This window comes from Peromyscus leucopus, chromosome 20 (genome assembly GCF_004664715.2).
Source record: "Peromyscus leucopus breed LL Stock chromosome 20, UCI_PerLeu_2.1, whole genome shotgun sequence".
In the NCBI taxonomy this organism is placed as follows: domain Eukaryota; kingdom Metazoa; phylum Chordata; class Mammalia; order Rodentia; family Cricetidae; genus Peromyscus; species Peromyscus leucopus.
The window spans coordinates 3,231,434-3,282,334 of NC_051080.1; the positions used below are offsets into that span (position 1 = coordinate 3,231,434).

Genomic DNA, 50,901 nt, shown 5'->3' on the forward strand with positions numbered 1-50,901 from the left:
GCAGGAGAGCTGTGGGGGAGGCCAAGAGCCCTGACCTAAGTAAGCCTGCAGGGGAGCCACAGGGGATGGAGCCTGAAGCCTCCATCCTGGCCTCGGGCGTGGAGGGGTGGCCGATGGGGCACTCGGAGCTGGCTCCTGAGCAGTGGTGGGGTGACTATGCCAAGAATGTGGGGCACCTCTCTTACTACACCCCTGAAAAGTGCAGCCCTTCCCCTAAGTGAGTTAGGGTAGCTTTGGCCTGTGCTCTGCTGGCTTCTCCAGAACACCACTCAGCGGTTCAACTCAACCACAGGGTTCAGGTCAAACCCCTGCCCCCGAGTCTTAGAGAGTCAAAAATGCAAAATCATTTTCCTATCAACCAAAAGAGAAAGAGAGTCAGCCTCCCATTGTGTTTTTTGTTTGTTTGTTTTGTTTTTTAGGCAGAGCATGGCTCAAGCTGACTTGACTGTGCTGCCTCCACCCCAGATCCTCCTGTGTCAGCTTCCCCAATGCTGGGACCACAGGCACCAGCGTCTACCAGAAAAGAGCATCCAAGGTGGGTATGATAGGACACTTCTGCAATCTCAGAACTCAGGGGGTAGAGGCCGTAGGATCCAGAGTTCAAGGTCAGCCTCAACTATATTATAGAGAGAGTTCAAGACTAGCCTAGTCCACTTGAGACTCTGGCTCCAAAACAAAACAAAGCCACACACATACACACACACACACACACACACACACACACACACACACTCGAGGTCTGGGGATGGCTCAGCAGTAAAGAACACTTGTGGCTCAGTGGTGAGGACCAGGGTTCGGATCCCAGCACCCCTGTAAACAAGCCAGACAACCTGCCTCTAGTTTACACGGCACATACACGTAAATGACAGAGGCAGCTAGGTGGGAGGTGGACCAGGCTTCTTCTTTTGGGCCACCATCCAGCTCCCAAATCGTGACACAGAGACTTACTAGTTTTGAATGCCCGGCCTAGCTTAGCCATGCTTCTGGCTAGCTCTTTTCACTTAAATGAACCTGTTTCTCTTTATTTTGTCCCGGGGCTTTTTACCTTTCTTACTTCTGTCTATCCTGCTTTCACTGCTTCGCTATGTCCGGCTGGTGTCAGCCTGGCTTCTTGCCCCTCATTCTCTCCTCCTCATCTTCTCTCATTCTTCCCTTCTTCCTTTCTTTTTTGAGCCCAGATTTCTCCTATTTATTCTCTGCCTGCCAGCCCTGACTATCCTTTCTCTGCCTAGCTATTGGCCGTTCAGCTCTTTATTAGACCTAAGGTGCCTTAGGCAGGCAAGGGGAAACAGATGCAACATACCTTTTCATAATTAAACAAATGTAGCATAAACAAAAGCAACATGCCTTTACACGGTTAAAGTTATATTCTGCAGCATAAACAAATGTAACACATCTTTGCCTAGTTAAATAATATTCCACAACAGGGAGGGGAATAGATGTGTCCACAAATTATCTGTCTCAGACACATGGACGAACCTCTGGGCTTATGCCCAGCACGTCCTGCGCTGCTGGCCTCGGGCTCGGGACAGGCACTCCTTGGCTCGCTGCGCTCGCCGCCTGGAACATGCGGTGCCCGGTGCCAGTGGCCTGGGGCGGCCAGGGCCTGAGATCTGGTCTAGCCGTGGACCCTGCAGCCTCGGACCCGCGCTTCCCGGGTGGGAGCACTCGAGTCGCTGCACCTGCCGGAGCGGGGCGGGGCGCCACCCGCGACAGGACCCGCCCCGGACCCGCCCTCCCGGCCGCCCCGTCGGGAAACTGGCGAACGGCTCGGCGGGCGGGCGACGGCTCGGTCTCGGCGCGATAGGTAAGCAGCGGCGGGGCGCGCAGCCCCGGAGTGCCCTGGGGCCCGGCAGCCCGCAGCTCCTGGGGACTCGCGCTCGCTCTGAGCCCCGGCTCCCCGCCTCCCCGTACCCCGCCCCCCTCCTCTCCGACCGGCAGTAAAATGAAGGGGCCGAACCAGACGCGTTCTCTGCGCCCGTCCGGCGGGTGGCAGCTAGCGCCTCCCCCGGGAGGGACCCTCTCCGTCTTTGCGGTCCAGAAACCGGGGGACGAGCCGGGAGCTCCGACCCTGCGCCTCCCCAGATTGGACCACCTCGTGTGTTCAAGCGCGGGAAGTCCTTCCTGCCGAGTCACCCCTGCGCGGAAGGGACAGACCAGGGGAAGCCTTGTTGGTGGGGGCCCCTCAGAGCCCTTGCCTGATTGATCCTCTCTCCCCCGCCCCCCATGCTTGGCGCTTTTGAGGAGTAGAGAACAGAGTTCTGTGATATTGGGTAGGGAGTGTGTGGTGGCTGTGACAGTCACCAACTTCCTGATTCGCTCCCTCACTTGTTCCATACCTCGTGATGACTCTAAGGAGAGTCCTCCTGTTACTTGCCCAAGGGCCAGACTCCAGACCACGGCTTGTGCGGGCTCTGCTGATGAGAGGTTGCCCACAGAGCTCAAAGAGGAACCCCTGTCCTAAGCAGGAATTCGCCACAGTGGTTCCAGGGAGCGCTTTAAGGTTGCACTCTGAGCTCATCCCCGAGACCCGTAAAGACAGGCACCGGCTGAGGTTAAAGACTCGAGACACACCAAAGAGCCTCCAGGGCTATGTTCATTTAACCGCAGATGTGTGCGCATTACACAGGCCCTCCTCTCCTCCCGACGGGCGAGCTGTTCCCCTGTCATCAGAGAAAAGCAAAGAAGGATGAGATAGGCAAATTCATGTGATGACTGGATCAGGGTTTTGAAATACACTTCATTCAAATTTCCCAAGAGTAGCGTGCATCCTCCCAGGCATTCCCCAGCTCCGTTTTCTCCGCGAAGCCACGTGCTTCAGGAGCCCAGAGGTGGCAGGAGAGAGCTGCTATGGGGACCCAAGAGCAGGACAGGACTGTCAAAAGGAAGTGTATAGAGCAAGAGACGCTGGGAAGGAAACTGGCTGCTGAGTAATCACTGCCCATGCTGGTCCTGCCTCCAGCCCAGGAGCCGGGAGGTCCCGTGGGTATTGTCAGGCGCCCTCTGAGATCAGAACTGTCTTAGTCCAAGTTCAGCTGCGAGAAACCGGGACACAAGGCTGACTGAGTTCTTGCAGCCATTGCCTAGAACAGAAGTCAGGCTGGGGAGGGGCAGTCTCGTCCTCACCTGAGCTCGGTCCCAGAGGGAGGCAGTGTATGTATAATGAAGGCTGCAGGTGGCTGACTCAGCTCTGCCACACTAACGTGGCTGTGTAACCTCGGCCACGTCACGGAAACACTCCCTGGGCAAGTGAGGAGGCGCTCCTGGACGTGAGGTGCTGGAGCTTTGGGGACCAAGATGTGTCACAGCTCTGGACAGACGTGAGCCTGGGTGGGAATCCTGACCCGGCTTCTTCCTAGCGGTGTGCCATGGTTGAGCTAGTCTCCCTGAGCGTCAGTTTCCTTCTGGGTAAAACAGAAGGCAGGAGCCGGGCGTGTGGCTCAGTTGGCAGAGTGTTCGCCTAGAATGCATGAGACCCTGGGTCTAGTCTCCAGCATGGCATAAACTGGGCGTCGTGGCACGTGCCTGTAACCTGTAACCCGGGCACTGGGGAAGTGGAAGCAGGGGAATCCAAAGTTCAAGGTCATTCTTGGCTACATAATGAGTTGGAGGCCAGCCTGGGCTACACCAGACTCTGTCTCAAAAAAAAGCAAAAACTGAAACCAAACAAAAAAGAAAACATAACTTGTGTGAGGTTTGTTTTGTTTTGTTTTGTAATTCTATTTTTGTTTTTTCAGACAGGGTCTCTACATAGCCCTGTCTGTCCTGGAACTCACTCTGTAGACCAGGCTGGCCTCAGACTCCTAGAGACCCACCTGCTTCTGCCCCCAACCCCCAAGTGCTGAGATTAAAGGCCTGCACCACCACTACAATCCCAGCTCCTCAGGAGGATGGGGCAAAAGAATTGCTTGAGCCCAGGAGTCAGGCTGAAGGCGAGCCTGGGTGACACACTGAAGTGACAGGCTGAGTCCTTGTAGGCAACATCTTTTTTGCTTGAAAAACAAACGAAAGAGGATGATAGCATCGCTCTAAACATCCCTGGGTCTGATGGGCACATTCCAGTGTCTCCAGCTGTGGGAGCAAAGCGGAGTGCCACAGCGGGTGTTTGGCTGTGCCAGAGCTCGGGTGAACTTGGCTCTTCCTGTACCCTCAGCCTTTCTTCTGGAAAAGCCCCAAATGTCCGATCCTGGCCGATGGGATCAGAGTGAGGGTTTCAGTGAGCAGGAGGTCAAGTGCAGGGCAGTGCCTGTCGCTGCGCGGATCTCAATGCTGTGATTGTGCTGGGCGAAAGGCTGGCGTGATAAACAAGACTGGGCTGAGCCCCGGGAGAAAAGGGCTCTGAGAAGGGTTCCCTGGTACCTGAGAGCCCGGCCCCGAGCCCTAGGGAGAAAGGTGCAGGAAGAAACTCCGTTCTTACCGGCAGCTCTGCATCTAATGCAAACAATGGACAGACAGGGAAGGAAGTGACTCCACACACACACACATGTATGCACACACATGCACACACATGCACACGCACGCACGCATGTGCGCATACATACATGCACTCCCCCACACATGCATGATTATAAACACACACATGAGCATTCACACACACGTGCACACATACATATATATACACATACTCCTGAACACACACACACACACACCCTCGGTGCAGAAGGATGGATACCGTGAGGGTGGGAGGCTGGCCTAACAGTCAGAACACGCGTTCTGGATGCAGAAGCTTGGGAAACAGGCCTCGCGGCTGTGGGTGTGAGGACTTCTTGTTTCACTGTTCTCTGTGAATCTGGTGGGAAAGTCCCACATGGAGGAAGCATGACAGGTTCATGGGGACAAAGATGCACGCCAGCCCCCAGAGGCAGCAACACAGCTAGGAAACCTTGTTTTGTTTGTTTGTTTTTTTTAGAGACAGGGTTCCATGTAGCCTAAGGTTGCCTCAGATTCTCCATGTAAATGAATGTGGTGTTGAACTCTTTTATTTATTGATTTAATCTTATGTGTGCAAATGTCTGTCTTGCCTACATTCATGTCTATGAACCCTGTGCAGGCCTGGTGCCCACGGAGGTCAGAGGAGGCCGTTGGATCCCATGGGGCTGCAGTCGTGGGTGGTCGTGAACCACTCTGTCCTCCGCAGGAGCAGCAGATGCTCATAAGCACTGAGCCGTCTCTCCAGTCCCTGGCCTTGAACTCTTGATCCTCCGTTTTATGCTTTCCGAGGGTTGAGAATACAGGTTTGGGCCACCACCTCCTACTAGGAAGACTTCTTTGTATTTGTTTTTAATTTAATTTTAATTATGTATATGTGTGTGTGCCAGAGAGGAGTTGGATCCCCTGGAGCTGGAGCTCCAGGCAGTTGTGAACCATCAGATGTGGGAGGTGGGAATTGAACTTAGGTCCTCTGGGAGAGCAGTACTCACTCTTAGCTGCCGAGCCATCTTTCCAGCCTCAGAAGACATCTTGAAGAAAAAAAAAGTTGTAAGTAAGAATTTAGATTGTCTACTTTGCTTTTGCTTTGTTGAGATCTTAGGAAGGGAAAGACAGCCATGCCAAGCGCCTGGTTAGGCTGGAAGGTAAATGCAGATGGGAAGCTGACTACTGGATGATTCTGCCACAGTTGAATAGCCTTCGTCTGAAGACACGTGACCACCAGGGCTTTGCTCATCATGAAGTGGAGAAGCCCGAAGGAATCTGGCAGGCAGGCACTACATCTTGCCCTCTAGGGCAGAACAGATTTTGACAACAGCTTTTGAGTGGAGAGGAAGGACTCACAGTGGGGCAGGGGGTGGGGACCCAGGAGGCAGGGCATAATCAGCAAGGGCTTGGTGACCTTGGTACTGTGAGGGGATTGAACATAGCAGATCTTGGCGTGGACCAGGATTTGGGGGTGCTGGAAACAGCGGGGACCTGCTCAAGTCAGTGGGCTTGGCTGGCTGCTGGCAGACCTGAGTACTGTGGCTGAAGGACGCATCCAGCCGTCCTGGGCAGGACTCCTGCAGCCGAGAGCAGAATGCCAGGGAGGAGAGCGGGTCAAACTTCAGCTCACCAACCTCTAGCCCCAGCCCTTAGGACCATCTGTCCCATGACCCCACACTTGTCTCTTCCCTCACCAGGGAACATGTGGCAAAACTCAATTCAAGCTCTGGGAGGTTAGAGAGGCCCACGTTGTCCCACCCGAGACCCTCGGTCCCTGGAGTCCTGGAGATAAAGCCTGTGTGCTGATGAACTGCCCATGTAGCTAGCTGCCTGTTGTTCTGAGTTTTGCTTGGGGTAAAGACAACAAAGATGTAACAAACGCCTTTTTATGCCAAACCCAGTTCCTACTACACGGTGGTGAGAAAAACTCGTTGGTTTTTCAGGAGAAAATGTTTGGATGACTTCAGTTCAGCATTGTATGTAAACCTAAAATGAACCTGGATGTGCTGGGGGAGAGGGGGAGGCGTTTTTTGATGGGCTGGCTACAGAAATAACTTGTCACACCGTTCTGGGAGAATGCACCACATCACTGTAGTGCTGGTCTTCAGGGAGAGCAAAGTGTGCGTTAAGGGGTAACTTGGGGACAGAGGCATCCGAGGGGGAAGGAAAGCTTTGGAGAGCGTCTTCTCATAGTGTGACTGCAGGAGAGGAGAGGCTGCCGGGCTTGATGACGAGAACATGTCACGGAGGAAGAAGGGATAGCCATTTAGCTAGCCAGCCTTGTGGCACCCTTCCCCCTCCAGGATCCTGAAACCAACCTGTTCCTCCTCCACCATGATGTCCACCTGCATACCTCTATGCACCTGGTCAGAGCGGCTCCACCCTAGGCTTTTTAAGAGATTTGTAATTGAGCCAATTAACTTGAGCAAATATCCTGTGGGGATGGCGTGACAGCCCTCTTCCTGCAGGCCACGTCTATACTCTCCCTGAGGTGTGTGGTCCATTTGAATAAACAGGAAGAAACTTCATTACAAAGAGGCCACCTGGCCAGCCAGGGTGTGTTCTGGGCAGCTGACCCTGTCTTTCTCTTGAGCCAAGACCTCACTTGGTACTTGCTAGTTTGGGCATCTTTAAGCATTGGGTCCCCAGCGGGAGGTGGAGAGAAGGGAATGGCAGTGAGGGGTTGGGAGGGGAGGGAGGCTCCGAAGAGCCCCTTCCCTCCGTGGGGAGGTAAGAGCGGCAGGAACATAGCAGTGGTCTGAAAACTGAAAGCCAGGACCTGCTGCTGGGAGATGCTAGCTGGGTGTCACCAGCGAAGTCATCCAGCCCAGCTGGGCTCAGCTATAACACAAGGCTGCTGGATACCCAGATTTAGTTCAGACAGCAAGCGAGGACTGAGCACAGAATGCCACCTAACTCAAACCCTGCAGGAGGTGTACTGGGCATCATTAGAAAACCGCTGTCCAAGGTTTAACCCCTCTGGCTCATTCCAGTTATAACAGGCTGGGTCACTTACTCCATACAGTTGGTACTTGAGACTTTGCCAGGGACAGAATGGCACAGATGGCCCTGGAAGTCTAGGAGTCCAGGAATAGAGACACGTGGACACAAGGCAGGCTTGTGTCACGATGAGAATCAAGAACAAGGAAAGACAGGAGGCCAGAGGTGGAGGTGTGGCTCAGTGGTAAAAAGCCCTCGCCTAGCATTACGAAGCCCTGGGGGGGGGGGGAGCCCAAGACAGGTCAATAAGGGGAGCAGGTCAACACTGTTCCAGTTTTAGGAATTTTGTATACTCGATTTTTTATATTGCTTTACTGAAGATGACATAAATCCAGAGAAGACTTTTCCGGAAGAGGCCAGCAGTAGGCTCGGGTTGTGCCACACAAGCTTTAATGTGTGACTACAAAGAAGGGCCTTTTCCTGGACCTGGAACTCATGTAAGCAAGGCATGATAGCTTAAAATTCTCACGGCAGTTTTACACTTGTAATAACATCAGAAGTATAAAGTATGTGAAGTAACAAAAATTACCCGAGAATGGGATCATTTAAACGTGTTTACCTTCATTTAGAAGTATAATTTTTGAAGAACGCATTTTTTTAGCTTTTATTTTATTGCATCGCCTCTCATCTTTGAGACAAGTCCTCACTTAGCCCAGGCTGGCTGCACACTCTGTATAGCCACGTGAACTTCTGAGTCCCCTGATGCCACCTGAGTGCTGAGATTAGGTGTCACCTAACTCAGTTTATACGGTGGGTGCTGGGGACGGAGCCGAGGGCCGCCTGCTCAAGCCCTTGACCCACTGAACTACATCCCCGGCCCAAGTTCTGATTTTTATATCAAGTAATGTTTATCACCTTCAGGAGGATGAAATAATATTAAATTTTGATTATTCAAAGTTCATAAACTAAAAGCAAAAGTAAAGTTTTCCAAAGATCCTTGTTAAATCTGTAGCATTTGTACCTCTGAAATTATTAAAGCTAAGAGCTATTCTTAGCTTTGGTATATGCTATAGCCATAAGTAATAACTGAGAGGAAAATATAATAAAATAATGCCATGTAGTTTTGGGGTTTTCGTTGTTGTTATTTTGTTTGTTTTTATAGCGCTAGAGACGGCACAAGCTGGGCAAGTGCTCTACTACTGAGCGATGTCCCCAGCCCGACATGTGGTACACTTGTTTCTCCTGTTTTTTTCAGGCAGTCCCTCTGGAACGCACTATGTAGACCAGGAGGGTCTTAAACTCTTAGCGATCCACCTGTCTCCTGAGTGCTGGGACTAAAGACATGCACCACTATAACTGTCTTTTCATATTCTGGCCTTCTTTAAAATCAATTTTTATTTTATGTGTATGACTGTTTTGTCTGCATGTATGTGTACTGCATGCATGTCTGGTGTCCTAGAAGAGGGTGCTGGGATCCCCTGGAACTAGATAGAGTTCTGAGCAGTTGTGATCCCTCATGTGGGTGCTGGGAACAGAGCCAGCGTCCTCTGCAGGAGCAGCCAGTGCTCTTAACTGCTGAGCCATCTCTCCAGCCCCTTCTAGGGCCCCCTCCCTCCGGTTTTGGTCATTTAAAGACCTTTTCATACGGTGACAGGTTGGAGTCAGTATTAGGGTAGACCCTGGGCCCTGTCTCTCGGGCAGCGAGAGAAGTGAGTCCATGCTGTGTCTAGTGCAGTCCGTCCCATTTGTTCAGTCTGGGAACGATTCCTCAACCAGGATTTGGGGCATCTTGGCTCTGGCCGTCCGAGAAGCAACCGACCCAAGGGAGGGAAAAGGCCCAGGAATGGACCACCGGCAGCAGGGAGGGCTGGCCTGGAGGCCAGGCTGCGCAGGCCTGAGCAGTAGGGACGTGGATCCTGCAGGGCTCTGAACTTAGCCAACTACTACATGAGGGGTTACTCCTTCCCCAAGGCTTGTGGGGTGCAACCTCTGGGCCTTGCTAACCATCATTCTAGGCCTTGCGTCTGCATGGAGCAGGAACCCTTGACCCCAAAGCCCCAGGGCATCCATGAAGTTGGTATTTCTCTGGGATGTCTTCCTGTTGCCGGCATGCTGAGCCAACACTGTAGAGAACAAGTCCCTTCCTGCCAAGTCTAATCACAGGTGTCTCGTTTCGTTTCAGGATGTGGTTAGAACCTTGAGGAACTGCGGGTTCCAGAGAGAACACTTTCAACAGCCAGACTGGATCCAGAGAGCAGATGCTCCAGAGGAGTTCAGTTTAACCCAAGGTCTTTCTCCAGGGACAATAAAAGGAACAAAGGCGTCCGCCTCTTCAAGGGACCACAGACAGCGCCTGGATGAGGGTGCTGGAGTGACGGGTGACTCCAGGAGGCCTTCCTGGAGGAGGTGAGTCCTGGCCTGGCTCTGGCTTGTCACCACAGCATTACCATGCCTATGTCTCCAGCTGTGCCCACTCTCACGCGGGAGTGGGAAGTAAACAGAAAGCTGCCCAAGAGTGCAGACCGCAGGGTGTCCAGCAGACCTGCCTCAGCCTGCAGAGCTTGGTCTGCTCTTGACAGTCCCTAGACTGAGGTCCCCAGCTCAAGCAGAGCCCCTGGGGCCTGGCCCTCAGCATCTCAGCCGCTGGGAAAGAGCCACACACCATCCCGCTTCCCTCCTTCTTCGTGAGACCTGGAGGGAGCTCTGCCTTTCTCGGCTGTCTGCGTTATTTGCTACCTTTTACTTTCTGTAACTTGAACAGGCGGTGCGGCGTGGGCTCACGGCACCAGCCTGCATTCGGTGCTCACTCCTTTCTGGCCTCCCCTGTGGAACCACCTCTTTTACTTCATTTTATTTTCTAAAGTTTCTTTATTTTATGCATATGAGTGTTTTGCCTGCGTGTATGTCTGCGTAGCGCTTGGGTATCTGGTGCCTGTGAGGCCGGAAGAGGGCATCAGATCTCCCAGAGTTTGGAGTTACAGCAGTTGTGAGGTGTCGTGTGGGTGCTGGGAATTGAACCCGGGTCCTCAGAGCGCATAGCCCTCTTAACTACTGAGTTGTTTCCCCAGGAATCTCTCTCCCACTTCCTGTTCTCCAGGAAGACCTTCACGTTCCTTGGGGAAAGGAGTTGAGTCTCACACCCCATTGTGTACCTTTGTGTCCCTCCCTAAGATCCTGGCTGCTCCTGAGGTCGGCTCTCCAGGTCCCTCTTACCTGACCATCCAGCTGCTGGGCAGCACATCCAGCTGCTGGGCAGCACATCCAGCTGCTGGGCAGCACATCCAGCTGCTGGGCAGCACCGCGCCCACCTCATCGGCCACCAGCTGCTGTGTTCCCCTCCCTAGAAAATTGCCCCTCATTTCTCAAGGGCAAACAGCACGGGACTGGCGCTGGCCTCCAGCCCCACCACCTCCAGCCAACATCAGACGGCTCCTCCTCTCTGACCTCCTGTTCCCACCATCCTGGGCTGCGGCTCTCTGATTGGCCGTTCCATCTCAGCCTGGGATGGTGCTCTTTGCTTGAAATAGGCTCAGCTTGTTCAGACAACTAAAGTGAACTCGGGTGCCCAGCCCAAGCTTTTCCCCGTGTGGCGTTTCGTTTGCTCTTCCTTCGTTTACCATTTCCGATACACCCCTCCTAACACCCAGGGACACCCCTCACCCCTCCTAACACCCAGGGACACCCCTCACCCCTCCTAACACCCAGGGACACCCCTCACCCCTCCTAACACCCAGGGACACCCTCACCCTCCTAACACCCAGGGACACCCCTCACCCCTCCTAACACCCAGGGACACCCCTCCTGTGCTCCCTTCTCTGGGGTCTGAGGGGAGGCCTTACTCATCCCTGCCCTTCCTGAGTCCCTGGCGCATAGCAGGTCTTCTGCTCATATCAGCAGAATCATAAATGCTTCTCGTATTCTAGATAATCCTTAATACAAAACAGGAATTGAAAAAAAAAGATTTATTGGTTTTTATTTTGTGGGTGTGGGTGTTTTGGTTGCATGTATGGATATGTGCCATATGCAGAAAATGCCCTTGGAGGCCAGAAGAGGGTACTGGATCCCCGGGCGTGAGGAACAGGGGGTTGTCAGCTGCCACCTTTGTGTTGGGAACTGAACCCAGGTCCTCTGCGAGAACGGCGAGCACTCCTAATTGCTGAGCCATCTCTCCAACCTCAAAACGAGGATCTCTTTCAGTTCATTTTTGGTAATGCTATGAGAGGAACCACCTGTCTCCCCGGCACAGACTGAGCTTGCTGGCCGTTGAGTCCAGGCTGACCCTGTACTTATTCTCCACATGCAAGGGACCCCCGACACGCAGCTTCCCACGGGCAGGACACGCTGTGGGGTGAGTTAACGGCCCCAAACAGCTCAAGCAGAGTCGGCTGTCTTTTCTTCAGAGTCGACTGAACAGGTCGATTACTGTGTACACAGCGAGGAACGGGGAGTGTGTGTTGGGGGGCCGATAACTGCCCTGCCACCAGTCCAGGATCACGTTTAAGGAGAGCATACAAGGTGTGATGATGTGGCTTTGGCCAAGGGACAGATGCCTGGGGGTAATTGCTGGGAAACTGCACAGGGCTTTATTCACGCTAACAATAGTGTGCTTGAGGGCTTAGAAATGACATGAACTCTGCAGCAGGTTTTACATACATCTCCTAACTTGATCCTCAACACAGCCAACACAGCTGGGGGTTAGTGACGCCTGGTATAGATGAGGAAACCAAGGCTTAGACGGATAAATCTCCCAAGGGTCACACGTGGCTAATGGCAGAAACACTATTTTTTTGAAAACTGACTGTGCACACTGGTAGGACTGCCAAACTTGTGAGAAATGTTGCCCTTTCTCCCTTAATCCTGTACTGAATGTCGCGGTAGACGCTCCTCTAAAGGGGGACTGAGCCTGAGGCCGTGATTCTTGCCATCAGCGTCTATCAGCTAGGGATCTTTATACTAGCTTAGCTCCCACAGAAGGTTCTTCATACTCCTCCTCTGACTGGGGTGCTGCCTGGCAAACCCCCACCCCATGCCTAGTCCTGCCTGAAAGGTGTTGTCATAGAATCTTAGGTTGAAAACAGCAACAACAACAACATTTCTTCTGGAATTAGTGGAACATGCTCATTATCTCAGCTTGTGGGAGCTGAGGCAGGAGATCCTGGGTTTTAGGCCCATGAAACACATGGTGAGACCCTGTCAAAAAATAACTGCCCGACAGTGGTAGAGCATGCCTTTAATCCCAGCATTCAGGACACAGAGGCAGGTGGATCTCTCTGAGTTTGAGGCCAGCCTGGTCTACAGAGTGAGTTCCAGGACAGCCAGGGCTACATAGAGAAACCCTGTCTCGAAAAACCAAAATACTCATTCTCTCTCTCTCTCTCTCTCTGAGTAAATACAGAAGAATCCATATGTGTTTGAACTCCATGGGCCCACCCATATGTGCATTTTGAAGGTCACGGAATTTTTGACAATCTAAAAAACTAATAGATGAACCTAGAAATGTATTTTAATTAGCTATGTTATGAATGCATAAAATATATGTAGATAATAATGTATCTGGCACAAAAGACACACAACTATTGTGTGTGTATGTTTTTAATAGTCTCATATGGTCCAAGTTGACCTTGAACTTATGAAATAGCTGAGGATAGCCTTGAACTTCTGATCCTCCTGCTTCTGCCTTCTGAGTGTTAAGATGACTTGTCCACCACACTCTGCCAACTAAGGTACACCCCAGCCACATAAATCTGCTATGATCAGAACTTGGGCACACTAGCACTCAGTGCACATGGTGCTATCTGAAACTGAAAGCAGTGCAACAGATCTAGGATGCATGGTCAGTCCCAGGTGGAGGTGGGGAGCCAGCTCTGTGAAGAGTGTGTTTAGACACGTGAGGCCTCAGACCTGAAATAAGTCACAATTGCCTAAAATAAACTGTAATGCGTGCAGTACTGAAGTCTGTGTAAACATACTGTGGTGATAATCTCATAGCTTCCTCTCCTGTGCTCCTGTGGTAACCTCAAGCGTCGTGAGTAGCTGCCTACAATGCCCTTGGACATTAATTGTCTCCAACGGAGCTGTTCGTTCTTCCAGAAAAATCGAACATCATGGTACACAGTGATCTTTCATAGTTAATGTGCACTGGCCACCATACGGAGTATACATGTGCATTGATTGATGGCTTTTGTTATCAGGCAGACTTCCAGTCAGTAGCCTCTGGTGGTAGTTTTAGGGGAGCCAAAAGTTATGTTTTCAACTGAATAGGAAGTTGACACCTCTAGCCCCTGCATTTTTTCAGGGTCCACCGTATTTATGAAATATGCGTCAGACATAAAGATGAGGTATGGTACCACACACCTTTAATCCCAGCACTGGGGAGGCAGGATTTCCTCTGTGAGTTTGAGGCCAGCCTGGTCTACATAGTGAGTTCCAGGCCAGCCTGGTCTACACTGAGAGACCTGTCTCAAAAGGAAGAGGAAGGGTTAAGACACCACCAGCATCGATGTCCACCTCTAGAAAGAAGACTGTATTTCTAACTTCCTAGTCCTCCTTTGCTTATCTCTAATCTGGACCTCTTTTTCTTTTCCTTTTTTTCCCCCCTGATAATCCTGGCCGTCCTGGAACTCACCCTGTAGCCCAGGCTGGCCTCAAACTCACAGAGATCTGCCTGCCTCTGCCTCCCAAGTGCTGGGATTAAAGGTGTGCACCACCATGCCCAACTAATTCATACATTGTTGTCTTTCTTCGGAAACGTTGGCTTTCATGCTCTCGGCCTCTTTACAGCTTTACCGCATTTATCTGCACACCTTCATCTTTAACATGGGCATAGTCTGTCATTTTTGGTAAATGGTGACGCTGTCTGTCCGCAGCTTGCCTTTTCTCCGCACCGCTCCTGCAGCGTTTCACAGAGAGGTGGTTCGTTCCTTTTGCGCCTTCGGAGGGCTTCTGCGTGTGGCGGCCTCACACTTCACTCTTCACATCCGATTACACATTGCTACCATTTTTGATCACTGCTGCTGCAGACATTCTTGTCCAGGCTTCCAGGGTCGCACAAACCAGTTTACCTGACATACAGAGTGGCCCAGGCATGGTGGTCCATGCATATAATCCCACCACACAGGAGGCCGTGGATCAGGAGTTGAAGGCCAGCCTGGGCTAATTAGCAAACCCTGTCTCGAAAACCAAAACAAGCTAGGAATGAAACTGTAGGTGGTTCTTGGAGTTGCTGTCCAGTCCTGTCTTCTGAGCCATGGCACTGATGAGCACGTTCCAGCTAAACTTTATTTTAGTGGCAAGCTGTTTCCCAAAGTAGTTTCCTCCTGGCAGGAAAGACCCAGACCCAGTTTTCTCGTTTACAGCAAAAGGAAATTTAAGTAACAGGATGCTGTGACTGTGCGAAGGTGATCTCTCCCTTCTTTGATGAGCCAATCCCAGGCTCCGTGTCCCTCCCTCCCTCCCCATCTCTGAGGTGACTCATTTCTCTCATATCCCCTCTTTTCTCAGGCTGAGGCCCCAGGTGTGGCCACCCTGACATATCAAGCTATCTCCAAAGTGATCCAGGACTTGGTGCTGACCCTGGTGGGGTCCCGGTCGGGCAAATGAGGCTTCTCCGCCGACGCCACATGTCCCTGCGCCTAGCCATGCTGGGCAGCGCCTTCATGCTCTTCCTCTTCATCCGGCAAAAGGACGTAAGCAAAAGCGAGCAGCAGGCCATGGAGAAACCGTGGCTGAAGTCCCTGGTGGGCCAGAAGGACCATGTCCTGGACCTCATGCTAGGTGCCGTGAACAACATTAGAGATGTCATGCCCAAGCTGCAGATCAGGGCCCCGGAACCCCAGCAGCCTCTGCTCTCCACAAACCGCTCCTGCCTCCCGGGGTTCTATACCGCTGCTGAGCTGAAGCCCTTCTGGGAACGGCCACCTCAGGACCCCAACAGCCCCGGGGCAGACGGAAAAGCGTTTCAGAAGAAAGAGTGGACCCCTCTAGAGACCCAGGAAAAGGAAGAGGGCTACAAGAAACACTGCTTCAATGCCTTTGCCAGCGACCGCATCTCCTTGCAGAGGTCCCTGGGGCCGGACACCCGACCCCCTGAGTAAGTAGCATCCAGAACTCTCCGAGGAAGCCAGAGCTTTCCCAGAAGTGTGGCCAGGAGGCCTGTAGTCCCTGGCCAGTTGTCAGGAAGCAAGCTGAGGAGATTTGAAACCAGGCAGGGATTTCCGCTGCTCGTTTGCTGGCCAGTTGCCCTGATCCCTCAGGCTGGATTTCAGGAATACTATGGTCTGGCAGAGGCCCACAGGGACCTGTGAGATCAAAACACAGCTGTGGAGGGAGCGGGGCCGCAGACCAGCTTCTGGCACAGGGCACTGGGAGGGGCTGGAACAGAGCTGTGGCTTCTGCAGCCCTCAAGACCTGGACCTGCCCCTGCCATCTGGGCCTCTGATGCTAATCCCAGAGAGCGGACATTTCCTGACTGCTGCTGCGGTGGTCCAGAAGGTCCCCACACCACTGGGTTCCCTCTAGCGAAGGCCACAGGCCCATAAAGTCATTCCAACTTGAAGCCATTGATCCTCTGGGCTTTGGAAAGGAGCCGCTGGATCTTAGAGGGGCCCTCACCTCTAATACGTCCCTGCTGCATCCACTGTGTCCTGATGACATAGTATTTTGCCTTCCACACTGAGCCATTGTCCTTTTCAGCTAATGAGTTTGAAAGAAACAGGAGGCTCCCCTGAACGTCATGATCCTAACGGGCTGTGAGCCTGGGGTTCCCCGGACTTGAGCCTTGTATTACAACCCAACGAAGTGTAGCTTGGGCTATGAGGAGCCTCTCAGCAAAGATGGGCATTGTCACAGGGGCAGTCAGAGCAGGAAGTTGGGGAAGCTCCCTGGCTGGCCCGTACAACATCTCCCTGACAAGCAGGAAAGAGTCAGGTATCAAGGAAACTGGGTCTGAAATCGAAAGTCTGTAATTCCAGCACTTAGGAGGCCGAGGCAGGAGGATTGCCAACGTGAGACCAGTCTGGCTTACAGTGGGAGACCCTGTCTCCACAAAACAAAAGGGCTGTTCAGCTGTGTGTGCCCTGAGATTCAGGCCCCCGACCCTTACAGTGTCCAGAGGGCAGGACAGTCAGGTGTCCTGCAATGGTTGCTGGGGAAGATGTGGGGGGTGGGGGGTGGAGGCGGAGGCGGAAGGTCCCAGAAAATTGCTGGCTCACAGGGAGTCGGGAGAGGGCTTTGAGAGGACGTGTGAGTTGGAACTATTAGGGAGGACCTTTTCCTCATACTGAAGAGCGAGATTCCTCAGCGGAACGCTTGCCCTTAATGACTCTGCCCTCTGGGACCTCTGAACAGCCACGCCTTGTGCTGCGTCTAAAGGTGCAGAGTGAGTCAGCTGTGGGAACACCTGGCCTGAGAGCAAAATGCAGCTGGGGGAAGGGTGGGGCACCTGAGCATGGGCACTGAGCTAGCTCCGGGGTGGCTTTGGAGGGGGCTGGGTAGTCCTGCACAGGGTAGGGGGGTGGAGCCACAGAGTGAGTGCCCTCCCCAAGTACAGCAGGGAACGGAGATGGGTGGGAGGGTGGAGTGGGAGGGAAACTGGGGGGTTAGGGAGCGCTAGACAGAGCGGGAGGGAACGCCTCCCCTCCCGCGCCCCCAGGACTTAGAGCTGGGTCCTCCCGATCCCATCGTTCCAGGTGTGTTGACCAGAGGTTCCGGCGTTGTCCGCCACTGCCCACCACCAGCGTGATCATTGTGTTCCACAACGAGGCCTGGTCCACTCTGCTGCGCACCGTGTACAGCGTCCTGCACACCAGCCCTGCCGTCTTGCTGAAGGAGATCATCCTGGTGGATGATGCCAGCACGGAGGGTGAGGCTGGGGTCTGCGGAGGGGCGGGGCCGGCACGGAGGGTGAGGCTGGGGTCTGCGGAGGGGCGGGGCCAGCATGGGGGCGGGGCTGGGGTCTGCGGAGGGGCGGGGCCAGCACGGAGGGTGAGGCTGGGGTCTGCGGAGGGGCGGGCCGGCACGGAGGGTGAGGCTGGGTCTGCGGAGGGCGGGGCCAGCATGGGGGGCGGGGCTGGGGTCTGCGGAGGGCGGGGCCAGCATGGAGGGTGAGGCTGGGGTCTGCGGAGGGGCGGGCCAGCACGGAGGGCGGGCCAGCACGGAGGTGAGGCTGGGGTCTGCGGAGGGGCGGGGCCGTCACGGAGGTTGAGGCTAGCGGGTCTGCGGAGGGGCGGGGCCAGCACGAAGGGTGGGGTCTGCGGAGGGGCGGGGCCGTCACGGAGGTTGAGGCTAGCGGGTCTGCGGAGGGCGGGGCCAGCACGGAGGGTGGGGTCTGCGGAGGGGCGGGGCCAGCACGGAAGGTGGGGCTGGGGTCTGCGGAGGGGCGGGGCCAGCACGGAGGGTGGAGCTGGAGTCTGCGGAGGGGCGGGGCCCGGGGCACTCCGAGGAGGGCGGGCCCTCTCTAAGGATCCGGTCTTCCGCTTGGCATCACACCTGTCCCGAAGGCCGGGATCGTGAAGAAGGCGGGTGGGGACAGGGCATACAGGCCACAGTCCTAGAGCCTGGAACTCATCCACACCACACAGCAGCGTGGCCTCCAAGAGCCCCTGTTTGCTGTCACCCGCATCCCTAACTCGGGAGAGGCCCGCAAAGTGGCTCAGCCGGCGAATGCACTTGCTGCCAAGCCTGGTGACCTGAACTTGAACCCTGAGACCCATACACTACCACCTCTACCTGAGTGCTGTGATGAGTGTGTGCACACAGGTGCGTGAAAATGCACACACTACATAAAGGGAGGGAGGGAGTAAAAGGAGAGAGGGGAAGGGCAGGAAGGGCAGGATGGATGGCTGGAGGGCCTTCCTGGTGTCCCTCTGCTGGACCACTCCCCTGCTTCTAAAGGCTCCCCTCCCTCCCAGAAGCCCTTTCTGTCCTAACTGATTGCTCACCAAGTTTTCGGCCCCCCCCCATCAATTCTAGAGTATTCCCGGAAGGGAGAGGAGCGTAAGTAGACATGAGCGTGTTTGCTGGGGAGACTGGCTGTGGCTGCAGTTTAGGCTTGTCATGGGATCTGAGATTAAAGGGCGCAGGAGTTTGCATGCTGTTTGTTGAGATGCTGTGCTCAAACCAAGGACTCGGCACAGTGAGCAGGTTCTCTACCGATGTCATAGTTTCTTTTCCCATCGCTGTGGTAAAATACCTGACCAGAGGCTGGGGAGATGGCTCAGGGGTTAAGAGCACCGGCTGCTCTTCCAGAGGACCCAGGTTCGATTCCCAGCCCCTACACGGCAGCTCACAATCATCTGTAACTCCAGTTCTAGGGGATCTGATGCCCTCTTCTGAGCTCCATGGGCATGTACACGGTACACAGGTATATGCGCAGGCAAAACACCCGAATACACGGGGGGGGGGGAGTTAAAAATTATACTCAAAAGCAGTTCAGGAAGAAAGGGTTTATTGTGGCTTTCGATTCATAGTTATAGTCTGCTGTGGTGGGGACGTCATGGTGTCAGGTGCCAGAGGCAGCTGGGCACACTGCATCCACAGTCAAGAAGCAGAGAGAGCGTTGAATGCCTGTGCTCGGCTCACATTCTCCTTTTCCTACAGTCCAGGATACCAAGGAATGATGGAGCCCATAGCAGGGCAGCTCTTCCTGCTTCAGTTAAGCTAGTCCAGATAATCCTCACGGACATGCCTGGAGATTCATTATTTGATGATTCTGGGTCCTGTCAAGTTGACAAAATGAACCATCCTACGTGTTGAAGTGGCATTCATGCCAGGCTCAATATATCTATTTAAAAAGAAATGAGGCCGGGCGGTGGTGGCGCACGCCTTTAATCCCAGCACTCAGAAGGAAGAGGCAGGCAGATCTCTGTGAGTTCGAGGCCAGCCTGGACTACAGAGTGAGTTCCAGGAAAGGCTCAAAGCTACACAGAGAAACCCTGTCTTGGGAAAAAAAAAAAATAAAAATAAAAAAAAAGAAAAGAAAAAAAAAAAAGAAATGAGGTATCCCTGGGGACCCATGCTCATGCTCTGTGCTACAGCCAGAGCCCTGGTTCTCCTACCTCCCCAGCTGTTCTTGCCCTGGGCTGGGAAGGATCCTGCAAGAGCATGAGGCAGTGGGAGAGGGGACTGGGCATGAGCACTGTTAAAGCCTCGTCGAAGGAACTCTCACTTTCCCAGGGAAGTCGGGCCCTTGGCCACACAGGCATCGGGGTTGCAGCGAGAAGGTCCGGTGGGCAAGTGCCGGGCACATTAGGCTTCTGGGAAGGGAGGAGCTTAGTAGCCACAATACTCATAAGGGAAGGCTCCTGGAAAGTCAAAATCAAGTTAAGGACTCCAGGAAGGAAGAATCAGGGCACAGTCACAATCAGATCAAAACAAAGCCGGAGTCTAGAAGTGTAAACATATCAATGTCTTGACATCTGGGACTCACAGTCTTCTGGGACCCAAAAAGTTCCATTTCTCTTGCTTTGCCATTCACAGCACACATAGCTCGTCTTGTAAGCTCAGGCTAGCCCCGCTCCACAGCTGCTGCTGGTGCTGCTGCTGTTGGTGGTTTTACGGTACCGGCATGCTGGGCTGTACCTCCACCAGTAGTGTCTCTTGGGCTCTGTTCTGGGACCCTGACCCAGTCCAAGCCTCAGCTGTTCTCCAGGACCCCTTCCATCCCGGGGCTTCTTCTGAAACAGAGGCTGTACCTTCACCAGTAATGACCCCTGGCCTCTCATGGTGCCAAGCCTCAGCTGCTCTCCACGACTCTGTGGTGCCTTTAAAACCAGTACCACCTGGGTGATTCTTCCACATGACCAAGTTCAGCTGCCAGTACAAGGTCCAGCCTTGGTCTTCTCTGGATCACCGCTTCTGTGTGATGACTTCAAGGAAACACTTCCCAGCAGAGTCCATCTCAGTGATTCTGGCCTCTTCTAAATCCCAGTGGAGTCTTCAGCCCTCGCTGACCAGAACCACAGACTCTTAATTCAAAATATCTCACGGCCCCAATATAATCTTTAAGGGACTCTGAAAGTTCACAAGCCAGGCCTCCATTATCTGCTCTGCTCTCAACATTATCTTCTCAGTTCCCATAACAGCTCTGTGAACTCTCAACCCTCAATAGCTTTTCTAGACAAGGTTCCAAAGTCCTTCCACAATCCTCCCCCCAAAAACCATGGTCAGGTCTGTCACCACAACACCCCACTCCTGATACCAGTTTCTGTCTTAGTTAGGTTTTCTGCTGCAGCAACAAAAGACCGTGACCAAAAGCGTCTTGGAAAGGAAAGGGTTTATTTTAGATTATAGGTGTTGCCCAGCACGAAGGGAAAGTCAGGACAAGAACTCAAGGCAGGGACCCGGAGGAAGGAATTGAAGCCGAGGCCGTGGAGGAGCACTACATACTGGTGTTCTCTGCATAGCTTGCTCAGCCTGCTTATGTAACCCAGGACCCCATGACCAGGGGTGGCACCCCCCACAGTGATCTCCCACATGAATCACTGATTAAGAAAGTGTCCCATCGGCTTTAAAGTGTGTATCAATTGACAAAAAAGAAAGGAGAAGATCAACCAAGACAGTACTTTTCACAGCGGCCATCAGGCCTGTGTTCCTAAATATATTTAAATTATATGTGTACCTGTGTGGGTATGTGCATGCGGGTGCCCTAGGAAGCTAGGGGATCCCCTGGAGATGGAGTTACAGGTGGTTTTGAGCAACCTGATGTGGGATCCGAACTGAGGTCCTCTAGAAGAGCATCCCATGCTCTTAAACACTAAGCCATCTCTCCAGACCCCATTCCTGTGCTCTCTCTGGTCACCTCCTGTTGCCTGGGGCTCGTTCTTTTTGGTTTTGTTTTTCCTTCTGTGTCTGAGTGTCTTGCCAGCATGTATGTCTGTGCACCATGTGTGTACCTGATGCCCTTGGAGACCAGTGGACCCCCTGGAACTGTAGTAACAGATTATCGTCAGTCTCCATGTGGATGCTGGGAATTGGACCCAGGTCCTCTGTAAGAGCATCCAGAATCCTTATCCACTGGGCCACCTCTCCAGCACCCACACATACTCCCTCCTAAGGCCACTTCTATCATCTCTAAATTCTCACCTGAGAACTCTGTCTGGTCCCCTTTGTTTTCTGGGTCCTGCTTTGAGCCTGTATGTTGCTGGAGAGCTTCTCTCCAGGTTCCATCAAGCCCCGCAGTCCCACAATCCACGTATAAAATAATCACTCAGACGCTTATATTACTTATAAACTGTATGGCCGTGGCAGGCTTCTTGTTAACTGTTCTTTTATCTTAAATTAACCCACTTCTATAAATCTATACCTTGCCACATGGCTGGTGGCTTACCGGCATCTTTACATGCTGCTTGTCCTGGCGGTGGCTGAAGTGTCTCTCCCTCCTTCTTCCTGTTTCCCCAATTCTCTCTCCTTGTCCCGCCTATACTTCCTGCCTGGTCACTGGCCATCAGTGTTTTATTTATATAGAGTGATATCCACAGCACCTGTATGCTATCTTCCCTGACTGGACAGATGTCACTGTCCACAGTGGTAGTCTCTACATGTAATCCTAGGGGCGGTGTGCATGCCAGAGGCCACACCCCTCCCCAAGGCCCCTCAGACCCGGGAGGACTCTGAGTGCCATTCAGTGGGGACAGAACTGTGGGGTCAGCAATTTCTGCATGTCTATCCACACAGGATGAAATTTCCCACACCTTTGACTGTCTGATCAGATTAGCTGGCTCTTGTTACGCACACAAAAGGGCTGTGTCTCTGAAGGACAGTGTACCTGCTTCTGTCCTCCTGTCCAGGTGCCCCACCGCAGCCTGTGACCCAGATTATATGGGCACTTGATACTTGGGGGAGGAGACCCTGTGCCAGCCTGGGGGCCTTTTAATTCCTTGCCACGAGTCAGAGCCCATAGTTCACCCCTTACTGCCCTGTCTTCTTGGAGCTTAATCTCTCCCCACCCCACCCCCGGAGCTGAGGATGGAACCCAGGGCCTTGCGCTTGCTAGACAAGCCCCCTACCACTGAGCTAAATCCCCAACCCCCTCTTTTTTTTAATTTTATTTATTGGTTTTTTGAGACAGGGTTTCTTTGTGTGACACTGGCTGTCCTGGAACTCGCTCTGTAGACCAGGCTGGCCTCGAACTCACAGATATCTACCTGCCTCTGCCTCCTGAGTTTTGGGATTAAAGGCATGCGCCACCACCACCTAGCTGTTTAGGTTTTTTTTTAGTTGAAATTTATTTTAGATTTTTAGGATTTTTTATGTTTATGAGTGCCTTGCCTGCACGTATGTAAGTGTACCATGTATATCCCTGGTACCTGTGGAGGCCAGAAAACCTGGAACTGGAGTGAAGGGTGGTTGTGAGCCACCATGCAGGTCTTGGAAACCAAGTCTAGGACTTCTGTAAGAGCAGCCAGTGCTCCTAAACTGCTGACCTCTCTCTCCAATACCTTTATTTTGTGTTATTTTTAATAGGATCTTATTTGTATGGACGTGTGAATATGTCTGTGTATGGAAATGTGCACAAGAGTGTAGTTGCCCACAGAGGCAAGCAGAGGGCCGGAGGTCAAGTTACAGGGAGTTGTGAGCCACCTGAAGTGGGTGCTGGCAACCAAATTCACGTCCCCTGCCAGAGCAGCCAGGGCTCTCAACCGCTGTGCCGTCCCTCCAGCCCCCCGAAAGCAATCTCAGAAAATCATGAGTTCTGCGAAGCAGTTCCACCAAGAGAGGAATTGGAAGAGTGCTAGGCTGCCGAGTCGGGGAACTCCTTCAGCGGAGGTGCCACTCAGGCTGTTCCCACAAAAACAACAGCCCGCTCGAGGGCCCTTGGGTGTGGTGTGGTGGTGAGAAAGCAGGCTGGCATGGCTGGAAGGAAGTGGGCAAGGGTGAGTCACGAGACCCGTGTCAGGAGTGGCAAGCGAGCGTGCACAGTGCAAGAGGGGCCGGCATCACCATTCTGTGCTTCACTTTTAATTTTAATATATGAACTTAGTCTTTTCTTTTAAATACATGAGCAGCTCTTTTGAGTGTGCACGCTCAAACTGAGACTCAAACCTAGGGCCCTGTGCATAATAGGCAAGGCTCCCACCTCTTCATCTTCATGTTTTCCTTTCTCCTCTGAAAGAAAACATTTCTTTTAGCCAGGCATGATGGCACACGCCTTCAGTCCAGCACTTGGGAGGCTGAGGCATGTGAGTCTCTGGGAATTTGAGGCCAGCCTGGTCTACATAACAAGTTCCAGGCAAGCCAAGGCTACATAGCAATTGAATTCTAGGCCAGCCAGGGCTAAATAGAGAAACCGGGTCTCAAAAAAAAAAAAAAAAAAAAAAAAAAAAAAAAAAAACCAGTATTGTTGCTGTTATTATTATTGTATGTGCATGGAGGTCAGAGGTCAACTTTTGGGCACCCCTCTCCTCTCCTCTGACTCTCCCCGAGTCTGACTTCCATCTCACGGTCGGAGTTCTGGGGTACACACCCCCACACCGGACTTTTTTGTTTGTTTGTTTGTTTTTTGAGACAGGGTTTCTCTATGTAGCTTTGCGCCTTTCCTGGAACTCGCTCTGTAGACCAGGTTGGCCTCGAACTCACAGAGATCCGCCTGCCTCTGCCTCCCGAGTGCTGGGATTAAAGGCATGCGCCGCCCCCCGGCCATGGACCTTTTTTTAACATGGGTTCTGGAAATGGAATCCGTGTCCTGGGCACTGCGCCCTCGCCCCCTGGACCACCCCCCACTGGTCCCGTCTTTGCGTTTTTACGTGCTCAGTCCTTTGGCGCCAGATCCACCCAACTGCTGTGCGACTATCGCCGCTCCATCTGCAGACCTGTTTCGTCTTCCCATGTTGCAGCTCCGTGCCCGTTAAAACCACAGTGCCGTCTGCCCCCCCCTCCCCGCCACCTGCCCTCCCCGCCATCTGCCCCAGCTCCATCTGCCCCCCGCCATCTGCCCCCCCCGCCATCTGCCCCCCCCCGCCAACTGCCCCCCACCATCTGCCCCCCCCCGCCATCTGCCCTCCCCGCCATCTGCCCCAGCTCCATCTGCCCCCCTGCCATCTGCCCCCCCCGCCATCTGCCCCAGCGCCATCTACCCCAGCTCCATCTGCCCCAGCTCCATCTGCCCCCCCCCGCCATCTGCCCCTACCATCTGCCCCCCCCGCCATCTGCCCCCCCCCCCCCCCGCCATCTGCCCCAGCGCCATCTACCCCAGCTCCATCTGCCCCAGCTCCATCTGCCCCCGCCATCTGGCCCCGCCGTCTGCCCCAGTGCTGTCTGCCCCCCGCCATCTGCCCCAGCTCCATCTGCCCCCCTGCCATCTGCCCCAGCTCCATCTGTCCCCCGCCATCTGCCCCCCCCCGCTATCTGCCCCCCACCATCTGCCCCAGCTCCATCTGCCCCCCGCCATCTGGCCCCCGCCGTCTGCCCCAGTGCTGTCTGCCCCCCGCCATCTGCCAGCTCCATCTGCCCCCCCCCCCCCCCCCCCCCCCCCCCCCGCCATCTGCCCCCGCCGTCTGCCCCCGCCGTCTGCCCCAGCGCCGGGCAGCCGCCATTCTACCTTCTCTGTTGAGTTTGCGCACTCTGGGTACCTCACATCTGGGTACCTCACATCTGGGTACCTCACATCTGGGTACCTCACATCTGGGTACCTCACATCTGGGTACCTCACGGCGCATTTGTCTTCTGGACTGGCGTCTTCAAGAGCTGTCTGTGGAACGTGCATCCGGATCCCCTTTCTTTTTCAGGCTGAATAATATTCCCTAGTGTAGACAGGCCTCATTATGCATACATATGTTGGCGGACATTTAGATGGTTTTACGAGTGGTTTTTTATGACTAATCCTCCTACGAATGGGTATAAAAATATCTGTTTCAGTCCCTGTTTTTATTTTTATTTTTAAATCTGTACCCAGAAGTGAAATTGCTAGGTTTATATTCTAATTCTGAGGCGGGTTTTTATTTATTTATTATTATTGTTTGGTTGGATTTCTTCTCCCCCGCCCCCACCCGAGTGCTGGGAACTGATCCCAGGGCTTTGCACTTACAGGAGAGTTGGTTCTCTTCTCCCATTCTGTGTCCAGTAATTCAACTCAGGCTGCCAGACCTTCAAGGCGAGCACCTTCACTCACCAAGTCGGCTCACTGGCCCTGGATTTGTTTTTAATGCACCTTTGAAACACTGTTAGTAAAATTAGCTAATTGTAGTAGGCTAAGGCAGGAGAGCCTGAGTGTGAGCCTGAGTCCAGCCTGGAGCTTATAGTGACATCGTGTCTTAAACAAAGCTCACAGAAACTGTCTGATGCACAGCTTTAAGAGATAACTCTGAGGCGCAGGGGGAGGCCAAGAACATAATTCAGTTGAGTGGACACAGGAGGATCAGAAATTCAGGGTCATCCTCAGGCACATAAGGAGTTTGAGATCAGGGGCAGGAGAGAGGCCAGGGGCTGGAAAGAGGACGCAACACTGAAGAGCACCAGCTGCTCTTTCAGAGGAGCCAGGTTCAGTTCCCAGTACCCATCTGGCAGGTCACAACTGCCTGTCACTACAGTCCTAGGGATCTGACCCCCTCTTTTGGCCTCCTTGGGCACCACACATACATGATGCCCAGACATACATGCAGGGGAAAACACCATACATGCACATTTTTTTTTAAAGTTAGAAACTCAAAAGATGAAAGAATAAAATACGACTTTGAGACCAGCCTGAATTAGAGACCCTGGAGAGAAAATGATGGGGCCATCTGGGGTTATGGCATTGCTCAGTGGTAGAGCACTTGTCCAGCATGTCTGAGGCTCTCATGTGTCTTCTTCAAACAGTAAGGAAAGAGAGGAAGGAAACTGCGGGGTGGGCGGGGGTGGGGGGTGGGGGTTGTTGTTGTTTGTTTTGTTTTTCGAGACAAAGTAGTTTCTCCGTGTAGTTCTGAAACGCACTCTGTAGACCAGGCTGGCCTCAAACTCAGAGATCTATCTGCTTCTGCCCCCTGAGTGCTGAGATTAAAGGCACACACCTCCACCACCCAGCAAGGAAACTGCAGTTTAAGGTGGCTTCCGTGTCTAGAACCCCCGACTGGGAGAGCCGTTGGCTGTTCTAGCTGAGGGGACAGTAGGGATGTGGTAAGAACTCATCAGCTTGCTGTTGAGTTGACGGAGGAGGCTTTGAAGAAGGGACGGTCAGGGCGAGCCCAGCTTGGCTTCCGGGGGCATGAGGTGAGGCTGGGGAGGAGCAGGCTTGCACTGAGGTGCAGAGTTCTCCGGGGCTGGAGGAAAGCCTGGGAGCTGTCACTCAGAGACAGCATTGTGAGCGTGGGCTGCATGGGGTGGAGGAGAGGGGTGTACCCCTGTCCTGAGGAGTGAGTGACGGACTGTCATCTGAGGGGCATGAGAGCATGTGCCGGTCTGCCCGTCTGTAGGTTCTGCTCTGCTCTAGTCTGTCCTGGGTCCTGGGTCCTGTAATCCCAGAGGTGGGACAGACAGTGGATGATGTGGGGAGTTGTCTGCCTCTCCTGCAACGACCTGAGGCCCAGAACCAGGAACTCCCAGCCTGGCCCCCTGAGCCTGGAAGGAAGGCGTGGGAGAACTCTAGAGCATAGGGCCCTGGAAGTCACGGCTCAGAGCTTCTCTCTGTCTTACCACACAACCCACTTCCTGAGAGGCTTGCCTGCGGTTATCTCCACCGTGAGCTTCCGGTGAGCAGAGCCGAGCAGGGTCTCTGGGAGACCTCAGCAGAGCTGAGAGGACGCCCCAGCTGGGCTCCTCCTTCCTGTCAGCAACACCTGGCCCGTGCTCACATGCTGGGACTCGCATGTGCTGTGGTATGGCAGACCCTCCCTGCACAGGCCAGTGTCCCGCCCCTGGACAGTGCATGGCAGACACTAAGTCACTGCTGGGCTGAAGCCACCACGTGAGGCTTGGAACAGTCAGGTCCTGGCACCAAAGACAAGAAGCTCCATTTCTGGAGCAAGACAAGCAAGCCCTCTTCTCAGGTGATGGCCCAGAGAGTTTCATTCACAAGGGCAGAGGGTCAGGAACACTTGTCTACCAGAAGGGCTGAAAAAGAAAAACAAAGACTTCAAGTTTCAAAGTGTGGTTTCTTTCCCCGGGGCTCTGCTCTCCCTGGCAGTGACCAAGGAGCAGCTCGATCAAGTCCCTGTCTTCTCCCTCCTGCTTGGGGTCCACACAGGGGAAAGCAAGATAACTAATGGGACCCTGCCCCAAGAAACTCACACTCGCTAAGTCCTGGTGGGTGGCCTCAGCTCTTGGAGGCGATAAGTCTTCACACACAGGCTGCGTGGGGTCCTGTGGCCGCCATCGTGTTTGCTGGGGTGACCTGGGCTCCAAGTCTTGACTTTCCATCTGTTAACCTTAGGACACGAAGTCACCTGCTTTAGGGACTGGTACATAGTGGGTGTGCAAGTATTTGGGTGGTGTGTGTGTGTGTGTGTGAGAGAGAGAGAGGGGGGGGAGAGAGAGAGAGAGAGAGAGAGAGGGAGAGAGAGAGCCTAGTAAATTGTTTCCAGGATTTATTTATTTTATTTTATTGAGTAATTTTTTTCGTTGGTGTTTTGCCATGGGTGTTGGATCCCCTGGAATTGGAGTTGCAGACAGTTGTGAGCTGCCATGTGGGTGCTGGGAATTGAACCCCGGTCCTCTGGAAGAACAGTCAGTGCTCTTAACCTCTGAGCCATCTCTCCAGCCCCGGACCTGTGATTTATAAAGCACGGTGTCCACAGCAAGGCCCACTGTGAGCCCACAATTGGGAGGTAAAGGACACATACAGTTGTCACAGCTGTCCTCGGCTGCTAAAACTCGGAGCAACTCCATTTTACATGGTTGAGAACCAGCAGAGGGCTGGAGAGATGGCTCAGGAGTTAGGAGCAGGCACTGGCTCTTCCAGAGACCCAAGTCTGGCACACTGGGCGGCTCAACCCTGCCTCTGACTCCAGCTCCAGGGGACCTGAATCCTCTGGGCCTGCAACACTGCTCTCCCATACACAGACATACACACGTATGCATAATTTAAAATCTTTTTCTTTTTAAAATAGAACAGTAAGCCAGGTGTAGTGGTGCACACCTTTAATTCCAGCACACCGGAGGCAGAGGCAGGCAGATCTCTGTGAGTTCTAGGCTAGCCTGGTCTACAAGAGTGAGTTCTAGGGCAGCCAAGAACAGTGAAACTCATCAACAAAAATAAGTTAAAATAGAAAGATACTTGATGTTTCAGGATGGAATCCTTCAAAATAAAATTGTTTTTGATGTCCTGAGGATGTCAGGTGGAATCCCAGGGTCCTCTGGGAGCGCTACCCACTATAGCCAGAAAGAGCCTCTCCAGGTGTCCCCCATAAAGCGAAGAGCCAAGGGAAGTCCGTGAGCTTGGTCTGTGTGTGGAGCAGAAAGAAGAGGAAGGAGGCAGCGTGCCCCCTCAGGAGGAGCTGGTACCCGAGCAGAGGGGCCCTCCCGTCCGGCCTGCACTAACCCTGGCAGGTCACCGACCACCCACTGTGGTCGCCGTGATCTGTCTTGTTCCCGGCAGTCTGTCTTTAAGATACACGATCATGTCTGCCCTGCTGCCCACCGTTCTTGGGTCCCTAGGTTGTGCAAGCCTGTGGGCACTTGGAGCACAGTTTCTTTTATATATAGTGCTCTCTTGTGAAAAGTATGTATTCTTCCTGGGCATGCCCAGCACTTGGGAGGGGAGGTGGAGGCAGGATGGTCAGGACCCTGATGAGAGACCTGCCCTCCAGGGGACCCGGCCACAGGCAGGGCTTCCTCCCTGCCTGTCTCCCCTCTCCGACTTCGTCTTCTGGGTAGTGGCTCTGCACAGGTGTGTGGGAGGATTGACGTCCAGACCTGGGCTTGGTGCCCACAGGGGCTTAGCAGAGAAGCTGGTGACGGTGGCCTTGTCCCTTCCAGAATACCTGAAGGGGAGGCTGGAGCAGTACGTCCAGCAGCTGCAGATCGTGAGGGTGGTACGGCAGCAGGAGCGGAAAGGACTCATTACCGCCCGGCTGCTGGGGGCCAGCGTGGCGCAGGCCGAGGTGCTCACGTTCCTGGACGCCCACTGTGAGTAAGAGATGCCCGCCTGGCGGAGGTCTAGATTCCCGCCCCTCGCCACTGGCAGATGAGGAAGGCTTGAGACCACCCTGTCCTTCTGTTTCAGGGGCTCCTCCACATTGCCCCTCCCTCACCCCACTCCAGGCATGGTTCCTGGGAGAACACAGCCATGAGGCTTGGTGACCCAGAATAGCTGGCAGTACGCCCTGATCCCCATTTACCCTCCCTTATGTACCCCGAAGAGAAACGCCTGTCCCCACTGCGAACACTCTTGTGTGGGACTTTTCTATAGGGCTATGTGGAGTCAAAAAGGCCTCGCCCTTGACTTTTTCTGAAAGAAAAATAGAAACTGGAAAACTCTAGACTTGTATCAGGAACCCAGCTTGTAACAGGTTCTCCTCTGACTTGGCCATTAACCGAGCCTCAGTTTCCCTCACCTAACAAAATACTGTTAAATTAGAATAAGGGACTCAAAGGACGGCTTAGAGGTTAAAACACTTGTCCTTACAGAGGCCCAGGGTTTGATTCCCAGCACCCACATAGCGGCTCACAACCGTCCATAACTCCAGCTCTCGGGGATCTGATGCCCTCTCCTGACCTCTGACCTCTGCAGGCACAAGACACACACGTGGTGCACAGATATACAAGCAGATAACACATACACATAAGGCAAAATAAATAAATCTAGAACGGTAAAGTAATGTAGAACTTACTGTGTTCATTTAACGTCCCCAAACCGTCTAGGCGTGGTGGCACACGCCTGTTATCTCAGCATTCGGTCGCAGAGGCAGGAGGATCACTGCATGTTTGAGGCCACCCTGCTTGGCATAGTGAGTTCTAGCCAGCGGAGACTGCGTAACAAAGCTCTGGCAAGGAAAATCAAGAAAGAAAAGATCCCCGAGTCCGGGAGGAGGGTAGTTCACAGTCAGAGCACAGTCAGAGCTGGGAGCTGACATGATCTGACGTGATCTGGAGGACTTAGAGCCATTCCAAAGCCCACACTCAGATGGGGTCTGGAAGCCCTGAAGACACCCTCTCCGGGTCTGTGGCAGTTTGCATCTGATTTACACTGACCAGGTTGCTCCCCTAAAGCTACCATCCCCCTCCCAAAGCCACGCCCACCTTTCAGGAGGTGGAGGAAGAGTCTCTCAGAGACGCTCTGTGTCCCCTACTGTGGAGCTTGCTGTGCACCCCCCCCCATCCTCCTGGGTCTCCTCTGAGGGTAGAGGGTTCAGCTGTGGCTAGGCCCCTGACCTCCACCTTCTGGTCTGGGTCTGCAGGTGAGTGCTTCCATGGCTGGCTGGAGCCCCTCCTGGCTCGAATTGCTGAGGATAAGACAGTGGTGGTGAGCCCAGACATCGTCACCATCGACCTCAACACCTTCAAGTTCTCCACTCCTGTACGGAAAGGCAAAGCCCACAGCCGCGGGAACTTCGACTGGAGCCTGACCTTCGGCTGGGAGATGCTCCCCGCACACGAGAAGCAGAGGCGCAAGGACGAGACCTACCCCATCAAGTAAGGACTGCATCCCGGTGAGCGCCCACCCTGGCCTCCGCCCACTCACCTGGGGGGACCTGTACCATCCCACACCAACATCCGTTAGGTGCTTTATCAAGCCACACTCCCTGTGAGGTCGGTAGGTCCTTCCGTCAGTCTGTTTTACAAGTGAGAATAGGAAGCCCAAGCACAGGGTAGGCAAGGACCTGTGTGACCCAGCATGGACCGCACGCCTCTGCCTCACACCATGGTAGCTTGCTCCTGTTCACCACTGGCCCTCTGCGGGCCTTTTTATCTACATCTCGCTCCTTGCTCCCTGTCCCTAGAAGGCCGGGACCTCTGCTTGCAGGGCAGGTGAGAGGTGCTGTGTGGAGGTCATTGGGGACTAACCTTTGTAATAGGTAGAGTAGCTGTGTCGTGGGCTCCCAGCTCACTGTCTTTGAAAAGACTCAGAAAAGGAAAGTGCTGGGCTGGGTGATGCATGCTTGTGCCCTGCCTTAGTCAGGGCTGCTGTTGCTGCGACAGAACACCACGTCCAAAAGCAAGGTGGGGAGGAAAGGGTTTATGTGGCTTTCTTTCAGTGGTCAGTGCAAAGGCCTAGGATCAGTGGTCAGTGCAAAGGCCTAGGATCAGTGGTCAGTGCAAAGGCCTAGGGTCAGTGGTCAGTGCAAAGGCCTAGGATTAGTGGTAAGTGCAAAGGCCTAAGATCAGTGGTCAGTGCAAAGGCCTAGGATTAGTGGTAAGTGCAAAGACCTAAGATCAGTGGTCAGAGCAAAGGCCTAGGATCAGTGGTCAGTGCAAAGACCTAAGATCAGTGGTCAGAGCAAAGGCCTAGGATCAATGGTCAGTGCAAAGGCCTAGGATCAGTGGTCAGTGCAAAGGCCTAGGATCAGTGGTCAGTGCAAAGACTAAGATCAGTGGTCAGTGCAAAGGCCTAGGGTCAGTGGTCAGTGCAAAGGCCTAGGGTCAGTGGTCAGTGCAAAGGCCTAGGGTCAGTGGTCAGTGCAAAGGCCTAGGATCAGTGGTCAGTGCAAAGGCCTAGGGTCAGTGGTCAGTGCAAAGGCCTACTTCAGTCTGGGGCAGGGTGAGGTGAGGGAAAATGAACACATAGATTATTCACATCAGTTTGAAGCTTCTTCTTTTTTTTTTTTTTTTTTTGGTTTTTCGAGACAGGGTTTCTCTGTGTAGCTTTGCGCCTTTCCTGGAACTCACTTGGTAGCCCAGGCTGGCCTCGAACTCACAGAGATCCACCTGCCTCTGCCTCCCGAGTGCTGGGATTAAAGGTGTGAGCCACCACCGCCCGGCTTTGTTCTTTACTTTTAATACAGTTCTTCATGCTGTGGCGACCCCTAACCATAAAATTATTTCATTGCTACTTTATAACTGTGATTTTGCTCCTGTAATGTAAATATCTGATATGCAGCCCAACGGGGTCGCGACCCCCGGGTTGAGAACACGGCCACAGAGTCTTCTGCAATCAAACAGGCCAGATAGATGAGAGCTTACATGCTTAAAGACCACGGAGCCTTACCTTCTTGTTCCCTGCCTGTCCAAACCTCTACAGATTGCAGGGAATTTTTTCTTTTTCTGCTGTGTGTGTGTGTGTGTGTGTGTGTGTGTGTGTGTACGCGCGTGCGTGTGTGCGCGCGCGCACAGGTGTGTGTGTGTAGGTGCTCACATGCACATTTTTTTGCATGTGTTGTGGGCACACGTATAGGTGAGGGCTTCTGCTGGTGTGCTCATGTTTCCAAGGTTGATGATGGGAGCCATCCTTAACTGATCTTCCACCTCATTCACCGAGGCACCGTCTCCCAGTCAAACCCAGAACTCACTAACATAGCTGGGGGTGCTGGCCGGCTTGCTCTGGGGGTTCTGTCTCTCAGGCTTGAGTTCCATGCAGGTTGCCATGCCCACCTGGAATTTCCCTGAGGCCCCCACACTCACATAGCAAGTACTTTCGCTGCCGAGCCACTGTGTGCCATGGTTCTCCTGTCCAGATCGTTACGGATTTTAGGCTAGCCTGAGCTACAAAGTTCCAGGAAAGCCTGGACTATAGAATAAGACAACCCGCCACCCGCCCCCATCTTGAGAAAATAAATAAATAAATAAATAAATAAATAAATAAATAAATAAATAAATATAAATAAATAAATAAATAAATAAATAAATAAATAAATAAATAAATAGAAGAGGGAAAGAGCAGACAGGAGAGGAGGGAATCAATACTGCCTGCTGACTCTGTATGTCTCATAGGAGCTTTTGTTTGGCACGTCTAGCAACAAACCCTTACCCCACCCAGGCCGGGGCCAGGCACACAGCAGTTTGGTTAAGAGCAAGGCACCCGGCCCTCACCCATCACTAACGTCCTGGCCTCTGCGAGACCATCATCGGGAGGACAAAGCGCCAGTGTTTGTGGAATGAATGTGCTCTCTGGTTCAGGTGTCCTGGCAGCACACGTGGCCTGCCAGAAACGCTTCCCATGGTGGTCCTTCAACAGCTCACGCCCTCGTTCTCAAAGCGTGGATGGCTGAGTTGAGAGCTAGGGGACACAAGGTCCCAGGAAGTAGGCCAGGATATACAGGACTCTCTCGAGGCTACCTGTTGGGATGAGTCCACAGTGATGTTCCTGGGTGGCATTTATCCTCGTGGCTAATTTGTCAGTTACTACCCCCCCCCCAAGTCTGGGAACCTCTCAGACACTCTGAAGAGCAGGTTAGCTACAGACTGCTCCTCTGGAGTTCCGGGGCTCTCTGAGTGACCCCTGGAAGAAGACAGAAGAGGTGGCAGGGAGCCAGCCCAAGCATGAGGGTTTCCCAACTGAAATTCCTCTGGAATGTGGCTTTAGAACAACATCAAGGAGACAAGAGCAGGTCCAGGGAATCCCCCGCTTCACAGGACTCCTGTGACGTCACCTTGCTACACTGGCCCAGTCTTGACTTGAGTCTATACCTCTCTGCCTTCGTCTGAAAGCCAGAACCTTAGTAGACTCCCCACAGTCCAGACTGAGTTCATCCTCCCGGTCCACCCACCCTGTTGCCAGGAACACCTCTTAATTGTGCCCCCTGCTCAAGGCAACTGGCAGCCTTCCGCCAAATTTAAGTTTCTCAGGCAGTCTGAAACACATTAGCAGGCTAGGCCCCGGCTGATACTGTGGCCATGAAGGGATGAGGACCCTGAGGAGCCAGCCCAGCCTGAGTCCTGCCTGTTTGCAGAATCTGATTCACAGGGCTTCTGGAGGTGGTCACCTATCCGCTTTAGTCACATGAAATGAGAGCTGGGCTTTCTCCTCTCTCTAGACTCTGGTCCCCAGAGCTAGGTTGCCCTAGTCAGCTCCAGCTGCACCCATGGCCCTTCTGGGTGATGTTTCCTGTATCCCTAGATGAACAGATGCAGGAGTCCATTTAGAATCGAGCAGTGCTGACTCCCTCTCTCCTGGGCCCAGTTCTGGAAGGGGAGGCAGGCGCAGTGGAAGCTAGCAGGCTCCGTGACCAGCACGGAGGACATGAAGTAGGAGGCCTCAGAGGGGAGCCGGCCACCAGCCTTCCCCGCCAGACATCTGGTGCCTTGCCAAGTGATGACACACGGATGATTCGTGCGCTGCTCCCTGTCTCTCCAGATCTCCGACGTTTGCCGGCGGCCTGTTCTCCATCTCCAAGGCCTACTTTGAGCACATCGGTACCTATGACAACCAGATGGAGATCTGGAGAGGGGAGAATGTGGAAATGTCCTTCCGGGTGAGAACCAAGAGGGCTTGGGGGTGGGGGATCGCCACATCTCGGGGGATGGCTTTGACAAGCTGTTTATCAGGCATTGAAAACTTCAAGGGTGTCATCTTTGGAACTGAGCTCAAAAGGGTGTCTGCTTCCTGCCAGGGCTCCACTCTCCCTGCGAGGGCTCTGGGGCTCTGGAGACGAGTCTGATGCTTGAACCAAACTCCAGGGCAGAACTTGTAAGAGGGAAGGAATCATGGGAGCAGAACAGGGGAATGGATTGATTCATGAAGAAGGTGGGAAATGGTTTGGGTGACGATGAAACCAGGAGTCAGTTTACCATCCTCTGTTTTGGAACAATCCGGCTCCTCTTCCCAAGTCAAAGGACACCTGCCCAGGTGGCCTTTGGGTGTTCCTCATGTGCTTTCACCAAGCTCTTCATAACCGAGAGACAAGAGGTGGAACCCAGTCCTGATGGAGGCAGAACTCTGAGGAATTCTGAGAATGAGGCGAATCAGGAGAGGCCAGGAAGGATTGTAGAAGCTGCAGGAACCCCCAGCTCGTTAATTAATAGGAAAGTGGGCTTGTTAACGGGGCCATCTCAGTGTCTGGCATACATTAAGCACGGAATTGCCTTCTGATGTGGAATTGCCTTCTGATGTTACTGTAGCGGTGACTGTGGCCTTCTGTTGCTGCCATGTCAAAGTGAATGACAGGCACCTCCCAAAACAAGACCCCAAAGAGACCTGTGGGAGCGATGTCTCGGGCCAGCCCGCTGGCGTAGAGAAGGGCCACCAGCCAGGATCTGGTTCACACAGTCAGTGAGCCTCTGACCCAGATCCAGGATCTCTCCTGGAAAACTGGCATCCTCAAGGCCCAGTGCCCACAGGCCACTGACCGGCGCTCTGGTGTGGGGGAGGCCAGGTTTTCTGTAGCTCCTGGGTAAGCTTTCGAGTCTGCAGATCAGAAAGCCAAGAGCCCAGAGCTGAGAGTAAGCACGTAGCGCAGACCTAACCAGTTGTCTCTTCTCTGACGTGAGCCCTGGTGACTCAGGACTCTGCACACCCATGTTCACTTACCCAGAGCGAGCAGCACAGCCAGCCTGGACACGGGTAGCTGTGCCGTGGGAGGAAGCCCATCAGTGTCTCTTTCTTCGGAGTAGAAGGGGCGACATTTACTTACATCCTAGGACCTGGGGTCTGGCGTTCTGGGAAGTGGATAGAACTGCTTGGGGGAGCTTATCATCCAGTCTGCTCGTTTTGTTTTGTGTCAGGTGTGGCAGTGTGGGGGCCAGCTGGAGATCATCCCCTGCTCTGTGGTAGGCCACGTGTTCCGTACCAAGAGTCCCCACACCTTCCCCAAGGGTACCAGTGTCATCGCGCGCAACCAGGTGCGCCTGGCTGAGGTCTGGATGGACAGCTACAAGAAGATTTTCTATAGGAGAAATCTGCAGGCAGCCAAGATGGTCCAGGAGGTAAGACACCGGGTGCCTGGGTGCCATTTGGTCAGAGAATCGTGGCATCGTAGGCCCCTGGTCAGCCGCCCAATGGCAGGGCTGTCCCATCTCTACCTTCCTGCCTCCCTCCATTCCTCAGAAGTCTGTAAGCTAGGCCGGTGAACACAGGGCTCTGAGGCTAGAGGAAAGGGGGGGGGCTTTCGTTGTGCCTTGGGGCCTAGGGGGGACTCCCAGCATCGCTTAGAGGGGAAAGGAGGAAAGAGAGCCCTCCCTGGAAGAACTGGCTCTGACCGGCTCAGCATCGAAGACCAGGAGGGCTGGCGGGGCAGTCACAGGAGATGAGGGAATGTTGTGAGGTGGTGAGGTCCCCAAGATGAGGCAAGTGGTCAGATACAGCATGAGAGACTGCGCCGGGAGCCACGGCGAGCAGGAGAGAGTGGCCTCGGGTGCTCTGTGTTGTCTGGGCCGTGGCACTGACCTCTGGGGGGGCTGACTTGGTTGACAGAATAATTTCGGTGACATTTCGGAGCGACTGCAGCTGAGGGAACAGCTACATTGCCACAACTTTTCCTGGTATCTGCAAAATGTCTACCCGGAGATGTTCGTCCCTGACCTGAACCCCACCTTCTATGGAGCCGTAAGTCAGCCTGCCCATCAGAACCCCAAAGAAGTTAAGAACACACAGCCCAGGAGCGGCCAAGCCAGGAGGATGAGGGAGACAATTTGGGGCTTCCTCCAATAGTTAAAAACCCGATAAAGGGGGAGACCCGGGAGTAGTGATTCCGAAGTGTTAAGTCTGGGAGAATGCCCAGGAAGGTGGGTCAGTGCACATCGCTGGGCCCCATGCTCACTGTTTCCATCCAGATCTTGAACAAGTCCCAGGTGATGCTGAGGGTGGGGTCAGCTCCAGTGTGCTGAAGACCTCCCAGGACCTGGCATCCTAAGGGTCTGCCCACCTTTCCCCACAGAGGGCACCCAACCCTGCCCTGCCCATCCTCGGGGCTCTTCGATCACACGTTGCTATTAGCTCCAGGTTCATGCCCAGAGGACCCAGTTGTGTCCCACACCCAGCTGAGCTATCCTGACTCCCCTCTGTTCCCCTTTGTGCAGATCAAGAATCTTGGCACCAATCAGTGTTTGGATGTGGGCGAGAACAACCGCGGAGGGAAACCCCTCATCATGTATGACTGCCACAACCTTGGCGGCAATCAGGTAGAGAAAACATGCTCATCCTGGGGAGGCCCGACGGAAGCCCGTCTCTGAGGCACCCCCTCTTCCCACGGGCCCCCTTTCTCTACTCAATAGTCCTTTCCTGAGGCCTGCAGTCGAGGAGATGCGGGAGGTGGCGTCGCCCCCGGGGCAGGAAGCAGCTAGGCTGGATGGGAAAGCATGATGGGCCCAGACAGCTGAAGCTGGGACACAGAGCTGGCGTCGTGCTGGACGCTAGAGGACGAGGGGCACTGCCAACAGAGGGCTGTGGGTGAGACTAGCTGCTGGGGGCCGCGGAGAACTGTGGAGCAGTCACTCACCTACACCTGCACTCAGATTTTATCCTTAGTGCCCCCCTGACCAGAAACTACCACACTGACTTCACCTCCAGTAGTGACCCCCCGCCCCTTCCCGACAGCCACCTACCAACATCCTGGAAACTTACCCATACCCCACAGTGCCCCGGCACATCCCTGAGGGGTCACTAGTACTCGATGTCTTAGTTTAAGTTCTACTGCTGTGATAAAACATCATGACCAAAAGAGAGAAGCGTTATAGACACAGGGTCTCACCATGCAGCCCTGGCTGTCCTGGAACTCGCTGTGTAGCCCAGGCTGGCCTCGAACTCACAGTGATCCGCCTGACTCTGCCTCCTGAGTGTTAAATCTGTGCACCGTCACTGCCTGACGGGTTTCATGTTACAATTCTACGTCACAGTCTACCATGGAGGGCAGTCAGGGCGGGAACTTGGAGGCCGGAACTGAGGCAGAGGCCGTGGAGAAACAGTGCTTGCTGGCTTGCTCTCCAGACTCCTGTTCAGCGGGCTTCCTACCCACCAGGATCTCCTACTCAGGAGCGCCACCTCCCACAGTGCATGTGCCCTCTCATGAATCAAGGAAGTGTCCTGCAGCCTTGCCCTGCAGGCCAAGCTGATGGGGAGACATTTTCTCAATTGAGATTCTTCTCCCAGATGACCCTAGCTTGTTTCAAGGCAGCAAAAACAAACCAGCATGCTCCTGTCCACCGCCCCTCAGCCGTCCAGTACCCAGAGCTGGTAAATAAAAACAGAGCGGACGCAAGATAAAGATGGCCCGAACCGGCTGCCGACATGTGCAAATGAAAACGGCCATGGGAAGGCAGATTCAGATACAACTAGCTTGCGAGATGATTGTGGGTGGTTCGTTGGTGGATATCTTTTATTTCAACGGTGATTTACCGGCAAACCCAGAACCAGCAGGTGACCGAGATGGCAGTGTCCCAGGAGTTGGAAGGCTGAGGCAGAAGGATCATGAGTTTGAAGCCAGCTTGGTCTACATGACAAGAGACATAGACCAGCCTGTGCTATTAAAAAAAAAAAAAAAAAAAAAGACTCCGTGTCACACACTAGGGACTGGAGAGATGGCTCAGTGGTTAAGAGCAGTGACTGCTCTTCCAGAGGACCCGGGTTCAATTCCCAGCACCCATATGGCAGCTCACAACAGTCTGTAACTCCAAGATCTGACACCCTCACACAGACACACATGCAAGCAAAACACCAATGCACATAAAATAAAAATAAATAAATTATTTTTTAAAAAAGTAGGGCTAGTGTTCCAGCATGTGACTTCATGGTAGTGCTTAAAATAAGACTAAGGTACATTCTGATTTATAGTTCTATATGCACTGTTAATCCAGTCTAACCCGATGTGGCAACAGTCACGACACAAGTCACTAAAAGTCTGGGCACAGCCTCGCTTCCCCCCCCACACACACACCCAGGAAGTCTCGTGGGCACCATAGGGCAAGTGACTTCGGGGGGGGGGTAGTGGGGAGGCTGGCCGCCTGCTCCACAGGACATCTTTGTCTTGACTTCCAGTACTTTGAGTACACATCCCAGAGGGACCTTCGTCACAACATCGGGAAGCAGCTGTGTCTACATGCCAGTGCTAGCACGCTGGGCCTTAGGAACTGTCAGTTCACTGGCAAAAATAGCCACGTGCCCAAGGACGAGGAATGGGAATTGACCCAGGTGAGTCAGTGGCCCAGAAAGCTCGGGACCATGAGTCCAGAGCACCACATCTGCCTCTTCTTCCTCTTCTTCTTCCTCTTCTGCCTGGGCATCATGGGATTAGAGCAGGGTAGAGTGCACAGAAGGAGGTCTGGACTTGGTCAATGTCTGGTAATGTCTGGTTCTGGCTATTAAAAAAAACGTGGAGCAGAGATAATGATCCGGGCACTTCTCCCAAGGCACATTGTGAGGCTGACTCCACATAGATGAAGGTGAAGAGTCACTCATGGTGCTCCACTGCCTCAGTGTGCAGAGCAATGCACAGGCAGTGTCTCTCTTAATAGTTTATGGGTTCCATCCCAAAGGACTTCGTCCGCATTTCTACAAAGCAACCAGATGAAATTCAACACGTTTGTCTGGCCCAGGCCCCACCCCTGGCCAACGGCAGGCTGGGGTTCCGGCCTCCCTAAGTCTGACCACAGTGCCGTGAGATAGGTGGTGACTCACTTCACTAGGCCCGAGTTCAGAGAAGAAGAATGGCCTAACCACGGAGCTAACCAAGGACAGAGCCAAAGTTTAACCAGAAGCAGAAAAGGGGGGCAGGCAGCGGTGGCCCCAAGTTTTTGAGCCTAGTCATCCTGGGGAAAGGGAGGCCCTGAAAAGGTTTTTGCTTGTTTGTTTGTTTTCTATCAGCCACGGTCTTGCAGTCTTCCATCACAGCCATCAGGCTAGAGCTGGCCTGGGGCCCAGCGTCTCTACGGGTGACCTCTTTGTATCTCACTCTGTTTCCTTTGCCTTTTGTCCGCTGCCCTTGTCTCGTGGCCTTTAGGTCGACCCTTCGCTGTGTTCCCTTTCAGGATCAACTCTTCAGAAACTCAGGATCGGGCACCTGCCTGATATCCCAGGACAAAAAGCCAGCCATGGCCCCCTGTAACCCCGGTGACCCACGCCAGCTCTGGCTTTTTGTCTAGGCCTGGGATCATCCCCAGTGCGCATCCAACAAGGGCCTCAGGAAGCGGGGTCACCGAACGTCTGGAAGTCTTCTCCCCCGGCTCCTCTGGAGGCCTGAGAGTTGGATTTCTAAGCCCAGCGGCCGTCAAGGCAGGACCTTCTTAATTCTTACAACAACAGGTCCCGGGTGCTTTCCTCCATGCCCGTGGAAGAGACCAGGAGGTCACATAGTACTTGGCCCAAGGCTTTCCTCGTCTCCTAGAGACGTGGCCTCCAAAGCGGACTGGAAGTACGTCCTACAGAAGAACTGGAAGCGCAGCGACCCTCCCTTGTTAGCACACCCGAGTGCCAAACCGTTCTGACTTACACAGAGTGCCTTTATCCTATAGCATTTGCACAATTATGCATGGACGAGACAGGAAAGGAGCGGCCGGAAGGGAGCCGCCATGGTACCAATAAGATTGCGACAGAGCTAGGATGTAGTTCAGGGAAAGGCCCTGGGTTTGACTCCCTAGCACCACAGAAAAGAAGGAAGGAAGGAGAGGAGCGCGGAGATAGGAGGAAGTCGGGGCCCTTTCTGCAGACACAGCTGGTAGGTGTTGAACCAGGGCTCCCTCCAGCACGCAAAGAACACTAGACCATGCGTTTGCTGCCCGCCTTGCCGTTTCTGGACTGCTCTGACCATTCCGACTGTCCGGCTGGCCTCCAGAAAGCCAGGTAGCGAGATGGGAGACCACGTTGAGAATCCTGGGCTGTTAGTGTTTTAAAGAAGTTCATGGGCTCAGGTGCCGGTGAGTCTCGAGGCGCAAGGCCTTGGCCCCTGTCTTCTAACCCATACGCAAGGAGATAAAAATCAAAACAGGAACTAGGCATGAAGGCCCAGCCTTGCAGTCTACTTAGAGACTAACACATCCTAAATCCAAGGCCAGCCTGGGCTACAGAGTTCAACCTCGTCTTGAAAGCAATAAAAAAAAATAGCGTGAGGACTATGAGGGCAATGCCTTGCAGCCCCTGAACTATGCTAGACCAGTTTCTTAATTTATTTTTCAGCAGAAGCTAGACAGGTGTTTTGTCCAAGGTCCCTGGCAAGACATTTGGCAGCCCTGAGGCCAAATCCCCAGTAAGGCTAATCAGAGTCCTAGCGAGTCCGAGGGGTCGGGAAGAGCGTGGAGGTGACTGGGGGACTAACCCTCCAGCTGTCCTTGCACGAGTGCCCCGTGTGGAGCCGACCTGAGGATGCCAACCCTTCTACAATCAACTTGGACCCCACTGTTCTGCCTGGAAGAAAACAGGACCGTCCAGGAAGGCTTTGGGGGACTTCAGTAGCAAGCTGTCACCACATGAGGGTGCCATGGGATCACAGCTGCCTCCCACTCCATGCACCTGCACATTGCAGGAAGTCTCCTGTGTCCCCTGGGTGACAGGGGTGGTCTAGCCAAAGGCCAAGCTGTGATCCAGGGTGGGGGAAGGGAAGAGAGACTGACATGGGGACCCAGGGTGGGGGGAGGGAAGAGAGACTGACATGGGGACCGGGTGGAAATAAAGGTTTTATGGTATTGGTAGAGGGTGTTCGTCTTGGGCTCCACACTCTCTGCTTTGGCTGAAACAGATTGGGAAGAACCATGTTGTTCTGTTACAGCCACTATCGAGTGCAAGCATCCTCTAGCCAGTGTGTTGGGTGTAAAGTGTATGTAGGTGTGAGATGGGGCCCTTGCCGCATAGACTCCCACTCTGTAAGCGATCCCCAGAACGTGCTAGTGAGGGAGTTAAAGGGAGTCAGGGAAGGCCTCGTACAGTGATGGTCGAACCCATCAAAGGAAGGACTTGAGGACAGATGTCACACAAGCAGCTCTTCAGCATGAGCCAAACCCCGGGCGAAGGTAGGAGGAGCCTGGGAAACAGACCATAGGAGAGCTGGTCATGGGAATAGAAGCCGGAAGGTGACTTTGGTGGGTCCCAAGGCAGAGGCAGGCAGATGTCAGTCTGACAGCCTGGTCTACATAGCAAGTTCCGGGCCAGCCAGGGCCATACAGTGAGACCCTATCAAAGAAAGGGGCGGGGAGGAGGCTGAAGAGATGGCTCAGTGGTTAGAGGCTCTGTCTGCTCTTCCAGGGGACCTGGGGTCCACTCCTAGCAGCCACCCAGTGACTCAAAACCGTGTGTAACTCCAGTTCTGGAAGATCTATGTCATCTCTGAGCACATTGGGCACATGCATGGTACACAGACATATAGGCACCAAAACACTCTTACCCATAAAGTTTTTTTAAAGTTAAATTTAAGAGCTGAGGAGAGTTTGGTCAGTAGCATGGGCCTGGCATGCACAAGGCCCAGGGTTTGATCCCCTGAGCCAGGTAAAGTGGATGTGATAGGCGGCACAAGCCAGTACTGAGAGCATTTGGGAGGTCTCATCAGAAGCAAGATGAGACTCTCACATCAATTACAGAGTTGGAGACCAGCCGGGGCCACAGTGACAGCAGTGTGGATCACATTGGCATGAAGATGACATCCAGAGTCTATTCATTTCTTCAGATCTTAAACACTTCCGTGGCCCCTAAATGTATTCTGGCCCTAAGCACTGCGCCTCCTGGCTAGAGCGGGTGAGTCCAGCTGAGGCAAGCCCAGGGAGCTCACAGAAAATGAGAGCTGCCCAGGAAGGGAAAAGGACGCACGTCCTCCGACCCCGGAACAGGCCCAGGTTAGGGGAGGGGGCCACATCGACTGGAGTGTTGAAAAGACTAAGAAGTTGGCTGCCTCGCTGACCTTGCCCCAACTCAACACTTTCCTTAAAGCCTAGACCATTCTCAGGCCTGCCGAGGGTCCTGTCTTCTCAAATCTGCCGCTGCCCCCGTGTAACTACTTTCTGATACTTTAATTTTGAGACGGGGCCTCTAGTAGCTCAGTCTGGCCTCGAACTCACTCACTATGCAGCAGAGAATGACCTTGAAAACCTGCCCCTCCAACCTCCACCTCCTAAATGCTGGGATCATATGCCTGCCTCATCACACCAGGCTGGATTTGCTTTCTTTTCTTTCCTTTTTTTTTTTTTGTATGTTTATTTGCTTGTTTTGACAGACTATCACTTACGTACCCCAGGTACCTGTGGTGTTGTTTTGACAGAATCTCATTATTAGTTACCTGGAACTTGATATTCTAGACCAAGCTGGCCACAAACTCAGAGAGATCCACCTGCCTCTGCCTCCTGAGTACCCAGATTAAAGGCCTGGGCCACCACACATCATCCTATTTATTCTTTAGAAGGGATAAATAACTGTCTTCAGCATGGAACATAGATCTCCCCATGCCCTTTTCTATGAATATGCAAAAACATGCACATTATAAATTGCCTTCTTCACTTAGCATGCCAACAATGTCTCTTCACGTCAGCTCATTTAGATCTAGCTCATTTCTCTTTAAAGCTGTGTAGTATTGGTGCTGTAAGCCCTGCACTTGGGAGACTGAGACGGAATTACAAGATAGAAGCTAGCCTGAGCTACATAGCAAAACTGTCTCAAAAAAACTAAAGAAAAGAAAAATAAAGGCTTGACTTTATTCTCTCTGCTTTCCCTCCCTACATCCCTCAGTTCCTCTTCTTCCTTTTGTCCGGATAGAAACATGAGGTGTAGCCCAGGCTAGCCTCCAGCTCTCAGTCCTACCTCCCTCGCCCCACGCTGGGATCCCTGGTTTGCCGTGTTTCTCACGTGTCCTTGTACCATTGCTTCAGGAAGCTCTCCGTCCAGAGTAAGCGCTCTGACTCCAGTAGACCGAAGCCAGGACACCTCCTGAAAGGCCTGCTCGGTCCTGGGGTCAGCTGGCCTTCTGGTTTTTATATTCTAAAACCGCAAGGTGGAGCCTGCAACCAGCAAGGTTTCCCAGAAGCCTACCTGAGGTGAGCAGGTTGTTAGGGCGATGACCCATTGTTTCAGCTGTTTCTCCAGGTCATTCTATTTCAGGTAGCAAGTGAAGTCATGCTTGGCAAGTGGGCAGTGCAAACAGTGCTTTAAGTAAATCACCAAATAAATCCACAAGTCGGTGTCTAATAATAGTTTTTCCACCATTCGATCCAATTTACTCAGACCTGCTCTGGGTCAACATGGATTTTTCCAAACTTTGTGGGAAATGTCATGACCAGCCATAAAGTTTTGCAGTAAACTATACTATACACAGCAGCATAGTTTACTATTCTATACTATACTATTCTATTCTATACTATACTATATTATATTATACTATACTATACCACAGCAGCATAGTTTACTATTCTATACTATACTATACTATACCACAGCAGCATAGTTTACTATTCTATACTATACTATGCTATACTATACTACAGCAGTATAGTTTACTATACTGTCTATACTACCTATAGTGTAACTATATACCACAGCCTCGCGTCTTTGTTTAATTGAAAAGGATATGTTCCAGCCCCGCAGTGGTGGTACAGGACTTTAATCCCAGCACTCTGGAGGCAGAGGCAGGTGGATATCTCTGAGTTCCAGGCCAGCCTGGTCTACAGAGCGAGTTCCAGGACAGCCATGGCTACACAGAGAAACCGTGTCTTCAAAAACAAAAACAGCAACAACAAAAAACACTTTAGAGAGAGAGAGAGAGAGAGAGAGAGAGAGAGAGAGAGAGAGAGAAGGATGTGTTCCTAGGATTGGAATGCTTATTTGGAGGGGTTGGGGGGAGGAGTGTCTTGACATTGAAGGCAACCGAGGTCACTGTCCATGCTTAAACCTGTAAATGAGAATGAGAGAGCCTGAGGTGGGCGCCTGTAACCTCAGCACCTGGAGACTGAGGTTCAAGACCAGACCGTACCTCAAAGAGAAAGGAAGGTTGACCAGTTTAAGGATGAAGTACCAGTTGTGAAGGGTTTAAGTGGAAGCCTAGAGCTTGTTACTGCTTTTGTTTGTTTGGGAAAGGTCTCCTTTAGCCCAGGCTGGCTCTGAGCTCCTCTCCAGCCTCCTACGTCCCCCACCTTCTAAGCGCTGGAATCGCAGATGTGAGCCCCTGCTCCTGGCAGGAGGCTGGTTTTCAAGGGCCCATGGACTGGGCTTCTCTGGGCCAGGCCAAGAACAGACACAGATATGGAACTGATGAAGCCCTTAAGGGCTGAGGACATTGGATGGAGTCTGTCATGCCGGGCTATACCCAAGAGGAGGCGCTCAAGCTTTCTCTTAACACACCTCATCCTGGACCAGCAACTGCCTCTCAGTCTCCAGAGCAGCAAGAAGTTGGAGAGGAATGGCAAGAGGCCCTGGATTCTCTGGCCACCTCAGCCCTCTCCATGAGCTTGCCTCTGGTTTTTTGTTTTGTTTTGTTTTTTGTTTTTTGTTTGTTTGTTTTTTGATGCTGGAGGCAGACTGTAGGAAAAGAGCTATCCTGAAGGCCCAGGGGCCAGACTGCAGAGCTCTGCAAATGCCTTCCTGGGCCTCTCTCGGCCCACCAGCCCCAAAGCCTGGACTGTGAGGTGCCTAGGTGCAGAGGGCCCTAGGGAAGTCACGCAGCTTCCTGGCTCCGCTCTACTGCTGCCCCCACACCCTTTGCTGAGGCCTGCAATGACCCTGACCATCATGGGCCCAGCTGATGGTCCTCTCTCCTCTTTGGGCCACAGGCTTCACTCTACTGCTGCCCCCACACCCTTTGCTGAGGCCTGCAATGACCCCGGCCATCATGGGCCCAGCTGATGGTCCTCTCTCCTCTTTGGGGTACACTGGCCTCTGACCTCCTCCTTCCTCTTCTGGCCCTTCCTCTTGTGCACCCTCTGCCCTCCATCCTCATGGCCCTCATCCTCCCAGTCCTGAGGGTTCCCTCTTCCAGCTTGCCCACATTCTCTGGCCCCGAGAGCTCCACGGTTTTCCTACTGAGCCTTTCCAGATCCGTTTCTCTCCATAGCGTCCTCTTTGCTTTGCTGCTGGGCTCCAGCCTGCATCCACGTGCTGGGGACAAGCCCCATCTTCCTCTCTGGACACAGAGAAGCTGCTGTGTTCTCTCCTTCTCCCCGATTCTCCCCAGCCCCCAATCCCTACATGCACAGGACAGGTCTCTGCGTTATAGTTCCACAGTGTACAGTGGGGCAGCGGTGGATGCTGAGAGAGATTCTAACAACGTGGGGCTCACCTGAAAGAAAAGCAATCCTCATTCTGAATCTTAAATTGTTTTATTATCACATTTACCTCTCTACGTATTTATGGTGTGTGTGTGTGCACACGCGCGAGCATGAGCACATGCACATGGAGACCAGAGGACAACTTGCAAGATTCCATTCACTCCTTCTATAGTGTCAATTCTAGAAATTGAACTGGGGCCGACAGTTGGGGGGCAAAGGCTATTAACCCTCTCAGCCATCTCGATGGTACGCTCTCCCTCCATCTTATTTCTCAAAAAAGAAAAAAAAAAAAAAAAGGATCTTCTGGATGCTTTTCAACTGAAACAGGTTAACTGAGTCCTAACCTTGTCCTGTCTTTGAATAACAGATAAATGACTTGAAAACTTTTCCTTTGTACTGCCATGGCACCTGTGCGTTCCTGCCTTCTCCCCACAGCCCTGCCCAGCTGGCAGGAGGAAGGTCAGCAAAGCTGCTGATAAGAGGAATATAAAGAGGGTTCGGCTCATGGCAAAGGGGCAGTGGTCTGCTCTCTCGGCAACATGTTACACTTCCTGGTGTTCGCTTCCCTGGTCCTGTATGGTGAGTGGCTCTTCTGGCCCGAGCTCTGAGGGAGGGGATTTGAGCAGGAGGGTCAGAAAGTCTCTAAGCCCAGGCTAGCTCTCTGTCTCAGAGGAAGGTGGAAAGCTGTGCCTGTCAATTTAGCAGAAACCCTCTGGAGCAGAAGAGAGGCCGGACTGAGGAGCTCTGACTGCCTGCCGGGCAGGTGCCTGCTGGGGGGCAGGTGCCTGACTAAGAAACATAACGAAGCCCCTTTAGTGGTTCCCCACCACCCCTCCCGACTGCTGTCCATGGCTTCTGGAGAATCCTGCCGAAGCATGGGGAGGGGGCTCCTCAAGGTGACCTGGAGCCAGGGAAGAGCATGGGCACCTGTGGGCCCCTCGCCTGCTGGTTTGGGAAAGGTCTCCCCCTGCCAGCCAGAGTTCTCGCACACCCCAGAGAAGCAGGAGGTGCTCTGAGGCTCTGTTTTCAAAAGAGGCAAAAGAGGCGCAGACAGCTCAGGGCTGGGCCCCCGGGCCTGTTGCGGAGAGCTGAGAATTTGCAGACAAAGCTAACAGTCTTCAAAGCCAGGCTGCTGCTCCCACCCCCGCCCCACTGACCCCATGCTTAGTCATCACCCACTTTTCTTTCTTCCGCCCCACAAAGGACACAGCACCCAGGACTTTCCAGAAACCAACGCACGGGTGGTTGGAGGGACTGAGGTCCAGAGGAACTCTTGGCCATCTCAGGTGGGTGGTTCCTCCTGCCCAGGCTTCTACCCAAGCCAGGAATGCTGTGTATGCCCTCCCCCGAAACATTTTATTTTTACATGTATATGTGTGTTTACCCTCAGGCAGAGCTCCCTTGCCGTCTAATTCTGAATTTTAAAGATGTGTGGGACCAGACTGAGGTGGAACTCTAAATGCAAAAGACTTGTGGAGAGGGAACTTATACACCAGTCTCAATGGGCGTGTGTGTGTGTGTGTGTGTGTGTGTGTGTGTGTGTGTGTGAGAGAGAGAGAGAGAGAGAGAGAGAGAGAGAGAGAGAGAGAGAGAGAGAGAGAGAGAGAGGAACAGAGACAGAGACAGAGACAGACAGACAGACAGACACAGAGAAAGTACCAGAACGCCACAGGGCAGCTAGAGCCTTCCATGATGTTTGCGGCAGACTCCCATGTTCCAGCCAGCACCGACCCCTCCCTCCCTCACTGACCTCTCAACCTTCCAGCTCATTCTCCATCTCCACCTCCCACCTTACCACAGGGTGCTGGGAATCGCAGGTGCTCACCACCACATCCAGGTTTGGGTTTGTGGTGTGGGACAGGGTCTCGCCATGTTAGCCCCGGCCGGCCCAGAACTGGCAATATAGACCAGGCTGATCTCGAACACACAGACTCTGCCTCCCAAGTGCTGGGATGAACACACCAGTCCCTCGAGTGGGTTCTGAGGATCCATACGCAGGCCATCAGGTTTGCGTAACCAGTGATTTTACTTGTGACCCAAACCTCGTTCCTTCTTTCTGTAGTGAGGGCTTGAACCCAGGACCTCGCTGGTGCCTCTGAGGTACATCCTCTCCTCACAAGCTGTTTTCATTATTCCTGTGACAGCCAGTGTGACACAGTCACAGACTATGTGCCAGGTGGACCCCAAAGGCGCCACATGCCCTAAAACACACATGCATTGACTACCTCACAGTGTGCCCCAAACACAGGGGCTAGTGTTTCCACATCCTTTTTAAATTTTATTTATTTTTATTTCCTATGCACTGGTGTTTGGCCTGCATGTATGTCTGTGTGAGGGTGTTGGATCCTCTGGAACTGGAGCTACAGACAGTTGTGAGCTGCCATGTGGGTGCTGGGAATTGAACTTGGATTCTCAGGAAGAACAACCAGCGCTCTTAACCACTGAGCCACCTCTCCAGCCGCACCTTTCCACATCCTCAACAGGACACTTGAGCCTGACTTAATGCAGATATAAACACACAAAATCAGCACACTAGCTGCTCACCAGTCCTAACTTCCAGAGGAATTCTGCAATTACAATTAAATTTAACTTACAGCAGTCTGAACCCAATTTTCAGAAGTAGATCTATTGTATAAAATGAGAAAACACAAACTGATTTTTTTAAAAACATATTCCATTGGCATTCTAAGTCCTCCCCGATGTGGGAGGCCGGGGTACTTCTAGAAGACACTGAAGAGGGGACCCTGAGACCTGAACCTGTAGGGCTCGGCTGAAGGAGCAACGCTTGGCTCCCTTTTGGAAAGGAGAGAGAAAAGAATCTGAGTTTTAACCCACGGCAGCATCCTAGTGTTGAGATGCCTAAGATGCCTGTGTGTGCCTTTGCTTTCTCATGTGTGTAGCAAATGTCACCAAACAGTGGAGACTCTTTCCAGCCGACCCCAGAAGCGACTAATACCTCTTCTCAGCAAGCCGCTTCCAGCCGGTCCAGAGCCATCGGCCGAGGGGGAGATGGGTCTGCTATCCCCGGTCCAGGGTCCAGAGCCATCGGCCGAGGGGGAGATGGGTCTGCTATCCCCGGTCCAGGAAGTTAGAGAATGTTTTGAATAATGTCAGGAGTTTTAGACGATGACTCCAGCCTCCCTGCTTTCTTCCCTCCTGACTAGATTTCCCTCCAGTACCGTTCTGGAGGGTTGTGGTACCACACCTGCGGAGGAACGCTCATCCGACGCAACTGGGTGATGACGGCCGCTCACTGCGTGGACAGGTGAGGAGCAGTCGGTTTCCGCGCCCCTGGGAGGACTCGACTGACCCTTCTGGAAGAACGTGTAACTTGGACTTCTCCGGGCAGGGCTGGCAGAGGGTCACCGCTGAGCCCAATTGTGTTTGGGGGTCACTGAGGGGACAATATAGAGGAAGTACAAGCTTTGGAGTCCAGCAGGTCCAGATTCAAATCCCGTTCCCGTATCTATGGCCATGTGACCTTCTCTGCTCTCCCAGTCTCTCATCTCTGAAGTGGGAAAATAACACAGAGAACGGAGGAGACACTTAAAGACTGACTCAGTGTCTGAGTACTGGTCAATTTTCCCTGCTTGCAACAAGCAAGTTTCCTTTTTAAAATGTTGGAATGTGTTATTATTATTACTATTATTATTGATATTGTTGTTGTTGTTGTGTGTGTGTGTGAATGTGTGTGTGCAGGATGCGGGGAGGGGGCGCACACGGCATGATGTACATGCAGAGATCAGAGGACAACTGTGTGGAGCTGATTTTCCCATCCCAGGCCCAGAACCCAGGTTACCTGCTTGCATAACAAGTGCCCTTATCCGCTGGACCATCCCTCCCTGCCCGGTTCCCAGACTTGAACACATTAGAATCACACGGGAAGCACATAGAACCAGTTGGTGGGTCCCCTCAGCAGAGTTCCGATACGGCACGTCCCGGGTGAGGCCTGATGAGTGTATTTGTGGGGGCGGGAGGGGGGGCATGCGTGTGTGTACGAGCGTATACAGGTGTGTGATTGCCCACATGGGCCTTTGGGTAGGTCAGAGGTCAACATCGGAATGTCTTCCTCGATCACGTCACCTGATCTTTTGGAAGAGTCGCTGTTGAACCTGGGACTTGATGTTTTTGCTAGGCTGGGCAGCGAGGCCCTGGGACGCAGCTCTGCCTCTGAGCTGGGGTCAGAGGCCTCTATCTCCTCAGGCTTGCACAGTGAACCTTTCCCACTGAGCCGTCTCCCCAGACCCCAACAAGTTTCCAGGTGACTGTAAGCATGGTCCAGGACCACACTTTCGGAGTTACTGATCTAGATTGTATATAGTGATGTACGTCTGTAACCCTGGTACAGGAGGCTGAGGCAGGAGGATTGAGAGTTTGAAGCCAGCCTGGGATGAGACCCTGTCTAAACCAACAACAACAACACGTGTGTGTGTGTGTGTGTGTGTGTGTGTGTGTGTGTGTGTGTGTGTGTGTGTAACCAATAAGTTTATTTCCCTCACGGATAGGTGCCGTCGGGTACTATCATATTCAACTTATACTGTTAGCTTAATAAACTGAGAATGTGCAGCTGGTTGGTTTTTTTTTTTCTGCTGCCACAAGTTG

At 53.1% G+C, this 50,901-nt stretch overlaps 2 protein-coding genes across 2 annotated transcripts in view; both read left to right on the forward strand.

Moving 5' to 3' along the window:
- Positions 1 to 1,744: 1,744 nt before the first annotated feature.
- On the forward strand, positions 1,745 to 41,205 carry Galnt6 (polypeptide N-acetylgalactosaminyltransferase 6). Its single transcript, XM_028874544.2, has 12 exons — positions 1,745 to 1,807; positions 9,539 to 9,762; positions 14,857 to 15,445; positions 17,043 to 17,215; positions 29,239 to 29,388; positions 30,660 to 30,894; positions 34,493 to 34,610; positions 35,860 to 36,060; positions 36,548 to 36,679; positions 37,153 to 37,254; positions 39,107 to 39,259; positions 40,096 to 41,205. Exons 3-12 carry the CDS (start codon positions 14,952 to 14,954, stop codon positions 40,207 to 40,209), a joined length of 1,872 nt encoding a protein of 623 aa, XP_028730377.1. The 5' UTR covers positions 1,745 to 1,807; positions 9,539 to 9,762; positions 14,857 to 14,951; the 3' UTR covers positions 40,210 to 41,205.
- A 3,627-nt stretch (positions 41,206 to 44,832) lies between these two features.
- The window catches only part of Cela1 (chymotrypsin like elastase 1), a 15,617-nt gene continuing 9,548 nt past the window's right edge, over positions 44,833 to 50,901 (forward strand). The window contains exons 1-3 of the mRNA XM_028874390.2: positions 44,833 to 46,878; positions 47,503 to 47,585; positions 49,464 to 49,564. Of these exons, the coding sequence (XP_028730223.1) occupies positions 46,839 to 46,878; positions 47,503 to 47,585; positions 49,464 to 49,564 (224 nt within the window). The 5' untranslated portion in view covers positions 44,833 to 46,838. The remainder of the gene's footprint in view (positions 46,879 to 47,502; positions 47,586 to 49,463; positions 49,565 to 50,901) is intronic.

Coding starts and splice junctions, on each gene's coding strand:
- Galnt6 (XM_028874544.2), top strand. CDS start 14,952: ATGAGGCTTCTCCGCCGACGCCACATGTCCCTGCGCCTAGCCATGCTG. Junction 17,216..29,238: donor GGATGATGCCAGCACGGAGG/GTGAGGCTGGGG, acceptor TGTCCCTTCCAG/AATACCTGAAGGGGAGGCTG. Junction 37,255..39,106: donor ACAACCTTGGCGGCAATCAG/GTAGAGAAAACA, acceptor CTTGACTTCCAG/TACTTTGAGTACACATCCCA.